Here is a 72,089-nt window from a genome sequence, read left to right as displayed (position 1 = left end):
ACGTTTTTCCTTTAATTCCCCTTAAAACTCATTAAAAATGGTTGTTTTTTTACATTGATGGCCCTCATTTTGTAACTCCCAAATGACAACTAAACATGTGCACTCATTTGTAACTCCACACAACACACATATAATTCACACCTAATAAAATAATCCTTAATTAAATAAAAATAAACTAAAACAATTACTTAAGCTAAAAGCCAAAAGATAAGAACCCATATAAATATGAATTAAGCCCAAAGGCCTAATCATAGCCGAATGAATTTTATTCTTCAAAATAGAATGAATGCTTCATTATAAGGTTGGACTCTTGTTTTTATGCATGAGTTGCATTTCCATTTTGGACTTTTTGGTGCATACTTTTGCAATGGAATCTCATGGCAGCCTTGATTCATATCATTCCCCCTTTCTTGAAAGAAAATTCGTCCTCAAATTTTGCCCAAATATTGCGAAAGAAATAAACATATAATATCAAACGGTAATAGAATGACATCATCAACCAGCAATTCCTAATCTTTAGAACAAATAATATTTTTAGTACCAATAAATCCAACATGCTCAAAAGGTTCAATTTCATCAAGCAAAACAGTTTCATTCTTCACTAACTGAGTCTTTGCTTCTTCATTAACAACAAACTCTTCATTATTGAATTTATTCAGAGGTAGCAAATTATTGTCTTCCTCGCCATCTTCAATTATCACCTCTTCAGAATCTACATGACTTTAGTAGAGCAATTTACCTCATCTACTCCATTGATGTTAGTCTTTAATGATAACTTAGAATCTTCTTTATCTTTGAGATGTTTAAGAAAGGTGTTAGTCAGCATATTGAACTCTTCAAGCCCATGCTTAAATGCTTCAAAAACTGATTCTTAAAGATTTGTTCTCCTTTGACAATTCATCAATAAAAACTTGACTTGGTTGTCTATCTCACCTCTTAGGTTTAGGCTTAGAAGAATAAAAATTTTGTCTACACTCTTCATAACGATTATTTCTTTGACCCCACATCTTATCATAAGATTGATAACGAAGATTTTGACATTGTCTAATGAAGTCAGCTTCATGAAACATTCTTTCTTTTTATGTCTAAGGATGAAATAAAGATGAAAATAAAGAACCACAAAGAAGTTTGAAGGAAAGAACAAAAAATATGATATGGAATTTGAAGGAAAAGTAAGAAAAGAAAACAACATAAAGAGATTAAAAAGAAGGGAAAACAAAAATTTATTTAGTGAACACAAAGGTGTAAACCATAAAATAAAGAGTACTTAGAATGACAAAAATCGAAACAAGAAGGAATCGGCACAAAAAAAAGTAAAGAAAATGAGAAACTTTAATAACACACAAAACACAAAGATAAGCAAACCTTAACTTGAAGCAGGCTCTGATACCAAATGATAGGAAATCATCATCTTAGCAACCATACACCCCAATATCTAATGAGTTATGATACATATGGAATGCAAGAAAACACCCTCCAATCAAGATGATTCCGAAACCCAAGGATCTCCTTAAGTGAAGTTAGGGAAAACTAGTTCCAACAATGAAACTAGCACTTGAATTCAACTCCAAACGCCACAAACCAAGTATGATTTGATAAGTTAAGAATCAAACACAAGATTTTGGTTAGAGAATGCCACAAACTAAAAATAGTTTGATAAGTTCAAAGTTCATGCAAGAACTTAAGCAAAAACACTCACAAAGAGCAAATAAAATTTATTATTCATCAATTCTATTCTTTACAAATGAATTTGGCTTTGATATTTATAGCCAAAACAAGACAAAGAAACCTAAATAGATGTCTTTTGAGCTTTCCCACGTTTTCCTTTTAATTCCCCTTAAAACTCATTAAAAATGGCTATTTTTTACATTGATGGCCCTCATTTTGTAACTCCCAAATGACAACTAAACATGTGCACTCATTTGTAACTCCACATAATACACATATAACTCACACCTAATAAAATAATCCTTAATTAAATAAGAATAAACTAAAATAATTACTTAAGCTAAAACCTAAAAGATAAGAACCCATATAAATATGAATTAAGCCCAAAGGCCTAATCATAGCCGAATGGATTTTATTCTTCAAAATAGACTGAATACTTCATTATAAGGTTGGACTCTTGTTTTCATGCATGAGTTGCATTTCCAATTTGGATTTTTTGGTGCATGATTTTACAATGGAATCTCATGGCAGCCCTGATTCATATCATTACGACAATCCTTGTGTCATAAGGAGTCCTCGTGCCTTGAAGAACAAAGGACGATGGGGATCCCAAAATTTATGAACCAGCTTAATGAAAACAAGGGAAAATTCATGCGGGCCTACCTAATAGCACTCCTTACTTAATGATGCGCATCCCAAAGATTAAAAGGTCACTTTCCTGATTGTATTACAGATGGATTCATTGATAAAATTATGATTTCTATCTTACGTGCGTGGATTTACGTCCCATCTTGCTTGATCTTAAATCCAATCCTAATGCCACTAATCGACCTTATCAATTGCGTTTCCATAATTTCTTAAGCTAATCATTGTGTCATCATGTGTCGTTATGCCTAGGGGAATAAGGAATGATGGAGATCCTAATGGTGCAAATCCTAAATCAGAATATTTGTTCGTGCCTCTATTCTCAGTGTTCCCACTTTCCTCCAAAAGATTCATCTATGATCATTCCGAGAATGATATCAATACTCGATCAACTAATTTTCTTTTTTCGCATTCATCTAAGCATGGATCAGTGTCTATAATTGCAGCTTTCATGCACTTTCTCTCAATAGTAGTGTTTATACTAGACAAAGAGGAGTTTACTAGTCAAGCATTATCCCAATTTTTATAAGCCAGAATAATGAAAATAAGAGAAAATTCGTATAGGCAATACCTAATAACACCCTTTCTAAAATTACATAATTATATGCATCCAAACCTCAAAATTCACACATTCCTGCTTAGATTAATCGATAGCAACATGATTTCTCCCCACGCGGATGGATTTGTATCTTATCTTGCCAGATCATCAAGTCACGCTCCAATGCGACTGGTCAAGCTTGTCAATTGCATTCCCATGATTCCTTATGCCAATCCTTGCGATGGAAATCCTAGTGCTCCTACAAACCCATCCGAGCAAGATCCTCTATATATAGGGAGTGGTCCAATCAAAAGAGTAAGAGCGAAGAAGATTAAGGTTGTAGTGGCCTTATTTGCTTAAGCCTTAATGATAACTCATATTATGGAAGAACAAGCCTCAAATAAGCCCAATGAGCCAGATTGTGTCTTGATGATTCAAGTTAATGAGAATGGGCTTCAAGAAGGTTGACTCCTTATTAATTTCTCCTTGGATCGAAACTACTCCTTATTTAACTTCACATGTATTTTGGCCCTTGAGTGTTTTATTACTTTAAAACTCTATTTCTTTGGGCCTTTTTTATTACTTGTTTAGTTTGGGCCTCTAGTTATGTTTATTAGATTAATTCTAAGTGTGGGCTACCCCTTGCATTTGGCACAACACTCATTAGTTTGTCTAAATCATAAATATTCACTATAATTGCTTAAGGGTTATAATCTTGTAAGAATTTAACTTTGGTTATATTTTGATGCTTGAGAGTGTTCTTCTTCTAAGTTCTTGCGAGGACTTATTGTTTTGAACATTGCAACTTTGTTGATTGTTCATTAATAGCTAAGGGTTCCTTCAATAGATTGTTGTGAGTTCTTAGTTGCATATCCTTTATCTTGTTCTTGATAGATCCTCAAAACGGATTGATATTGGTTCTATTCAATAGATTGTCTAGGATCATATCAGTTTTGGTATCATAGCTTAGGCTCAAGATCAATATTGTAATTGTTTAGTTAGTTCTTTTATTTCCGAAAATTAGCTAAAAGAAAGAGTGAAAAATTCATGCAAAAGAAATAAAAGAAAACGTGTTCATTTTGAGTAGAACTCCATTTAAGTTCAAAAATCCAAGCTTGGAGGTGAAGAAGCCGAAATATTGGAAGTTTCTAATCAAAGGAATACATTTTGGGAGACTTATCAGAAAAGAGAAAAAATTCAGCAAGTTTCCTAATCAAAGGATAGTACCAATGCATGCTATGTGATATAGTACCAATGCATGCTGGCCATATCTTACTTGCTAGGCCATGACAATTTGATAGAATGGTTGTCCATTATGGGTTCCTTAATAGATACTCTTTTAGAAAAGATAGGAGAAAAGTCACATTTATACCCCTTTCTCCGAAAGAAGTGTATGATGACCAATGTAAAATGGAGAGGGAAAGGAGCAAGGCTGAAAGTAGCAAAATTAAGGGAGAAAAATCAAGGAGTGTTAAAGATACAAAAGAGAGTGAGATTCGCCCTAGAGAGAAAAATAAAAAAAGGGGAGCTTTCTGTTTATAGTTACTTATAAGGATGTTTACTTGAACACTACTGAACTTGGTCTTTCCTTATCGAGTACATTTGCTAACCTTTTGTAGGAATTTGTTGATGTCTTTCCTAAGGAGATGCCAAGTGGTTTACCACCTCAAAGAGGGATTGAGCATCAAATAGACTTCATTTCAGGGCTGCCATACCAAATATACTAGCCTATAGAAGTATTCTTAAGGAGACAAACGAGCTTTAAAGGCAAGTGGATGAATTGATGTCTAAAGGGTATATGGGAGAGAGCTTAAGTCCTTGTGCTTTTTCAGTCATTTTGGTTCCAAAAAAGAATGGCACTTAGAGAATGTGTGTGGACTATCGTGCAATTAATAAAATAATGGTAAAGTATCATCATCATATCCTTAGGTTAGATGATATGCTTGATGAGTTTCATGGTGCATGTTACTTTACTAAGATTGATTTGCATTTAGGATATTATCAAATTTGCATGAAATTGGAGATGAATGGAAAACAACATCTAAGACCAAGTATGGTCTTTCTGAAAGGCTTGTAATGCCATTTGGGCTTACTCCTGCACTTAGTACTTTCATGAGGTTGATGTATTACGTAAATTTCTTAGTAAATTTTTAGTGGTATATTTTGATGATATTCTAATCTATTCTAAGTCTTTTGATGATCATATTATACATGTGCATAGTCTTAGAAGTTCTTAGAAAAGAAAAATTGTTTGGTAATCTAAAGAAATGTAGTTTTTACATGGATAGAGTCATATTTTTAGGTTTTGTTGTTAGTACTAAAGGTCTAGATGTTGAGGAGGAAAAGGTGAAAATAATTAAGGAATGGACTACACCTACCAACATTAGCCAAGATAGGAGTTTCTATGGTCTTGCTAGTTTTTATAGAAAGTTCATTAGGAACTTTAGTAGCACTGCTGCACCATTAAATGAGATTGTTAAGAAGAATGTTCAGTTTAACGAGGGTGATGCACAAGAAAATGCTTTTAATGTGCTTAAAGATGGATTGTATAATGCTCCTTTGCTGATTTTACCTGACTTTGGAAAAACCTTTAAGATTGAATGTGATGCTAGTGTCATTGATGTTTGGACTATTTTAATGCAAGAACAAAGGCCCATTTGGTATTTTAGTGAAAAGTTAAATGGGGCAGCACTTCGGTACCTAACATATGAAAAGAACTTTATGCTTTAGTTCGTGCTTTGCAAACATGGCAACACTACCTTTCGCCTAAGGAGTTTGTCATACATACAGATCATGAGAGTTTGAAGCATCTCAAGAGGCAGGACAAGTTGAACCGAAGATATGCAAAGTGGATGGAGTTCATTGAGACATTCCCATATACGATCAAGTATAAGAAATGTAAGGAGAATGTGGTTGCTAATGCATTATCCTAAAGGTATGCTTTCCTTAATACTCTTAATTCTAAGTTGTTGAGTTTTGAGTTTATTAAGGAGTTATATTTGAATGATAGTGGCTTTGGTCATGTATTTAATACTTGTGCTAATGGGGCTGCTTTTAATGATTTCTATATGTTTGATGGATATCATTTCAAAAAGAATTGCCTATGCGTTTCTAATTGTTCTTTGCGTGAGATACATTTTAAAGAGGCACATGGTTCGATTAAATGGGTCATTTTAGGGTGCATAAGACTTATGACATACTAATTGAACATTTCTTTTGGTCTTGAATGAAACATGATGTGAATAAAGTGTGAGGCTGATGCATTGGGTGTTTAAAGGCTAAGTCTAAATTGCAACCCCACGAGTTATATACTACTTTGCCTTTTCTTGATGTTCCTTGGATAGATTTAACTATGCATTTTATAATTCAATTGACTAGGACTAGGAAGGGCCAAGATAGTATATTTGTTGTTGTGGATCGATTCAGTAAGATGGCTCACTTTATACTATGCCATAAAACCGATAATGCTACTTACATTGTTGAATTGTTTATTAAGGAAGTTTGTGTTTGCATGGAGTTCCAAGAACCATTGTAAGTGATAGGGATGTTAAATTCTTAAGTCATTTTTGGCATATGTTATAGGGTAAGTTAGGCACTAAATTATTTTCCATCCATAAACAGATGACAAATTAAAGTTGTTAATAGAACTCTGATTCAGCTGCTTCGTCCTTTAATTTATAGGAATCTTAAATCTTGGGAGGATCTATTGCCATATGTGGAGTTTGCATACAATAGGGTTGTTCATAGCATTGCACATTGTTCTCCATTTGAAATTGTTTATAGTTTTAACCCATTAACTCCTATTGATATAATTCCTTTGCCTCTTAACCAGCTTGTTAGTGTTGATGGTTCTTTCAAGGAAAATTTGGTTAAAAGACTACATGAACAAGTTAAAGAGAGGATTGAAAAGCAAAATTCTAGAGTAGCCGAAAGGGTTAACAACGGAAGAAGGCCAATGGTATTCCAACTTGGTGATTGGATTTGGGTGCATTTTCACAAGGAAAGGTTCTAAAATAAAAGAAAGGCAAAGTTAAGTCCTAGGGTGATGGACCGTTTCAAATTCTTGAGAGGATCAATGGCAATGCTTACAAAATTGATTTACAAGGTAAGTATAATGTGAATGGCACATTTAATGTTGCTAATTTTAGTCTTTTGATATAGATGATGAGCTTGATTTAAGGACAAATCATCCTAAAGAAGGAGGGAATGATGTAGATCAGCCAAGGCTTAAAGATGTTGATTTGGTTGGGCTTGATGACAAGGGCAACAAGAAAGAAATAAGGAAGGATCTATTAAGTTTACCACAAGCTCCAATTACAACGTCAAAGGTTAAGAAGCTTCAAAAGTCCTTAAATGGTTATATGCAAGAGTGGGCTAACAATAGAAGTCCAATAGAATTCAGCCCAAATGAAATTCACAAAGAATGGGCCCTATGTAATGTTCTTAAAGTTCAAGTTTATTGATGTAGATGATTCTATGCATTTTTATTGATTGTTTATCAGTCGTTTATTCGTGTATTTGAGTACATATTTATTCCTGTTTTATCGCACTTTGGTATGTTTCTGAGTTTTTTAGGTTTTTGGACTCATTGATGGGAAATTGATTGATTTTCGGGCAGAAACCAAGCTATATGGATGATTTACGCATATTAGATGTTTGTCTGAGTCGATTCCTTGATTAGCGCGTAATTCGAGGCATTCGCACAGGCAATTGCACAACCATGCACATTTGCACGGCCTCCTTTGCTCGTTGCATGGGCCGTGCATATTGGCATGAGCTGTTGCACGGTCCGTGCATATTAGCAGGGGCCGTGGCATGGGCTAGGGCACTTCTGCCTATAAGTAGGCACACGTAAAATCAGACAGGGTTCCACTTTTGATTTCTAGACTTCTCTACGCGCGCGACCCGTCACTTCTGCACCTCTGTTCTTGACATTTTGGGAGACCAACGTTAGTTCAAAGGATTGATTCAGGGGATTCAAGCAAGGATTGAAGGTTCTAGATAATTGACCGAGACATCCGAGATCCATACCTGAGGCTGGTTTTAGAGTTAGCACTTGCGACATTTCCACTTCGATTCGAGAGAAGAGGGGTTACATGTTCCATTTCCTTTTCTGTTATTTATTTCCTTTTGTATTTGTTTCTTTCATTATAAGTAGCTAGGGCTGCCAAACATATTGGGGTTCATCTTTGTAGATGGATTATGCTTAACTGTTAGATTTTATTTGCCATTCTTATAATCTTCTTGTTGTTTAGTAATAAAGTTTGATTCAGTTAATTTGAGACGTTGAATTAATTGTCTTTTAGGTTGTTTCTTGACATTAAGAAATGCTTGTTACAACTGGAAATTAAATAGTAAGAACTGGTAGTTAACACTTAGAGATGAGGTTAATTCACTCGCCGGATTAAGAATTAACAACTCTTAATAGATCTAAATCACGCTTAATGCTAATCTGTAATAATATGGTAGGAAGAGATTCCATTAGGTTAGTGCAGGTTTAGGAACTTGGTGAGCTCGAGAGAGGAGCCAAGTTCGATTCATGATTTAGGCACAGGTAGCAAGATTGGTAATTTATAATATCAACCTTAGAATTCCATCACTTAGGTCCTCTTCGGGTTTGCTTCTTTTATTATAGTTGTCTTTCGATTGTCAGTTGCTGTTCATTCATTTATTTGCATTCATAGTCATTAGTTAAGTAATTTTAGACTTCTCACACCTTATTTCAGATTATATAACATAGCAAACAGTAGTAACTTTAGGTTCACCCGATCTCTAGGGATACGACCTTGATACTCACTAGTGCTAGACCGCATCGATAGGTTCACTGCCTTAGGTGTAGGTTGCATCATTAGCCCACCATTTATTAAGGCTAAATGGAATTTGTTTAATGTTCTTAAAGTCTAAGTTTATGAAGGCTTTGTTTAGCTCTTAGTATCCTATTTGATTAGATGTTATAGTTTCTTAAGCTTGTAAAGAAACTCATATTAGATTAGATTAGTTAAGTCAGAGTTCTTGATATGAATCCTACAAGGACAAGGAATCCTACTCCAAATAGGAATCCTATTCCCACTAGGAATCCTATTTGAACTAGAAGTCCTTGTAATACCCTAAAAAATTAAATAAAATAATAATTAAAAATAAAAATAGGGAAATTATTTTTCCTTTCTTCTTTCTTTCCATCTTCTTCTTCTTTTTCTTCTTCCTCCTTTCTCCCCCCCGTCATCTCCCTTCTTTACTGCGCTTGCGACCACCTCCACCCGTCGGCACTCCCTGTTTTCTCTCCTCCTCGCTCGCAAACGCCGCCTTCTCCTTCCTCCCCCCTTGCTGCCAATGTCAAGCGTGGGAAAGAGGAGATATCATAGCCGAAACAACCTCCTGTTCCCGACCCCTCGCTCGCCCAACGGTAGCAACGAGATCCCCACCGTCAAAAACCCCCGAGCCAAGCTTCCCATCTACGTCATCCCCGCCGGCAGCAGTGTGCAGCCTCGCTGGAGTCGAGATTTTTGGACCATGATTTGGTGGCTTCTGGTGAGTTTCTAACTAAAGCAGTTAAATTTTTGGACTCTCCATAACTCAAGCTTCACGTAGGCGCTTCCGGATTCAAAATTTGACACTATTTGCAGTACTGGCTTTCGAACCTTGGTATTTTCTAGGCGCGTAGAATTTTGGATTTTCAGCTAAAATAAAGTCCTAATACTCCTAAAATACTATGTAGCCGCCCATTAGGAGTAAGATTTCCTAGTTTCTTTAAGTCACACGCATAGGCCATCTTTGATGGAGCTTATTAGGCCCAAACTCCCTTTTGTTCTCCTTTATACTCATTAAGCCCATCTTAAATTCGCTCAATCCCAATAAACTGAATTAGATTAATGAGCCTTGAATTTGAATCCAACTCTTTAAACTTTGATGTGTGCAATGCTAAAAGGATGAATACATACTTAGAGCACGGGTGTGACAATTCTCCCCACCTTATGAAATTTCATCCTCAAAATTACACAGATTAGGGTATTGGTTTCTCATATCCTCCTCCCGCTCCAAAGTTGCTTCCTCATTTCCATGATGTTTCCATAATACTTTTACTAAGGGAATATTCTTATTTCTTAACTCTTTAACTTCTTTAGCTAAAATGGCAACCGGTCTTTCCTCGTAAGATAAATTATCCTTTAGTTCTAAAGGTTGAGCTTGTAAAATATGACTAGGATCACTCCTATACCTTCTTAACATAGAAACATGGAAAACATCATGAATTTGAGATAAATCTAGAGGCAAAGCGAATCTATAAGCTACTGGACCAATCCTTTCAATCACCTCAAACGGACTAATGTACTTGGGGCTCAATTTCCCTCTTTTACCAAACCATAGTACTCCTTTCCATGGTCAAATCTTAAGGAAAACCTTATCACCCATAATATATTCAATCAGCACCCTTTTTAAGTCGGCATAACTCTTTTATCTATCTTAAGCTTCCTTTAGTCGATCTCGGATTAACTGAATCTTCTCAATTGTCATATGTATAATTTCTAGACCAATTAACTGCCTTTCCCCAACTTATCCTAAAAAATTGGAGTGTTGCAATTTCTACCATATAATGCTTCATAAGGTGCCAACCTTAAGCTCGAATGAAAGTTGTTGTTGTAGGCAAACTCGATTAATGGCACATATCTATCTTAACTACCTTAAAATTCCATCACACAAGTTTGAAACATATCTTCTAGTGTTTGAATTATTCTCTTAGGATGAAAGGCTATACTAAATCTCAACTTAGTTTCCAAAGAATGTTGCAAAACTCTACCAAAACCTAGATGTAAACCTTGGATCCCTATCTGATACAATAGAAAAAGGAACACCGTGCAATCTAACTAACTTCCAAATGTAGGTTTCAACAAGTTTATCTAATGAGTAATGCACCTTTACAAGCAAAAAGTGACCTGACTTGGTCAATCTATCCACAATCACCCAAACAGCATCATGTCCATATTAGGTCCTAGGCAATCTATCACGCAATCCATAGTAATATGCTCCCATTTCCATTTAGGAATAGGAAGAGGTTGCAATGTTCCTTGTCACGACCCACTTTGGGGGCCCGGATGCACGCTGTAAGTTGTACAATGAGCTTCTTCTAAAATCTCCTTCCTGAGATTATCCACATCGGGAACACACAGCCTAGAGCCCATCATGAGGGTGCCATCATCATTATAACAAAGTTATTAGCTCGACCCTGCTGCACATCTTCCAAGATTTTCTGCAACTGTGGGTCCCGATTCTGAGCCATCCTGATTCTGTCGACAAGCACAGACCTAACCCTGAAATGTGCTAACATCACACCCAATTCTAATATTTCCACCTGAAACCCTTGATCATACAGTTCATGCAACCCTTCAGCCAGCGGTCTCTTCTCTACACTGACATGAGCAAGACTACCTATCGACTTCCTGCTCAAAGCATCAGCCACAACATTCGCATTACCCGGGTGGTAGAGAATATTACAATCATAGTCCTTCAGAAGCTCTAACCACCTTCTCTGCCTCAGGTTTAAATCCTTCTGTTGGAAAATATACTTTAAGCTTTTATAATCCGTATAAATCTCGCACGTCTCTCCATAGAGATAGTGCCTCCAAATCTTTAATGCAAAAATTATTGCTGCCATCTCCAAATCGTGGGTCGGGTAATTTTGTTCATGCTTCTTCAATTGCCTAGACGCATAAGCTATTACCTTACCTTCTGGGACTGGTGGATTCACGGTGTATTGCGACGCTTCTAGAGTGGGTTTGGGTTGTGTTCTGATGCAAAATTAAATGTGCGTGATAGACTTTGGTGGTCAATGGGATTGGTATCTACCGCTGGTCGAATTTGCGTATAATAACAGCTATCATGCAAGTATCAAAATGGCACCTTTCGAGGCCTTGTATGGTCGGAAGTGTAGATCCCCCGTATGTTGGGAAGAAGTTGGTGAACGGAAGTTAGCAGGATCGGAATTGGTTCAGATCACTTCAGAAAAGATTCCGGTTATTCGCGAGCGACTGAAGACAGCTTTTAGTAGGCAGAAAAGTTATGCGGATCCAAAGCGGAAGCACGTGGAATTCAATGTTGGGGAATATGTATTCTTGAAGGTGTCTCCTATGCGTGGTGTGTTGCGGTTCGGCAAGAAGGGCAAATTGGCACCTCGTTATGTGGGACCCTTTGAGATTATTGGCAGAATTGGAGATGTGGCATACAAACTAGACTTGCCACCGAACTTCTCGCACGTGCATCCTAGATTCCAAAGATGTCCGATATGTTTTGGTAGTCCTGGACCCGCTTTACGGGGGGTAAATATCCGTGAATTTAGGGAGGTTCACAAATTTCGGTAATCCTCGAGTCCAATTTAATTCTAGGCAATGACCTTAGGGTCTAAGTTTAGGAAAATTTTTCGAATGTCTATTAATTGTATGTCTTTTGTTATTAGATAATTCAGCCTTCCCGCCAGCTCCACCCGAGGCGTAGGAGCGGACTGCGGAACGCGTTAGATCAGTGAGTTAAAGTCATTTAATCATTGCACTATTGCTAAGTCTGATTTAATATGCTATTTTGAAAGTTTATGCATAATATGGTTATTAGTATCGCAACGTAAATGATTTCACTGGACTATTAATTATTAAAAATAATATAAATTTGAGTTGAGATTTGTTTAAATCAGTGAGTGTCAGGCTTACTACGGGTTTCGGTGGCCTTAAGCCTACCCATTCCCTAGTGCCGGTCACGGGCCCACGGGTGGGGTCGTGACATTCCTGCCAAATGCTGGTGTTCTGCCTTTAATTGTTGGCACACCAAACATTTATTAAAAAACTCTATAATATTCTTCTTCATCCCTGGCCACCAATAATTATCCTTCAAGGTGTGGTACATTATAGTGCTCCCCGGATGCTTGGCATATGTTGAATTGTGTGCTTCCTCCATTATCTCCCTTTTAAGAACTTTAACATTAGGTACACAAAATCTACCCCTATAAAGCAAAATATCATTCTATGAGATCATAAAATCTACCAGGTTACCTTGTTGAACTTGTTACTTGATTTTCACCAATTGCTCATGTAACGCCTGCATTTTCTCATTATCCATGTTATGTGCATTTACATTTAATCATTGGGCATATGATGGTATATCAATGATATTTTTATTTTATGAGAACATATATATATTAATTATAAGTAGAGAATAAGAAGCATGATATTAGATTATTAATTTAGATAAGTTGATTAAGTACTTGGGTTATGTGTATTAAGCCTTAAGACTTAATTGAACCAATAGTTGAAGGTTGGGTAAATAGATTGGACTTAAAAGATACAATTAAAAGTTAGTACCTATATATGGTTAGTAAGAATTGATTTAGGGTGATAAAAATAGTTTAGTAGGTGGTGGCATTAAGAGAGGAATATTGGAAATTGGGACCATGAGTAAGCTCATTTTACCTCTTCATTTCTCTAAAATTCGTACATGGCCAAAAACACAAAATTTGGAATAAGAGAGAGGAGTGGAATACCTAGAAAAACTTAAGATTAAGGTAGGATTTTGCCAACTATTGAAGGAGCCAAGCTAAAGCTAAAGGATTTAAGCATATTAGCAACCCAAAAGCTAAAATTGGTAAGTTGTTACTTGAGTGTTATTAATTTGTCATTAGGATTCTTAACAACCTACATATTGACCTATCTACCTGTAGTATATATTCTACGACGCTTGTATGCTTCCTGGCTAATGTTTATTGGTTAACATGTGATGGGGGTGTTACATTTTAGTGGTATCAGAGCAGGGATTAGATTCATTGGGAGTATATTCATGTTGCACATCATTAAGCATATGATATATGTTCTTTGAACTTGACTGAATATTTGCATTTCATATATTTAGATGGAGAGACAAGGAGAACACGCAACTGGCCCAGATAAGTCATTAGAGTCTGTGCATGGTCATGAAAATGCATATGAACATGATCAACATGATGAGCATGAGCTACATTCTGAAAATGCTGCACAATCGAATGTACAAAATGTTATGGAACAGTTTATGGATTTTCTAATGCAACGGGCAGCTCAACAACAAGCACCGGCACCTCAGACTCAACAACAAAAGGCTGTGATAGATAAGAATTATGAAAGAGTTAGGAAACAAGGTGCTAATGTTTTTCAAGGTACTACTGATCCTGCTGAGGCTGAGGAATGGTTACGAAATATAGAAAAGGTGTTGGATAGATTTAATTGCACATCCGAACAAAGGCTTCTATATACAGTATCTTTAATAGAAAAAGATGCACTTGATTGGTGGGAAACAGTTTTAAGAAGCAAAGATCGACCAATGACTTTGACTTGGAATGATTTCTTGAGAGAATTTGCTGAGAAGTATACTCCAGGAATTTATAGAGATGTGAAATAAGCTTGAATTTCTTCAGTTGAAACAGAATGATATGTTGCAAGAGTACTAAGTTCAATTTGTGAGATTATGTAAGTATGCACCGGAAGAAATAGCCACCGAAGAACTGAAAGGAAGAAATTTGAGATGGGTTTGAGGCTTGACATTCGTGAGAAAATGGCGTTGAAACCTCATAATTACAATGCCTCAATTGAAGCCGCTTTGAGAGTCAAGAAACATCATTTGAAAGGAATACTATGGAAGCTAAAAAGAAGAAGATCATTAGTACTTATAGTAATCCTACAAGACATATTAGTATTTCTTCATTTAGAGGCTCTAATTCACAAATGGAGTAGTTATCGTGGACGAGGGTTTGGTGGTCGGGCCTAGTAGATCCTCCACAGTACCTTATAGTAGAGGTGGATACAATTCATCCAGACTTGAGGGAGGACAAGTTTCACCAAGAGGGTTTGCTCCCTGTTTGTCCCACGGCAACAGGAGACATACTAGAGAATGTTGGGGACCTAGACCGGTAGTATGTTTTACTTGTAGTAGGCCGGACATTATTCTAGAGATTGTCCTATGAGAAGAAATAATGCTGGAGAATCTTATACAAGGTCGGAGTAGTGTTGGTGAAAATATTCCAGTTGGTTCAGCAGAGGCAGAGGGAAGAGGTGGCAGAGGAGGTTTAACTATTTCAAAGCAACACCATCGGAACAAATTGGTCAACCACAAGCACAAGCTAGAGTATTTCATGACTACTAGAAATGAAGCATTTGTAGCACCTGAAATTGTTACTGGTATACTTTCTATTCATGATTCTGATGCACATGTTCTTATTGATCCTGGATCCACATGTTCATTCATATCACATGATTTTGCATCGCATGTTCATGCTAATATAAAGGCATTAGGTTATGATATATATGTATCTATGCCTGCTGGGGGTATTATCACAGTAAATACGATAGTGAGATCATGTCCTGTAGTAGTAGATAGTGTCAAACTACATGCAGATTTGGTTGTTATTAATCTTAGAGAGTTTGATGTTATTTTGGGGATGGATTGGTTGTCAAGAAATCATGCTATTATTGATTGTAAAACTAAGGAAGTGGCTATGGAAATACAAGGAGAAATGAAAATAGTAATGGTGGGTGAAAGGAAGACAATTCCTAATTGTTTGATTTCAAAGCAGTGATCATGTGTCGTTAATTAAAATGGATGTGAAGCATATCTAATTAATTTTATAGATACTACTAAGGTCAGTCCAGGGGTATTAGACATTCCGATTGGTTAGAGAATTTCCTAACATATTCTTAGATGATTTGCCCGGTTTGCCACCAAATCGAGAGGTTGATTTTGAGATTGACATCATCCCCGGTATCGCACCTATTTCCATTGCACCATACGGAATGGCTCCATTAGAATTGAAAGAATTAAAGAAGCAATTAGAAGAGTTACTTGATAAAGGTTTCATCGTGCCAAGTACTTCACCTTGGGGAGCACCAGTTCTGTTTGTGAAGAAAAAGGATGGCGATGCGATTATGTATTGATTATAGGCAATTGAATAGGATTACGTTGAAGAATAAATATCCATTACCGAGAATTGATGATTTGCTTGATCAGTTAAAAGGTGCAACTGTGTTCTCTAAAATTGATTTAAGATCAGTTATTGGCAACTCCGGGTTGAAGAGAAATCTATTGCCAAGACAAAGATTCGGAACAAGGTATGGGTACTATGAATTTATCAGGATGCCATTTGGTTTAACAAATGCTCCTGCTGTTTTTATGTCAACGATGAACAAGACTTTCCAGCCATATTTAGATCACTTTGTTATTGTGTTCATTGATGATATTCTGATTTACTCTAGAAGCCCAGAAGAGCATGAACAACACTTGAGAATTGTTTTACAGATTTTGAGGGAAAAACAGTTGTATGCAAAATTCAACAAATGCGAGTTTTGGATGGAGGAAATTGCATTCTTAGGGCATATTTTTTCTAAACATGGAGTGCAACTAGATTCATCAAAGATTAAAGCAATTATTGAATGGGAACCGCCTAGAAATGTTTCTGAAGTTCGAAGTTTTCTTGGGTTAGCTGGCTATTATAGAAGATTTGTAAAAGATTTTTCAGTTATTGCTAAGCCTCTAACAGCTTTGTTAAAGAAGAATGTGCCATTCCAGTGGACGGAGTTATGTGATCAAAATTTTCAAGAGTTGAAAAAAAGGCTTACTACTACACCGATACTCGCATTGCCATCTGAAAATGGAGGTTATGTTGTATATACTTATGCTTCTAGGCAAGGACTTGGATGTGTCTTAATGCAGCATGGGAAGGTTATAGCTTATGCTTCAAGACAATTACGACCTCATGAGCTGAATTATCCTACACATGATCTTGAATTAGCAGCTATTGTACATGCATTAAAGATATGGCGACATTATTTATACGGGGAGACATTTCAGATATTTACTGATCATAAGAGTTTGAAATATATCCCTACGCAGAAAGAGTTGAATCTGAGACAACGATGATGGATTGAGCTTTTGAAGGATTATGATTGCACTATTGATTATCATCCTGGAAAAGCAAATGTTGTTGCTGATGCTTTAAGTAGGAAGTCAGTGGAAAATTTTTCAAGTATGATTTGTTACAATGTAGAATATTTAGTTGCACTTAGAGCTATGGATGTGAAGTTTTATGTTTATGACAATGATCCTGTTAGCCACATTACAAGTAAAGCCTTTGATTGGAGATAAAATTAAAGATGCACAAAGTGTGAAGATTCTTATTTGCAAAGGATGAAGGGTAGAGTACAAGAAGGAAAGAATACACAATTTGTGTTGAAAGATGATGGTGTGTTATTGAATAGAAATCATGTATGTGTACCTGATGTAGGAAATTTGAGAAAGGAAATCATGCATGAAGCGCACTATGCACCTTATGCAATGCATCCTGGAAGTACCAAAATGTACAAAAATTTGAAGCCTTATTATTGGTGGCCGACAATGCGAAGGATGTGGCGTAATTTGTGAGTAAGTGTTTGACATGTCGGCCAAGTGAAAGGAGAGCACCGTGCACCGCAGGTAAACTTTATTCTTTATCTATACCCGTGTAGAAGTGGGATAAGATTACTATGGATTTTGTTATGGGATTGCCGCGACATTTAACAAGCATGATGCTATTTGGGTAATTGTTGATCGACTTACTAAATGTGCTCATTTCTTACCCGTGAAGCAAACAGATTCACTTAATAAACTTGCTTTGAATTGTATATTTCCGAGATTGTTAGATTGCATGGTGTGCCTATATCTATTGTATCGATAGGGATCCCGGATTTACTTCTCGTTTCCGGGAGAGTTTACAGAAAGCATATGGTACTAAGCTTCATTTCGCGATGCCTTTTCATCCTAAAAATGATGGGCAATCCGAAAGAACTATTCAAACATTAGAAGATATGATGAGGGCTTGCACACTTGAGTTCAAGGGTAATCGGGATGATTACATACCACAGATGGAATTTGCGATAGCAACAATTTTCATTCTAGTATCGGTATGGCTCCTTATGAAGCTTTGTATGGGAGGAAATGTAGAAGTCCAGATGTCGGGATGTTGAAGGTTTAAGAGCGACTTGAAGGTCCAGAATTGGTACAAGAAACAGTGGATAAAATAGAGATAGTTAAAAAGAATTTGAAAGTAGCACAGATGACAAAAGAGTTATGCTGATTTGCATCAAGGGAAATGGAATATATTGTGGGTGATAAAGTTTTCATGCGGGTATCACCATGGAAAGGAATATTAAGGTTTGGTAAACAAGGGAAATTGAGTCCGAGGTATGTAGGACCTTATGAAATTATTGAAAGAGTTGGACCATTGGCTTATAGGTTAGCATTACCTACAGAGTTGTCTTCTATTCATGATGTTTTTCACGTTTCTATGTTGAGGCGATATAGATCGGATCCTAGTCATATCATTCCAGAGCCGGAGATAGAAATCACGGGAAAAGTTGACATATATGGAAGAACCGATAGAAATTCTTGATCAAGGGTTAAGAAATTGAGAAATAAAGACATTCCTATGGTCAAAATTAAGTGGAGTCATCATTCACCAAGAGAAGCAACTTGGGAAGTAGAAGAGCATATGAGACAGAAGTATCCGCATCTATGCCATTGTAATGTTGGTGAGTTGTTAAAATTTCGGGGACGAAATTTCTTAAGGAAGGGAGAGTTGTAACGCCTGCATTTTCTCATTATCCATGTTATGTGCATTTACATTTAATCATTGGGCATATGATGGTATATCAATGATATTTTTATTTTATGAGAACATATATATATTAATTATAAGTAGAGAATAAGAAGCATGATATTAGATTATTAATTTAGATAAGTTGATTAAGTACTTGGGTTATGTGTATTAAGCCTTAAGACTTAATTGAACCAATACTTGAAGGTTGGGTAAATAGATTAGACTTAAAAGATACAATTAAAAGTTAGTACCTATATATGGTTAGTAAGAATTGATTTAGGGTGATAAAAATAGTTTAGTAGGTGGTGGCATTAAGAGAGGAATATTGGAAATTGGAACCATGAGTAAGCTCATTTTACCTCTTCATTTCTCTAAAATTCGTACATGGCCAAAAACACAAAATTTGGAATAAGAGAGAGGAGTGGAATACCTAGAAAAACTTAAGATTAAGATAGGATTTTGCCAACTATTGAAGGAGCCAAGCTAAAGCTAAAGGATTTAAGCATATTAGCAACCCAAAAGCTGAAATTGGTAAGTTGTTACTTGAGTGTTATTAATTTGTCATTAGGATTCTTAACAACCTACATGTTGACCTATCTACCTGTAGTATATATTCTGCGACGCTTGTATGCTTCCTGGCTAATGTTTATTGGTTAACATGTGATGGGGGTGTTACAGCTCATCTTGACCCTTTGCCTCTTTGATTCTATCAATTAGCACTAGTCGAAGTTTCAGAGTAGCTAGCAATGCTCAATTCTCGCCTTGAGCTAACTCTATTTTTATTGCCCTTAACTCAAGTAACAATAGAATTCTCATAGTACGAATAGAAGATAAGTTACTTGAGGACTTCTTGCTAAGTGTATCTGCTACTACATTAGCTTTCCCTAGGTGATACTCAATGGTGCAATTGTAATCCTTTAATAACTTAACCCATCTCCTTTGCCTCAAATTCAACTCCTTTTCGCTTAATAGGTATTTCAATCTCTCTTAGTCTGTGAGAAGCTGGCATTTCTCGCCATTATAAATAATGCCTCCAAATCTTTAAAGCAAAAACAAATGCTGCTAACTCAAGGTCATGTGTAGGATAATTCCACTCATGTGATCTTAATTGCCGAGAGGCGTATGTTATAACCTTACCTTGTTGCATCAATACACAACCCAAACCATTTTTTGATGCATAACTGTACACAACATATTCATGCCCTATCATTGATAGTATCAACACTGGTGCTGAAGTGAAGCATGCCTTTAATTCATTAAAATTCCCTTGGCATTTATTCTAGACAAACTTCACATTCTTCCTCAATAAATTTGTCAAAGGCAAAGCAACGATAGAGAAGTTTTACGCAAACCTCCTATAATAGCCTGCTAATCCTAAAAAACTACGTACCTCATGCATATTGGTAGGTTGTTTCCAACTAACGATCGCTTTAATTTTCTTCGGATCAACATATACTCCCTTGGATGAAATGATATGCCCTAAAAATATTATTTCTCCAGCCAAAAATCACACTTGCTCAACTTGGCATACAATTGCCTATTTTTAATGTTTGTAATACAGTCATCAAGTGCTTTGCATGTTACTCCTCTGTTCATGAATACACCAGAATGTCATCTATAAACACAATTACAATTTGTAAATAAGGCTTGAATACCTTATTCATCAAGTCCATGAATGTAGCTGGAGCATTAGTTAACCCAAACGGCATCACTAAAAATTCATAATGGTTGTATCAAGTTCTAAATGTTGTTTTAGGAACATTTGCTTCCTTAATCCTCAATTGGTGATACTCAGATCTTAAATCAATCTTAGAAAATACCTGAGCTCCTTCTAGTTGATCAAATAAATCGTCAATCTATGGTAATGGATATTTGTTATAAACTTTTACCTTATTTAATTGTCTATAATCAATATACAATCTCATATTGTCGTCCTTTCTTTTAACAAACAAAATCGATGATCCCTAAGGTGATACTCTAGGCCTAATGTAGCCTTTATCAAGTAATTCTTGCAATTGTACCATCAGCTCTTTCAACTCAACTGGAGCCATCCTATATGGAGCTTGAGAAAGAGGAGTGTTCCTTTATGAATAAGCTTGAGAACCCCTTTTGCGGACCCCCAACACATTAACATGAAAACCCCAAGAACCAATTCGGTTCAACTGCTAAGAAAGGTTAGAAAATAGATTACTTAGAAAGATGATCAAGAATTAGAATTTAGAAAAGTTGTTCCTAAAACCTAATTTCGAAACACTCCACAAGCAAATGATCAATCTACTTGAATGTTTCTTAAGCATGCATTCTACACAAGAACAGAAAGACAAAAAAAACAAGCTTTAAGGTAAAAATACCAATTATCATTCAACTTTTGAACTTAATTCCCACATCAAATTCGTACTAGCCTTTTATAGGCCTTAGAAAATCCTAAATCTTAACTAATAAAACAAAGTTCTAACCAGGGTAAATAACATCTGTAGTCGCCAAAATTAAGTAAAGAAACCCTAATTTACTTAAGTCATGCATTTAGGCCTTAAAATATAAGCTAAGTTAGACCCGAAGTCTTTATATGCTCTAAATCATCAGTTTTGGTCTTTTTGAGCCTAAATAAAAGATAAGTGAGCCCATTGAACACTTGGACCTGTAATATTTTAGGTTGAGTTGGGCATTCACTTAAACTAAAGCCTTGAACTCCTTCTAATTCCTCTTGGGCCAAATTCACAAGGCCTTACATGTGTTGAATTAAGGCTTGTTGATACTTCTTGGATCTTGATCTAGGTATTTGGCCTGGAGGCAATTGTATTAGATCTTTGGCCTTAATATCTTAACTTTGATCTTGGGCTAGAAGCTTTGGTCAAACTCCTCCATGCTCTTTCTCATCTTCATCAAGTCCATCTTTATCAAGTCCATTTTCTGATTACTAAATGAATTTCTCAATGACATAAAGCAATCTGAATGCCACAACTCACAATGTCTCATGAATAAAGTGATTTCTCATTAATAATGAAAGCAAAAAGAGACAAGCATTAATAATCAAAATCTCATAAGCATTAAAATCAATCCAACAATATAGGAACCCCAATGGGTTTGACAAATTTAGTTACTCATACTAATAAGCAAGACAAAGTAAAGAATAGATTCAGAAAAGTAAATTAAAGGCATGTACACCCTTCTTCTTCAAGTTGGATGAAAAACCCTAAATTCCCAATTCAAAATGATAAACCCTAATTTGCCTCTTGGATGCTCCCATATTTTGTCTTGATCTTCAATTTGATGTTAAAACAATTGTAATCCTTCTTTCAATAGATGAAATGATCTTCTAAGGTTGAGTATTGAAGTCTGGAAGAAGATGGCTTAAGCTTGTATATGTGAAATCAAGTCAGAAAATTGAACCCTAATTCAGCAAATCGTTTTTACCTATATAAATCTTTCAGCACGGCCGTGGTCAAGCCTGTGCTGATCAGCACGGCCGGAGTCTATGCCATGCTGGACCTCCGCGTTCCGCAAGTCATGACTTTTTCCTAGCCGTGCCCTAGCCGGTGCTGAGCTACCACGGGCCGTGGTGGCTTCGAAAACCATGCCAAAATAGCACTCTTAAAGGGTAACTATTTGATGGTTCAGCACGGCCAGAGTCCAGGCCATGCTCATCCTTTGAGTGCTAGTCCTCGCTCAATTTGATGGATTCTGGTCCTTAATTGTGCGTATTTTCCTCGATTACTGATAATGTCCCTCGATAATGACCTGAAACGTGAAAGGAACCAAAACACAGGTGATTCTGGCATAAAACAAGATAACTATGCACAAAAATATAAATAATTGGGCATGTAAATATGTATAAAATGATGCATATCAAATCACCCCACACTTAAGCTTTTGTTTTTCCTCAAGCAATCAATAACTCAATACATGCACAAGCAACAATCACCCCTCAAAATCCATGCTAAAGTTCACAACTCAACCTTATTCAACATATAAAGAATGAAACTTAAGTAACTAACAAGTTATACACCATTAAGGAAAAACTATAATAATACCATCTCGAAGCACAACTTATATAACAATTCAGCATTAAAGACTAAGAACCATTGCCTCACAGGAACCTCTCAAATTACTCACAGTGTTTAAAGGTAAATAAGAAAATTCCCTCAACGTAGCTGCATGCAACCTGTTTACTATAAGCTTGCTCATCAATCTCATCTTCGCTACCGTGAATAGATGAATACCAAAATCAAAGGGTCTTTATAAGGGTTGAAATGTGGCTGAGGTAAAGGTAAGAGTATTTGGATAGTAGTGTAAAGTATACTGAAAAATCAGGCAATTATTTAAAATAAATGCTTCACGAGCTGAGTGCCAAAACAACAAAAATACTCACTAAGCCTTATTCGAAGTAAGTATTGAAGGGAGCATCAAAGAATGACTAAAAAGACTAAGTGAATTTAGAACAATGTTAGGCACTATGATTCCATAAATGAAGAAACATAACACATAATTACTCAGTATACAGGGTGAAAGGAAAGATAGATGTATAGAATGGTGTATGTGTAATGATTAGGTGTAAATTATGAAGAAAAGGTTAAGGCTCAAACTAGCTGACTAATGGAAACAGAGGGTAGGCTTTTGGCCAGATGTGGTGAAATCCTAAGTTGCCTAAATCATTTAATGGTATTCAAAAATTCTTATAACCTCAACAAGCATTACAAAGCAAGTACTAGAAACGAAAGTAAGTACAACGCACACTCAACCAAGAAAAATCATGAGCATAATGTACAATGGATGCTCAATTTTAGTTCAAAAACTCACATTTCGAGTGGCTAAAATTTACAATTGGTTCCCAGACTTATCAATTGAATCATCATATAAATTGAGTACGAGATTGGCATAATCAAAGTTCATAGTCAAAAGTTGTAAATTTGCAAGGAACTCAAGTAACACAGGTTTAACCCGGCCAAATTGACATATTGAATACAATGAAATTGCTTTCAAGAACAAAAGATACAGAGGGACAATCAATTACTAGTGTGTGAATTAAGTCATTAATTACGAAAGAATAAACTAAACTTAAATGTCATGAAGAACCTGGGTCCTAACATCTTAAGAATAGTCCATTATCATTGCCTTAAATAATTAAGGGATATAGCCACAGATACCTACCCCACGCTTGAGTATAATAATGTCCACAGTGTCACGACCCCATCCGTGGGCCCGTGACCAGCACTAGGGAATGGGTAGGCGTAAGGCCACCGAATCCCATAGTAAGCCTAACACTCACTAACTCAATCAAATCTCATCACAAATTAATATTATTAAAGCCATAAATTATCTTAATAGTTACATTTTACATAATTAATTCGGTCTGCCAGAAAAATTAGGCGAGACCCAAAACTATAGAAAATTACCACTGATACCCCTACTATTACTACTATGGAGAATCTAAGAATTTTACAATTTGACATACCAAATCAAAATATGCCACCCGGTGATGAAGGAGTCGGGTTACTAAGCGAGAGTCGCGGGAAGACTAAATACTTAATCAAAAATTAAGACCCGCTACCCCGAGAGTGAGTTAAAATCAAATAATCTAGAGACTATTGCAGTCAACACATAAAATATTAATCATTCGAATCAGTATATCAAACCTGAACATAAATACAAATCATAATATAATCATACCATATTAAAAAAAAATAAATAAATAAAAATATATTTTTACTTTTACAGGACGAGTGGCTTAGTAGAACCCTAACCTCAAATTCTAGTAGCCTTTTGGCTCTCTTAATTCAATAAGACTGGCGCCCAAAGAGCAATGCTCGACCAGGGAATGGGTAGGCGTAAGGCCAACTTTGTCACGACCCCATCTGTGGGCCCGTGACCGGCACTAGGGAATGGGTAGGCGTAAGGCCACCGAATCCCGTAGTAAGCCTGACACTCACTGACTTAAATAAATCTCACTCTCATTTTTTCTGATGCCACAATTATCTTAACAATTAAATTTTACATAACTAATTCGGCCTGCCAGAAGAATTTGGCGAGACTCAAAACTCAGAAAATTTACAACTGATACATCTACTATTACTACTGCAGAGAATCTAAGATTTTACAAATTAACATACCAAATCGAATACACCGCCCAATGATGAAAGAGTCGGGTTACTGATTAAGAGTCGCGAGAAGACTAACAGTCACGGATCTAAAAAACAGTAAAATTGAGACTCTCAATCTCGAGAGTGAGTTAAAATCAATAATCTTATGACTATTGCAGTCTTCACAAAGAAATAATAATTATTACAATCAGTGTAACAAACCATGTACATCAAATGCGAATTACATTATAACCATATACCATAATTGAAAAAAAATAAAAAAATAAAAATTTATTTTTACTTTTACGGGATGAGTGGCTCAGTAGAACCCTAACCCCAAATTCTAGTAGCCTTTTGGCTCTCTTAATCCAATAAGACTAGCGCCCAAAGAGCAATGCTCGACCAGGGACCTTACCTCCAGTCTGGTCACTTAAGTATCCAAATAAGCCGGCACCCAGAGAGCAATGCTCGATCAGGGACGTTACCTCCGGCAAACACACTCTACTAAGCCCAGAGAGCAAGCTCAATCAGAGCAAGTCCTAAACTTTCCTTTCTAAATTTACCTATTTATCTTTTTCCATCACTCTTGGATTTATACTGGAACATTCATCAAACTTTTATGTTCTACTGCCGTCCCATCTCGTGTCATCATGCAATAATAAAATCAATAAAAATTCGTAATGCGGAAAATGAAATATGCATAAACAGTACATAACAAATTAGTCAAAATATTAATCATTAAATTAGAGATATCATATAAAATATTTGCATGACACACGTAAGCAGATATATGACTTTATGTCACAGATCTAACGAGTTCCGCAGTCCGCTCCTACGCCTCGGGTGGAGCTGGCGGGAAGGCTGAATTATCTAATAACAAAAGATATACAATTAATAGACATTGGTAGATTTTTTCTAAACTTAGACTCTAGAGTAGACTGCCTAAAATTAAATTAGACTCGAGGAATCTGCCGGAAATTCAGCAGAACCTCCCTAATTTACGGACATTTACTCCCCGTAAAACGGGTCCAGGACCTGCCAGAAAAACACTACAAATATCCAACAATTCAAAACAACGGGAGTCGGGTCCCCAGACGTCACTATTTTCCCGACTCCGCCACACAGCATAAAACACAAGGGCAGGCAAACTGACTGACAATTATTTTCGACTCACAAATATCATCTAATACTCAGCACAATCAATAAGCATAAATTACATCAAAGAATTTTAAAATTAACGGGTCAGAGAAAATTACCGAGACGCTTGATCGCTCGGTCGACTCGCTTCCAGCCGCCGTAGTTCGATCGACTATCCGAACACACCATCGGACTCGAAAAAACGCGCTGATGGCGATCTCCGCTTTCGATTTTCCGATCCGACCCTCGATCATCTGGAGAGATTTACGGACAATCTCGGCCTTTGATTTGAAAACGGAGTTCGAACGCCACGAAACCAGTGCCATTGTGAAGCTTGACCTGAGGAGAGTCGGGATACGCCCTCCGATCGTCCATAGCTCTCCGAAGCTCACTGGAAGAGCTGAAATACGCCGGTTGCCCCCTACTTCCTCTCTCCATCGGATCTTCCGTCTCCGGCCACCATAGGCATCGCCGCTACCGGCAAAAGGTAGCTCTCTCCGAGGTGAGCCGATCGCCACCGAGATTGGCCAAAAGGTCGCTTGAAACGGCCTCCCAAGCCGCCGCCTCAGACGATTCCGCCGCCGGCCGCCGACGCCGGCCGCACCATCGCCACGAGGCATAAAGTGACGCGAATACCTAGAAGGCCCGTGGTAGCGAGCCACCCTCTTCTCCTCGATTTTTTTTTCTCTCCCTGACACCTCACTTCTCCTTTCTTTTTCTTTCTTTTCAATATCGACATTAGACCCCCAAACTTTCCTTCTTTACAATTTGGTCCCTCAACTCTTTTAATTACTTACAATTTCGTCCAGCAAAAATTCCAATTAACCCCCAAACATTTCTTTAGCCTATCAATTAAGTTCCTAACTAATTAATTTAGGCCAAATTAGAATTATTGAAAAATACACAATTACATATATACCCTTGCCAACACATTTATTTACAAAAATACCAAATATACAAATTTCCATTAAAACCCTATATTAATAAAATTATACTTTTAATCCTTATCCTAAAATAAATTTCCAATTTAGTCCTGACACACAATTAATTTAAATAATCAACTTACTAATTATTTTCCAACTTAAAATTTAATACCACTAGTTAATTAAAATACCAATTTCTCCAAAATTCTTTTAATAAAACATCCTTTACAATTCTACCAAAATTTTCCAATATATAATTTTATTTATATATATATTACATAAACATTGGAAAAAAATTAGAATAGCCAAAAATATAATTTACCCTTCAAATAATTTACTTGATTAATTTCTTAAAATTTCAAACTAATTGGGTATAGAAAAATAACTCATTTATTCGTCTAATACTAAAATTCAAACTTTGCATTTAAATCATTCCAACTAGACCAAATAAAGATAAAACAAAAATTAATTCAAATAAAAACTCATTATTAATAAAATTATTATTAAATATAAAAAATTCGGGTATTATACACAATGTTAAAAAATTAAAACTGGGTATAGCACATAACTAGCACATCATAAAAATGAAGATCATATTAAATGTACATATCAAGACGGCAAAACAAAGTGTTCTACTAAAATAACATAACATGAAAGAAAAATGACAAAAAATAACATAAAATTGAAAATGCAAAAAGAAACAAAAATAAAGTAAATTAAAAATAAAGAAGGAAAATAAAAAGGAAAGGGAAAAGAAAAATAGCACAAATTTTTGTTTCACTAGTGGTAGTCTGCCGAAGGCGCATGCTCACCGGCTGGATCTACTAGAGGGTGATGGGGAAGGCACTGAAGAAGGGGGCGGTGGTGGCGGCACAGGGTCCGTGAAGCATCCTGCTAAATCGAACTCCATATCATCGATGAACCGCTAATTTTGTGCTCTGGTCTCCGCCATCTTTTGAATCTGCTCCGCCATTAGGTCTGTCTTGGTGGCCTGCCTCTCCAGCCCATGCATAAATTGCTGGAGCATATGGTTTAGACCCTGAAACTGTGCCCTAGTCTCCTGTTAAAACTGCCCAAACTCCTTTCCCTACTGCACAAACTCAATATAGTACTGCTATTGTAAATCGCAGACTCGATCTTGTCGGTCAGCCAAAGCACTAATCTGAGCACTCGATGTCCCTGCAGAATAAGAAGAGGAAGCTCCGGATGTAGGAATAAAGACTCTGGCTAGGTTAGGAATCTGAACATCTAGAATCTCAGTCGTCGGGTCTTGGGCTCCTCTAGCTGCTGCCTCTCTAGCCTCCCTTAGTATTGCGCTGACGAGCCTGTACTCTATGCCATGTGGCTGTCAAGTAGTCATGATCATCTGTCTGATCCTTAGTGGTGTCATATCACCAATCTGTGAAAGCCCTGACAGAAAATCGTCCAATACATCCAGTCTCTTGGCTAACCTAGTAACATGCGGCCCAAAACAGTAGTGCATCTTTGATGGTTGCTATCTATGCAGCTACAATCTAAGGCAGTGTACCTATTAATGCAGTCTAGCACTAATGGTGAGTATCAAGGTTGTATTCCTCGGGAAAGTGAAAGCCCAGAGTTACTCCTTTGTTCTCTATTATATTAGCCTAAAATGAATGATGAAATAATTCCTAAATTAACTAATAGCTACTCTAATTGTTATCTAACTACGGCTACTAGGGAAGGATTAATTCAAGTTAAGGAATAACCCTTTGGGAATTCTTGTCTCTAGGGAATGAAAACTAAAGATGGAATTGATTGATTGAGTTCAATTTCCATGGAAAAATCTATATACAATTAACGCCTTTCTTAAGGACATTAACATCTTAACTTAGATCAATTAGGTTGAAATCTCTTCCTAACTCTAATTATCCAAATTAGCATTATGTACCATTTAACACTATTGAGAGTTGTTAATTCTTAATCCGGTAGAACGAACACCCTATCTCTAGGCGAATTCAATTCTAGGTTGCAAAGGACAATCCAAACCTAAACATCTTTCTCAAGAACATTCAAATTCCAATAATCATTCAACAAGATATGAAGAACAAATCAATAAGCACTTCCATTGCAAACCAATATTGAAAATCAATAATATCAATTCAAAAGTTAAGTACAAAAATCCCTAGATAAAGAACCCTAATGGTTTAACAAGTTTGGCCAATCATATTCATTATCAAAACCCACAAGAATGCAATTATAATAATGAGTAAAGGTAGAGAAACCCGATTACACCCTTGGATGAGAGTAAACAGCCCCAATTCCTCTTGCTCGAATTGAATCGATTCTTGTTCCTCTTGCTCAAATTGAAACCAATAAAAAAAGCTCGCCCAATCTTCAATCCTTGAAGGGAATCCAATTGAAACCTTAGTCCAAGTCTCCTTTTCCCTTGGTTCCAGCTCAGAAAACCCTTAGAGAGAGGAAAATTAGGGTGAGGGACGTTCTCCCCATTCTGGATCGCATTTCCCTCTTTTCTTTTTCTTTTAATTAATTCATCCAGCTGCTGCGAACATGGCCATGTTGATGGCAGTGTTGGGAACACGGACCCGTGCTGATGGCCGTGTTATTCTCTATGGTCATGCTCCTTAACGCATCTTTTTCCTGTTGTCAAATGCACCCAAAATGGCCATTTTGGTGCCCGTGTTGGGAACACGGTCAGTGTTAAAACCAACATGGCCGTGTTCAGCTTCCTTATGCGCAAACTTGACTTGTTTCGGCAACTTTGTCATCCAATTCTTTCCTTTATCACTCTTTGGCTTCTTTTGGACCTAATGCACACAAACAGACCCATAGGGTGAGTGTTGGAACCAATTCACATTCAAATGTACATAAAATTCATCTTAAAAACCCCATTTAGATGTGTGTATTCTATGCACATCAATCTTCTTCTAGGCGTCTACTATAAATGAATAGACTTGACAAGTCAACAAATATCCCAAGTCAAGCTTTTTACAATGTTGCATAGCCTAAAGGATGAAAACATTGGTCTATGTGACCGCTCCAAAATTATCTCCCCTGCCTGTAATCGTGTAAGCTAATAAAGTATGGAGATAGCGGAGATGATCTGGAAGGCCAGACGCGTTAAACCTGTTGGGTTAGTATGATTCCGGCCTGAGTACCAATGAATCCCACATGGTGTCGTACGAGATTGGGTTTATGTAGATGCATCCTTGATACTCCTCGCCCGAGGTCTCCTGCTCAGTCCACAATCCCAAATGCATGTCGAATTGTGGAACTGATATTGAGAAATCCCTTCCCCCAAGTCATAAGTAAACTGCATCAGGCTAATGCCAGTTTATGATCTGTTGCTGTAGAAAGAAGGTGTTGAGGAATTTAATAGTAAGCTCACGGTAGGTTAGTTTAATGATGTCGAAGAATCGTGCGTATGGCAGAGTTTCAAACAGGGCACGCCCATCCTGAGCCAATCCTACTCTTTCTGGGGATACAAAGTCAATGCAACATCCAACCATCACTTGCTTCCATCTCATGACTTGGAAGCGGCTCTCGTTATCTGCATTCTAAAATGTCCATAAAGGATGACGACCAGGTGCGGGTGGATTTACAGCTGGTGCTCTTCGTACTCGGACTAATTGCTGTTGTGGTGGAGGTGCTGGTGCTGGTACTGATGAAGGCGAAGTGGAGGAAGATGTTCCTTCACCACGCAGGCGCTTGCTAGTAGCGGCACGTTGCAGTTTCTTTCGACGTGATTGATCGCAGTCCCTCATATTGCCTAATGCAATGAATCATTAGTATTCGAACAAGAAATCAAGTTAACATAAATTATACCGAAAATTAAATAGCATAACAGCTATAATTTGACTAATAGAAAACTTTAGACTTAACACTAAGACTAAAGCCTTAATCTCCTGTAGAAAACTAATTCACAATTACATTCCAGCCTACTTTATCGCGCACCAAATAAAGAAAATTTATGCTATCAATTGTTCATAATAAAATGCCATAAATAAACTTTATTGCTGCCAAACCCCACACTTATCGTTCCATTATTCAAAATCACATAGACATAACAACTAGTTTTAACTAAATTTAATTGAAATTAAATTTAAGCAGTGTAACAAAGCAAACTACTAAAGCATATTAATATGTCTTAAATAAAAAAATGCATAAAAGAAAAATTAAATTTTATCAAATAAAAGCAAAAGCAGAAGAGACTTACTTGAAGTTGCCGTGACAGTTAAGAAAAATCAAAGACAAAAAAGAAATAGCACCTTAGAGCTTAGAGAGGAAAAGGTAGGGAAAGTTTTGAAAAGGCCTGCTTTTATAGTAATGGGGTCAGCACGGGCAAGGGCAAGGCCATGCTGGTCAGCACGGCCAGGACTCGGCCCGTGCTGAACCCTGAAGCCTCATTCGTGTGCCAATCCATCACGGTTGAGGGCAAGGCCTAGTGTTACTGCTTGTGGTGCCTTTGGAAGCCGTGGTGGACGGCTGAATTTACCTTGTGCTTTACGTGCATCTCCATCACGGGCTGGGGCACGGGCGTGGTGATAGACACGGCCTAGTGTTACAGCCTGTGGTGGCCTCGGAAGCCATGGTGGACGGTCATTTTCCCAAACTCTATATGTGCATATTCATCACAGGCATAACTCTGGCCGTGCTGATCAGCACGGCCTGGTGTTGCAGCTCGTGATGCCCACGGAAACTGTGGTGGACGGGTGAAGTCCAAGCTTTCCTTCGCCATCTCGAGTCGCTAAACTCCCTACCTGCATTTAACACATATACGCCCACATTTAGGCTGTAAATCAAGTAAAATAAATCAAATGGGGATGTCCATCTTCACCAATTATCAAAAATTCGACTTAAATTACTCAAACCCTAAATTCATACAACTATGTTTAATATATAAAGTAAGTGTTCTAAAGATCATCAAGCATGCAAACGATTGATAACATAAAAGTAAATAAAAAAACATAAAACTAAAATGGGAATGCCTCCTAAGGGCTCTTGTTTTTGGTTCTTGAGTAATTTAGCTGGACTCGACATGGATCATCGTTACAGGTACAGAATCATATTAACCCGTTGCTTAATCTCTAACGAGTTTCCATGATACATCTTGAGCCTATGTCCATTGGCCTTGAAATCACCCTTCTCGTGATGATGAAGCTCGATTGTGCCATATGGGAAAACTTGCTTAACCACGAATGGCCTCGACCATAGACTCCTGAGCTTCCCTAGAAACAACCGAAGACATGAGTTATATAGCAATACTTTATCTCCAATCTGAAACTCCTTGGGACATTTGAGCCTCTGATCATGCCACTTCTTTGTTTTAGCCTTGTAAACTGAGGAGTTTTCATACGCCTATTGGCACCATTCCTCCAATTCACCTAGTTGCCACTGTCTTTCCTTACCTGCAGAATCAATATCAAAATTGCAAGTTTTAAGGGCCTAAAGAGCCTTATGTTCTAATTCGACAGGTAAATGACAAGACTTCCCATACACAAGCCTATAGGGCGTAAAACCTATGGAGGTCCTATATGCAATTCTAAATGCCCATAATGCATCATAAAGTTTCGAAGCCCAATCCTTCTAACTTACACCCACAATTCTCTCTAAGATGTGTTTTAAACCCTTATTAGTAATCTCAACTTGCCCACTGGTCTGTGGGTGATAGGGAGTAGAAAATCGATGCGTTACACCATAGTGCTTGAGTGCCTTCTCCAATTGAACATTGCAGAAATGTGTTCCCATGTCACTAATTAGCGGTCTAGGTGTGCCGAACCTAGTAAATAACCTCTTAAAGAACCTGCAAACAACTCTGCCATCATCAGTAGGTAAGGCCTGTGCCTCAGGCCATTTGGAAAAATACTCAACAGCCACGAGGATATACTTATTGCCATTTGAAGAAGGGAAGGGTCCCATGAAGTCAATACCCAAAACATTGAATATCTCAACAGTCTGCATACTAGTTTGGGGCATTTCATCACGGGCAGAGATATTACCTGAGCGCTGACAGGCATCGCAAACCTGAACAAATGTCCTTGCATCCTGGAAGATAGTTGGCCAATAAAAGCCTGCATCCAACACCTTCCTAGCAGTATGGTTCCCCACTTGATGGCCTCCTACGGGTCCTTCATGACAGTGCCTCAAAATCTGGAGACTCTCTTCGCCATAAACACATCTGCGAATGACCTGGTCTACACACACTCAATATAGGAAGGGATCTTCCCAAATTTAGCATTTTAAACCAGCAAAGAATTTCTTCTTTAGTTGATAAGTCATAAACTTTGGTAAGACCCTAGCCACAAGGTAGTTAGCATAATAAGAAAACCAAGGAGAATCAGAGTATACCTTCAAGGAATACAAGTGCTCCTTTGGAAATCGATCATCTATCGTGCTCTCATCAAGTGCTTCCAAGCTCGGATTCTTCAGTCTGGATAGGTGATCCGCTGCCAAATTTTTTGCGCCCTTCTTGTCTCTAATCTCAATGTCGAAAGCATCATACTACACATGTTTTCATGCCCGATTGTTTACATTTTTATGCATGATTATCCCGTTTTATGCTAGAATCACCTGTCTTTTGTTTCCTTTCTCGTTTCAGGTCATTTTCGAAGGACACCATCAATAATTGAGGGAAATACGTGTGATTACGGACCAAGATCCATCAAATTGGGTGAGAACTAGCACCCCGAGGGTTGAGCATGGCCTGGACTCCGGCCGTGCTGAATTACCAAGAGGCTATCCCCAATCGTGCCACTTCAGCACAACTTCCGTAGCCACCACGGCCTCTAGCACGGCCTGTGGTGGCTCAGCACCAGCTTGGGCACGGCTTGGAAGGAGTCAGCACAATAGACTCCACATATTCAAGATCGCTTGACTCACCGTCGAATCATCACGCCTGACCCTCCGGATCATCACACGACCCGCCATGCTCAATCAACTATATAGGCAATTTTGAGTTCTTTTGGAGGGAGATGAATTTTGGACTCAATTCCAAGACACACACTTAATCACTTGTTTCCTATACCTCAATGGTAGACCTTGAAAGATCAATTTCATCAATTGAAGGAGGGATTTCACTTGTTCCAACATCGAATTGAAGATCAAGATAAACTTTGGAAGCGTTCAAGAGGCAACTAGGGTTTGAGATTTCGAATTTTGTTTTTCCTTATTTTGTTCCCTAATTGCTTTAACCATGAACATAAGTAGCTAGATCTTTTGAATCCATTAGGGTTCACCTTTGTTGATGGATTATGCTTAATTGTTAGTTTTTTTATAATTGTCATTCTTGCAATCTTCTTGCTATTCAGTAATAAAAGTTTGATTCAGTTAATTTGAGACGTTGGATTAATTATTTATTAGGTTGTTTCTTGACATTGAGAAATGCTTGTTACAACTGGACATTGAATAGTAAGAACTGGTAGTTAACACTTAGAGATAGGAAGAGATTCCATTAGGTTAAGAACTAATAACTTTTAATAGTCTTAAATCATACTTAATGCTAATCTGTAGTAATCTGATAGGAAGAGATTCCATTAGGTTAGTGCAGGGTTAGGAATCCGGTAAGCTCGAGAGAGGAACCGGGATTCAATTCAGGATTTAGGCACGGGTAAGCAAGATCGGCAATCCATAAAATCCATCTTTAGAATTCCATCACTTAGGCTCCCTTTTGGGTTTGTTTCTCTCTTTGCAATTGTCTTTTGATTATCAATTGTTCTTCATTTACTTATTTGCACTCATAACCATTTGCTGGTACGTTAGAACTTTCACACCCTATTTCATACTAGATAACATAGCAAACAGTAGTAACTCTAGGTTCACCCGATCTCCAGGGACACGACCTTGATACTCACTAGTGCTAGGCTGCATCGGTAGGTTCACTGCCTTAGGTGTAGGTTGCATAAAGAGCCCATCAAGTTTTTGGCGCCGTTGCCGGGGAGCTCACAGTAACTATGAACTAGAGTGAATTGTTTTTGTGTTAATTTAGTCATTATTTGTTTATTCATTTATTCTTTATTTATTTATTTATTATTTATTATTTATTATTTATTATTTATTATTTATTTTTATTTATTATTTATTATTATATTGTTTTTGTTGATTGGTGGTTGTGTGGACTTTCGGGCCTGTAGTTTATGACCGGAGCTCAAACTCGAATCTTATAGAGCCTCTATCTAATCCAGAACGATCCCTCAGACTCTTAAGGAAGAGGTTGCAATTAGAAGAGGAGGAGATTGAGGTTGAGGTACCTGTGGATAGACTAGACACGATGGAAAACCATGACCCCCAGGCCAACGATGATCAGAGGATGATGTACGAGTTTGCTCGACCATCTTTAGATGGGACGAAAATGAGTATAGTCAGACCTGCTGTAGCAGCCAATAATTTTGAGATAAAGGCCAATGTTATCCAGATGATCCAGCAAAGCGTGCAATTTGGAGGATTGCCCAGTGAGGATCCCAATGCACATATCTCTAACTTTTTGGAGATTTGTGACACATTCAAGATAAATGGAACAACCGATGATGCCATTAGGCTGAGATTGTTTCCATTTTCCTTGAGGGACAGAGCAAAGAGATGGCTGCAATCCCTTCCACAACAGACGATCAATACTTGGAAGGCGTTGGCTGAAAAATTTTTATATAAGTATTTTCCTCCCGCTAAAACTGCTAAACTTAGAAATGACATATCTTCTTTTGTGCAGTTTGATGATGAAAGCATGTACGATGCATGGGAGAGGTTTAAGGATCTTTTGAGATGCTGCACACATCACGGATTGCCAGTGTGGATGCAGGTTCAGACCTTCTACAGCGGGTTGAACCTTGCAACGAGGCAGATGGTGGATGCTGCAGCAGGTGAGGCACTAAACAGTAAGACGCCCGAGCAGGCTCAGAACTTGATAGAGGAAATGGCCATGAACAACTATCAGTGGCAATCCTCTAGGAGCCGATCAGGAAGACAGGGAGTGGTCAACCAAATGAACTCTACAGCAGCCTTGGCAGCTTAAGTGGAGCTTCTAGCCAAGACGATCGACCAACTCTAGATGCCGGTTCATGCAGTGAATGTTGGCTGCGAGTTTTGTGGTGGCCCGCATTACAGTGCGAACTGTACTGCAGGAGGTATGTTTGATTCATCTTCTACTAGTTTTCCATCTAATTCTGCTATGTCTTCTGATGTTGAACAGGTTGATTATATGGGGAATGCCCCAAGGCAGTAGAACGATCCTTACAGCAATACATACAACCTTGGGTGGCGCAATCATCCCAACTTCAGTTGGAGGAACAATAACGCTCAGGGTCCACCTGGTTTTCAGAGACTTCATCAGCAGCCGCAGCACATTCAATCGGGCTCGCACAAGCTCCTCCCTCTACCGGAAAAGAAGTCAAATTTAGAGGAGCTTATGATGAAGTTTATGACGTCTACGGAGATGAGGTTCCAAAGAACCGATAGTGTACTTAGGAACCAAAGCAGGCCTCAATTCGAACTTGGAGACCCGGATTGGCCAAATCTCTAAGATGTTGTCCGAAGGCAAGAAGGAGCGCTCCCGAGCACCACTGAGTCTAACTTGAGGGAGCACATGAATGCCATCACTTACGCTCGTAAGTTAGTTTCAGCCCTTCTAAGCCCTGTTTTGATGATGCCACTATTGATGTGCAAGTTAAGGCAAGCAGTAAGGTTAGGGAACTTGAGGGACAAAGGTGAAATCAATTCCAGTCAGGGAATATCAACCTAAGATTCCTTATCCTGCTAGAGCTAAACAAGCAGAGGCGAAAGAGCGATTCAGTAAGTTTTAGATATTTTTAGACAACTGCATATTAACTTGCCTTTTATTGATGCATTGGAGCAGATGCCGAAGTATGCTAAGTTCTTAAAGGACATACTTAGCAGAAAAAGGAAGTTGGAGGAGGTCGCCTATGTTCAGCTTAATGAGGAGTGCTCAGTGGTGTTTCAGAGCAAGTTGCCAGAGAAACGTCACGATCCAGGGAGTTCCACTATTCCCTGCACTTTAGGTAATTTATGTGTTGATGATGCATTAACTGATTTGGGGGCTAGCATATATGTCATGCCCACTAGTTTGTTCAATAAGCTAGGTTTGGGGGAGGCAAAATCCACTAGGATGTGCATTCAATTAGCTGACCATTCTATTAAGCTTCCTAGGGGAATTGTGGAAAATGTGCTAGTTAAGGTAGATAAGTTCATATTTCCTGTGGACTTTGTGGTTTTGGATATGGACAATGAGCATGGTGTACCATTAATTTTGGGGAGACCTTTCCTTGCCACAGCTAAAGCTAAAATAGACGTATTTGAGGGGAAGTTAGAACTTAATGTAGGGGACCACTGTGTCACTTTTAGTTTACCCTCATTTAATAGTTCTTCCACTGACCATGTTCATGCCATTTGTTATATTGATGGAATTGATCTTGCATGTAATACACAACCACAAGATGTACAAATGGATGATGCTATACATGTTTCTTCCCCTACTAGTATGTGTTATTCATCTGAAAAAAATAACTTGTATCAATATGAGACTTTGTGCTGTGATAGACCCAAGAAGGGTAGTTGCAAGTTTATTTTTGACAGGTCACTTAGCCGGAATTCGGAGTGGATGAATGGACATCCCAAATCGGTCCAGAGAGCACCTCCTTGGTCATCTACTGCACACATCGGACCTTTTCATTGAGCTTTTATGCCTCGAGCCCTACCTTCTTAATTTGCCCGCGATACAGGAATGCTAATCCAGAGTCCAGGTAGATGACTCGAACAAAAAGAAGCGCCTTCGGGAGGCATTCCTGAATCTATTTTTGCTTTCTGAATTTTTGGACATTTTTTTATTTTATTTTATGTAGTCATTTGCAGTTAGATATTTCAGTCTGTTTTTAGTAAGTTTGATTTTGAGGAGATGCTATCTTAGTGAACCTTTTACTGGATGTTGCTTGGAATGTGTTTATTCTTGAATTTTGCAGGAGTTAGCCTACTTGATGCTCGTACGTAATTTTGAGGACTAACATATTTTGAAGTGTTAAAGTACACATCAAGGGCAGTATCTAGTAGACTTTCTAGTTTTTATCTCTTTTGGTCGTCTTGTTTTTCTCTTAGTTTTCTAATTTCTTTTATGGACTCCCATAATTAGCTTCATTTTACGTATTTTATTCCTTTTATTTTGGAGTGCCTACCTTGTTTACACTGAGGATAGTGTTTTTCACAAGTGTGGGGTAGGTACCGTAGATCTGTGCAGTTAATGATTTTCTCCTTTGAATGGATTCCCTTATAGCTTTTATCGAACCTTGTTGGAAGAAGACAATGAACGAATCTCTTAATTACAATCCAGCCAGGTAAAACTGGTATTTTTCCTTAAATTCTTCCATTTTACTTTATCTTAGATATAGAACACTGTTAATATTGTTGCTTATTATTGTGATTGACTGTTTAAACTTTGGTTTGAGAATTCATGCAATTTTAACCCACTCAAATGGTGAGATTTTGAGCCAATTGGTGTATCACTATTATGCTCCCTTTTCTTTCATTAGTGAGCATTGTACAAAATCTCTATTTCTAGAACTTGCTTTACGATATCTTTTGAGATTACATGAATTGTCAATAATCGTGAGATGATTTGGGCACTTAGAATTTACACAATTTGGCCAAAAAGCCTAACCCTGTTTTTCCCTTAGTGAACCAATTTTGAGCCTTAGCCTTTCCTTTCGTGATAATAATAACAGTGACACTCATTTTATCACTTTTATTCATTTGACCATTCTTTCTACCATTGTTGCTGAAAATTATATAAGTTTATACTGCATTTTATTTTGGATCAATCTGCAATTATATATTTCACTAAGTTGCTAGATTTTTCATAAATGCTCCCTTCAATTAAAAAATAAAAAAATAAAGAAAAATAAAATAAAAAATAAATTTTGATATTCAGTCTTATTGTATGTGTCAATAACCAACAACCTCTACATAAGCTATTGTAATATATATACATAGTATATATATATTCAAAAAAAAAAAGAGTATTAATTTAGTTCATTTTGAGCATCATCTTATTTTTAGAGCAACTTAGTGTTCATTTTGGTACAACACTTGATCCTTCGTTACTTTCTTGCATTACTTGCTTAACTTCCAGCAACTTGTAGCCTACTTTCCATATTTATATGTACCCTACCTTAACCCCATTACAACCTGGCTCAAGACCCTTTGATCATGATTATTGATTATTTCGTAGTAGTGGAGTTTAGTGATTTGGGAATTTTGGGAAAAATCATTATGGAGTTTTAAAATTTGTTTTAAGCTAACCTCCTGCAATGCATTTGATTGAGTTATTTGGTATCTATTTGAGGAGTGAGTTATTGATTGCTTGAGGACAAGCAAAAGTTTAAGTGTGGGGTAATTTGATAAGCATCATACTACACATGTTTTCATGCCCGATTGTTTACATTTTTATGCATGATTATCCCGTTTTATGCTAGAATCACCTGTCTTTTGTTTCCTTTCTCGTTTCAGATCATTTTCGAAGGACACCATCAATAATCGAGGGAAATACGTGTGATTACGGACCAAAATCCATCAAATTGGGTGAGAACTAGCACCCCGAGGGTTGAGCACGGACTGGACTCCGGCCGTGCTGAATTACCAAGAGGCTATCCCCAATTGTGCCATTTTAGCACAACTTCCGTAGCCACCACGGCCTCTAGCACGGCCTGTGGTGGCTCAGCACCAGCTTGGGCACGGCTTGGAAGGAGTCGGCTGTGGACTCCACAGATTCAAGATCGCTTGACCCTAGTCAATCATCACAGGCTGGACTCCGGCCATTTTGAGTTCTTTTAGAGGGAGACGAATTTTGGACTCAATTCCAAGACACACACTTAATCAATTGTTTTCTATACCTCAATTGTAGACCTTGAGAGATCAATTTCATCAATTGAAGGAGGGATTTCACTTGTTCCAACATCAAATTGAAGATCAAGATAAACTTTGGGAGCATTCAAGAGGCAACTAGGGTTTGAGATTTTGAATTTTGCAATTTTAGGGTTTCTCATTCAGCTTTTTAATTTGTTTTTCCTTATTTTGTTCCCTAATTGCTTTAACCATGAACATGAGTAGCTAGATCTTTTGAATCCATTAGGGTTCACCTTTGTTGATGGATTATGCTTAATTGTTAGTTTTTATAATTGTCATTCTTGCAATCTTCTTGCTATTCAGTAATAAAAGTTTGATTTAGTTAATTTGAGACGTTGGATTAATTGTTTATTAGGTTGTTTCTTGACATTGAGAAATGCTTGTTACAACTGGACATTGAATAGTAAGAACTGGTAGTTAACACTTAGAGATAAGGTTGATTTACTCGCCGGATTAAGAACTAATAACTCTTAATAGTCTTAAATCATACTTAATGCTAATCTGTAGTAATCCGATAGGAAGAGATTCCATTAGGTTAGTGCAGGGTTAGGAATCCGGTAAGCTCGAGAGAGGAACCGGGATTCAATTCAGGATTTAGGCACGGGTAAGCAAGATCAGTAATCCATAAAATCCATCTTTAGAATTCCATCACTTAGGCTCCCTTTTGGGTTTGTTTCTCTCTTTGCAATTGTCTTTTGATTATCCATTGTTCTTCATTTACTTATGTGCACTCATAACCATTAGTTGGTACGTTAGAACTTTCACACCCTATTTCAGACTAGATAACATAGCAAACAGTAGTAACTCTAGGTTCACCCGATCTCCAGGGATACGACCTTGATACTCACTAGTGCTAGGCTGCATCGGTAGGTTCACTGCCTTAGGTGTAGGTTGCATAAAGAGCCCATCAAACTCCTGCAATAATAAAATCCATCTGATCAATCTTGCCTTAACATCATGCTGATTAAACAAATACCTCAATGCTGAATGTTCAATGAATGGTCTTTGATAAGATGAGGTATGATATGAATTTGTCGAAGGCATAAACAACAACCAACAACTCCTTCTCTATAGTAGTGTAATGTTCTTGGGCTCCTGTCAAAGTCTTGCTAGCATAGTAAATGGGTTGGAACTTTTTCTCAAACCTCTGTCCAAGCACAGCTCCAACTGCATAGTCACTGGCATCGCACATTAATTCAATCAAAGCGGCCATGATAGGGGCTGTGGTTAGAAGTTTCTTTAATAACTCAAAAGAAGATAAACATGTATCATAAAAAACGAAAGGTGCATCCTTAACTAGTAATTGAGTAAGAGGCCTAGCAATTTCAGAGAAATTTCTAATAAATCTTCTGTAGAACCCAGCATGGCCTAAGAAACTCCTAACAGCCCTAATAGAACTAGGGGGTGGTAGCTAAGCTATTGTTTCTATTTTAGCTCTATCAACTTCCATCCTTGCATGTGAAACTAGAACAATTCCCTCTCTTACCATAAAATGACAGTTTAACCAACTTAGCACTAAATTAGCCTCAATGCACCTAGCTAACATGCGTTCTAGATTTGCCAAACAGTGAGAAAATAATTACCAAAAATAGAGAAGTCATCCATAAATACCTCCATCGACTCCTCAATCATATCATCAAAAATGGCCATCATACATCGCTGAGACGTAGCTGGCGCATTGCATAGACCCAAAGGCATCCGTCTATAAGCAAACGTCCCATAGGGGCAGGTGAAAGTCGTCTTCTCTTGGTCTTCAGGTGCAATTGGAATCTGAAAACACCCTGAAAAACCATCAAGGAAACAGTAAAACATATGTCCTGCCAATCTTTCTAACATCTCATCAATGAAAGGAGGAAGGAAATGATCCTTCCGAGTTGCATCATTAAGCCTCCTGTAATTGATGCAAAATTGGAATCCCATAACTGTCTGTGTAGGTATCAGCTCATCCTGCTTATTGTGAATTACTGTCATGCCTCCTTTCTTCGGCATAACCTGCACATGGCTCACCCAAGAACTGTCAGAATCAATCCTGCATCTAGGAGCTTAATTACCTCCTTTTTCACTACTTCCTTCATGTTCGGGTTAAGCCGCCTCTGGGGCTGAACTATTGGTCTATAGTTATCCTCCATAAGAATCTTGTGAGAACATAAACTAGGGTTGATCCTAGGAATATCAGCAATCTTGTAGGCAAAGGCCTTCTTATACCTTTTGAGTGCATCTAGAGTTTTTGCTCGCTCCTCAGGTGTCAAATCTACTGCAATAATCACCGGCAACTTTTCTTCCTCATCGAGCTTAGGTAACCCCTTCAATTCTAAGGCCGGGGGTCCTGGAAAGAAGACTTCACTTTCTGCACTTCTGACCTATCAAAAGAAAGAAAAGGATCAGTAGAACAACTAGGCTCAGTAGCCAACAAACTAGCAAGCTGCTCCAACACTTGCTCGTTGGACAGCTCCTCCTCCTCTCCTTGCAAAGCTATCTTCAAAGGATCATCAAGCAATATTTCCTGTAAATGAGACTCAACCAAATCACCCGGAATATCAATAGAAAATACAACATCATCATGGTCTAAAGAGTGTCTCATAGTAGTAGTTAGGTCGAAGGTAATGGTCTCATCATCTACCCTAAGTTGAAGCTTTCCATCATAAACATCTATTATAGCCTTAGATGTTGCAAGAAAGGGTCTACCTAGGATCAAAGGCACAATACTCTCACCTTCCATGTCCATAACTACAAAATCCATAAGAAAAATAAACTTGTCAACCTTTATCAGAACATCTTCAATAATACCCCTAGGAATCTTAACAGTCCTATCAGCTAACTGAATGCTCATCCTAGTGGGCTTAGGTTCACTCAAACCTAACTTATCAAACAGACTAGTGGGTATCAAATTTATACTAGCTCCTAAATCAGCTAATGCACCACTAATAGGCCAATCGCCAATGATGCAGGGAATAGTAAAACTCCTTGAATCTCTCCTTTTGAGTGGCAGCTTGTTCTGAAGAATAGCCGAACACTCCTCGTTCAGAATCACTAGTCCCAAATCCTCTAGCTTCCTTTTGTTACTTAAGATTACCTTTAAGAACTTGGCATACTTCGGCATCTGTGAAATAGCTTGAACAAAAGGTAGGTTAATACGCAATTGTTTAAACAAGTCAAGAAACTTACCAAACTGCTTATCAACCTTCTCCTGCTTAAGTCGAGCAGGTTAGAGAACTGGTGGCTAGAATACACACATCTAAATGGTGATTTTAAGGCAAAATTTATGTACATTTAGATTTGAATTGGTCCCAACACTCACCCTATGCGTTTGTTTGTGTGCTTTAGGCCCAAAAGAATTCAAAGAGTGATAAAGGGAAGAATTGGAGCAGAATTAGATGTCAAAGTTGCCAAAACAAGTCCAGTTCACGCATCCCTAATCTAAACATGGTCGTGTTGGTTTTAACACTGGCCATGGTCCCAACACGGGCACTAAAACGGGCCGTGTTGGGTGCATTCAACACCAAAGAAAAAAGAAGCGTTAAGGAGCACGACCATAGAGAGTAACACGAGCATTAGCACGGGGCCGTGTTCTAAACACGCCCATCAACACCAGCCCGTGTTCCCAATATTGGCAGCAACACGGCCATGTTCGCGATGACAGGACGAATTAATTGAAAGAAAGAAAAGAGGACAAAAAAAGGAGAAGGAGTGGAAAACGGCTAAAACCCTAATTTTCTCTCTCTAAAGATTTTTTTTAGCAAGAATTAAGGAAAGAGGAGACTTGGACCAAGGTTTTAATTGGATCTTCCTTGAAGATTGAAGATTGGGCAATGTTTATTGATTGACTTCAATTTGAGCAAGAGGAACAAGAATCAATTCAATTCAAGCAAGAGGAATTGGGGCTGTTTACTCTTATCCAAGTGTGTAATCGGGTTTCTCTACCTTTACTAATTATTGTAATTGCATTCTTGTGGGTTTTGATAATGAATATGACTGGCTAAACTTGTTAACCTATTAGGGTTCTTTATATAGGGATTTTTGCACTTAGCTTTTGAATTGAATGTATTGATTATCAATATTGGTTTGTAATGCAAGTACTTATTGATTTGTTCTTCATATCTTGTTGAATGATGTTTGGAATTTGAATGTTCTTGAGAAAGACATTTAGATTTGGATTGTCCTTTGCAACCTAGAATTGAATTTGCCTAGAGATAGGGTGTTCATTCTACCGGATTGAGAATTAACAACTCTTAATAGTGTTAAATGATATATAATGCTAATTTGGATAATTAGAGCTAGGAAGAGATTTCAACCCTAATTAATCTAAGTTAAGATGTTAGCGACCTTAAGAAAGGCGTTAATTGTCTAGAGATTTTCCCACGGAAATTGAATTCAATAAATCAATTCTATCTTTAGTTTCCATTTCCTAGAGACAAGAATTCCCAAGGGGTTATTCCTTTACTTGAATTAATCTTTCTATACTAGCCGTAGTCAAGTAACAATTAGAGTAGCTTTAATTTATTTTGTATTTAGCATCCAACGCCATTTCACGATTAGATAACAGAGAAGATTGAGTAGGTTTAGGTTCACACGTTCTTTGCGGAATACGACACTTGGTACCCGCCGTTAGCTATACTCCACCGATAGGTACACTACCTTAGGTCGTAGTCTTGCTTTAGGATTTACTACTATCAAGTTGACAAACTTCATCATCAGCTCCTCTAAGTTAGATTTCTTCTCTGCTGGTGGAGGAAGTTGTGATGGTATAGCCTGCCGCTGCTGCTATGCTGGCTGCTGATGCAGTCTCTAAAAGCCCGGTGGACCCTAGGAGTTGTTGTTTCTCCACCCGAAATTTGGATGATTACGCTAGCCGGGGTTATATGTCTTGTTGTATGGGTTGTTCTGCTGTCTAGGTGCATTACCTATGTAGTCTACCTATTCAATGTCAGTAGAAACAATAGAAGATGAAGAATTAGTACTTGAAGCAAACATACCTCTCGCATTACAGTTTGCACCGTAGTGCGGGCCACTGCAAAACTCACAGCTTATCTAGGCTGCATGAACCGGCATCTAAAGCTGGTCTAACTTCTTGGTCAAAAAGCTCCACTTGAGCTATTAAGGCTGCTGTTGAGTCCAAATGATTGACCACTCCCTGCCTCACTAGTTGGCTCCTAGAAGACTACCACAAATAATTGTTCATGGCCATCTCCTCTATTATGTTTTGAGCCTGCTCGGGTGTCTTACTGTTCAACGCCCCTCCTGCTTCTGCATCAACCATTTGTCTAGTAGCAAGGTTCAAACCAATGTAAAATGTCTGAACTTGCATCCAGACTGGTAGACCGTGGTGTGGACAGCATCTCAACAAGTCCTTATACCTCTCCTAGGCATCATACATGCTCTCGTCTTCCATCTACACAAAAGAAGAAATGTCATTCCTTAATTTAGCAGTCTTAGCTAGAGGAAAGTACTCATGGAGAAATTTCTCAGCCAATGATCTTCATGTCATGATAGTGTTGGCTAGGAGCGACTGCAACCATCTTTTCGCTCGGTCCGTCAGAGAAAAAGGAAACAGCCTCAGCCAAATGGCATCATCAGTTGTTCCATTTATCTTGAAGGTGTAGCAGATCTCCAAGAGGTTGGCGATGTGAGCGTTTGGGTCCTTGCTCGGTAGTACCCTAAATTGTACACTATTTTGCACCATCTGTATCATATTTGGCTTTATTTTGAAATTGTTGGCTGCCACAGGTGGTCGTAATATACTCGTCTGTGTACCCTCAAGAGAAGGTCTAGCAAACTCGTACGTAGTTCTGGCTTCATCCGCAGCCCGATTGTTGTCTCCCATCCCTGCTGGTCTATTCACAATGGCTTCAAACTCTATCCGCGCCTCCTCTTCTTCTTGCATACGCTTCCTCAACAAATGGAGGGATCGCCCTTGTACAGCAAGAGGGTCTATGATGAGCATAGTTTTACACATATTTGCTTGCATATTATTGTGTATGTTCTTAGCAATTATTGTGCTTTTATTCCCAGATCACCCATGTTTTATGTTCTTTTGCATGTCAGGAACATTTATAGGACCATCATCGGTGTTTAAGCAATTATAGATCAATACGTGCAGAAACGGACGAGAATTCATCAAGATCGGATAAGAGCCCGCGTTGCACACATTGAGCACGGCTTGAGTCAAGGCCGTGCTGACCATCACGGCCTAGACTCTGGCCGTGACCAACCATCAAAACTTGGTCTTCAAAACAATAGTTTGGGCACGGTAGCCACCACGGCCTCCAAAGACGGCCCCGTGGTGGCCGACAGGGAGCAACACCATCATGGTGAAACCCTAGTTGGTGAGATCCATAGTTTCAAAGACGATGGATCCTACTGTCGACCAAAGACGGCCGGTTCAAGAAATATATAAGAAAAATGAATTTTTCTTAGAAATGAGAGAGGGAAGAAGTGACATAAAGCCCTAGTGGGCTGGTTCGGTTTCGCATGATTGAGTGCGAGAGAGAGTTCGCGGGGAGTAAGAATCCCTGAATCGCAAGGTTTCGGAGTGCAAAACCGTAGTGGAAGCAATTCAAGAGGCGTTTGGGAGATTAATCAAAGTGTAGATCCAGGATTTGGAGCTCGCTCATCCAATTCGAGAGAAAAGGGTGTACATGTTTTATTTTCATTATTCTTTCATTGTAATTGATTTCTTAGATTGTTTTAAACATGAATATGTTTAGCTAAATTGATTAAATCCATTGGGATTTCTTTGCTATGTTGGTTTAATATTATATTGTTGGATTGTTTGAGTTGGTTTTGTATTCTTCTTGTTTTCAGTGTTAATAAGATTATGCATTATTCATGAGACGTTGTGAATTGTGATGTTTAGATTGCTTTATGAGATTGAGAAATCCGTTTGGCAATTGGAACTTTGAATAACAAGAACTGGTTAATAATCGCTTAGAGATAACGATAATTAACTAGCCGGATTTAGAATTAACAAAGCTTAATAGAGGCGGATGAAAGCTTAATGCTAATTTAAGAATCAATCGTTAGGAAGAGATTCCAACTTTAGGTTATTAGGTTTAGGAATTCGGTTATCTCGAGAGAGAAACTGAATTCGGTTAAGAATTCATCCACGGGTAGCATAATTAGACTCACCGATCCTTTATCTTTTGTTTGATTGCCAACTAGTTTAGATTCCCTTTGGGTTTGTTTTCTTGTCTTGATTATTTCACTTATCAATTACTCCTGCATCTCCCTTAGGGCTTAGCTCGTAGTTAATAGTTAGTTTAGAATTTATTCATCATCCATTTTAGGTTAATATAACAAAGAACAAAGGAGTAACTCTGGGCTTTCACTTTCCCGAGGAATACGACCTTGATACTCGCCATTAGTGCTAGACTGCATCGATAGGTACAGTGCCTTAGAATGTAGCTAACACGAGTAGCACACATTAAGTTTTTGGCGCCGTTGCCGGGGAATGTTTGAAAACTAGAGTGAAATTTGCTATTTGTTAATTTAGCCATTTTTTTTTCTTTCTTATTATTTTATGATTTTTATTTTTATTTGTTTAATTATTTTATTTTTGTACATATTTATTTAGTTTAAGTTTATGATTCATATAGTGAATGATAAGGAGGTTCAATGCTAAATTTAAACTCTTTGTATGATACATTGGAAAATGGGATCAAGAACCAAGAGAGTGCTAAAAATTGGGATGCCCGTGCATCTTTAGATGCTCGAGTGGAATCGTTTTGCAGGGCTACCGATCAACTCTCTTCTCCTATCCTTTCATCTCAAGTCTTTTGTGAATTTTGTTGTGGTTTACATGTGTGTAATGATTGTCCATTGTATAGTGATGTTGCTCATTGTTCTTATAACTGTGAACAGGTGAATTATACGGGAAGTTGGCCAAATGACTCGTATGGAAGAACCTACAATCAAGAGTGGAGCACTCATTCACCCTTTGGATGGAGCTTAGATGGCCAAGAACCACTAGGAATTCAGCAACTACATCAGCAGCCTAATGTTGCACCTTCAACTCAAGATGAAGAGTTAGTGTCAGAGGAGCTGATGATGAGGTTCATTACAAGTCTTGATGACAGATTCTAACAAACAGAGAGGATACTTGAAGATCAACAAGCCTCGATTAAGAACATAGAGCATCAAGTAGGGTTGATCATTTAGTTACTAGCGGCAGAGCAATTGGAAACTCCATCAAACGCTACTGAATCCGAGGAGCATTTGAGCGCCATCACTTTATGCTCAGGGTGAGAATTTTTCCTGGTTTATCTACTATGTTTGATGATGATGCTTCCGCAAGGACGATCTCTTGAACATGGAGATGGAACCGGAAAGGAAGAGGCGAACATAATTCCTCCGAAAGACTATCAACAGGGAATGTACAGTTGATGATGCCGAGTTGCGATTAGAGGAATTGTTGGTAGATTTTCCACAAGTCCCTTCGATGATGGAAGATGAGCATGAGTTATCCAATAAAGAAGTCTTTGAGGAGCTCGAGTTTCTTCTAGCAAGAGAACCAAGCCAGGGATCAAGAAAACCATCAACACTCCTGAAGAAATTGCCCAATCACGATCCTTCCAATTGTTGAAACTCTAGCTTTCAAATTGGAAGAGCCCCTAGAGCATCATGACTACGTGCAATTATACGAGGAGCGAGTTTTGCCCATCATACTGGCAGCTTGCTTGACTGTCGGGAAGAGGAAGTTGACGATTATCCCTCTAAGCGGATATTTGAAGCCATTTGCTTGGAAGAAGGATGGATGGTCGTCGATCACGCCCATTTGCCTTTCACCATGAGTCCAGCTAAGAAGACTCATCACATCACAATTTTTATCTTTAATTTCTAATTTTTTTTTTTTACCTTTTGTTTTGAAACATTTTATTAGTTTTAGTTTTCATATTTTCAGTTTTGATTTTATTTCTTTATTTTATTATTTTCAGATTCTACCGAGGAGGCACTGAATTTCCACAACATCAGCCTCGATGGATGATCGAGGCGATCCCTAGATCTTTTTATTTTTCTGCATTTATTTACTTTATTTTTCATACATGTCATGCACTTGGATTGTATTGCTTTTGTTCTCTTAGTTGAGCATTCCATGCGGGGTATCCATAACATTTTACACTGAGGACAGTGTGTTCTTTAAGTGTGGGGGGCTTATGGATAAACCTTAATCTCTCATATGGATTTTTAATATATCTGAAATTGCTATGGCTAGGTGTTGTGTATTTTTAGGGGATGTTAGGACACTGTGTTTTTATGCACTTGAGTATGCTATTTTTGAGCTGATTGATGACTTGATTTATAGAATTGTAGTTACTTTTCTTTGTTGTTCATTGTCCTTGGAAAGCAATTTATGGTGTTTTACACATCAACCCTGCCGGGTTAGACCGGTGTTATTTAATTGTTTTTTCGAATTGTCGAATTTTAACTTAGAACATTGATAATATCATATGCATGTGTTTCTTAAGTAATGATTGAATTAATGATGTTGCGAACCAACAGCACCTAATACCACACCTGAAAGTGAGATTTTGAGCCAGTTGAGCATTCATTATACTTATGCTCTTTATATTTCTTGTTTGAGTGTGCATTGTACTTAACTTTGCTTCTAGAGCTTGCTTTGTAATGCGTGTTGAAGTTACATGAATATTGTAAATACCATGAGATGATTTGGGCGATTTAGGATTCACCATATTTGACCAAAAGCCTATCACCTTATGTTTCCATTAGTTAGCCAGTTTTTGAGCCTTAACCTTTTCTTCATAATCTACACCTATACACTTCAATTATACCATTCTTTACATTTATCTTTCCTTTACCCTTATGCTGGAATTTCTTTCTGTGATTTATTCAACTTTATGTGGGATTAAAATGCTAGTTGCTATGTTGGTAAATTCACTAAATCTTTTTGATATTTTAAATGCTCCCTTTGATCCAATTTGTATTTGTTATTCTGTATGTTTATTCGAGTTGTATGCAGCGGTCGCTAATAAGCTGCTAGTTCATTATTATAAAAAAAAAAAAACAAAAAACAAAAAAAAAAAAGAGAAAAAAGAAGAAGAAGAAAAAAAAGAATATATAATAAACAAATCTCTTTAATTATTTATCTTTTTATTGGATTTAGAGCATTTGCGAGCGTTATTCTATGAAGTAGGGATTTTAGTGAATGATTCTTTTTGTGATCTTAGGCATTTAATCCTTTGAGCATATACTATTGTTTATCGCACGAATTCCAGCACTTTCACACTTCTATCCAATTCTCCGTACCTTTACCTTAGCCCCATTTCAACCTTGGTAAAGACCCTTCAATTTTGGTATTTACTTATTCACAGTAGCGAAGATATGATTTATGAGCAAGCTTATGGTGAGCGGGTCTTGTGCATTTGCTTTGAGGGATTTGTTATTCACCTAATATACACTTTGAGCGACTTGAGTGATCCCTGTGAGGCATTGGTTCATGATGTTTGTGTTGAGTTGTCATTTAAGTTACTCATGCATTAATATTATTTCCATTCTTTGTTAATGATTTGTAATTTGATTTATGATTGAGTAACCTTTGAGATGTGTTGAATACTCTCTGTTGTGGACTAGGGGCATAAACTGAAAGGAATTGCTAACTGTAGTTTTATGGGTTGAGTTGTTAATTGCTTGAGGACAAGCAATAGCTTAAGTGTGGGGTAATTTGATGAGCATAGTTTAACACATATTTGCTTGCATATTATTGCGTATGTTCTTAGCAATTATTGTGCTTTTATTCCCAGATCACCCGTGTTTTATGTTCTTTTGCATGTCAGGAACATTTATAGGACCATCATCGGTGTTTAAGCAATTATAGATCAATACGTGCGGAAACGGATGAGAATTCATCAAGATAGGACAAGAGCCTGCGTTGCACACATTGAGCACGGCCTGAGTCAAGGCCGTGCTGACCATCACGACCTAGACTCTGGCCGTGACCAACCATCAAAACTTGGTCTTCAAAATAATAGTTTGGGCAAGGTTTCCGTAGCCACCACGGCCTCAGCCCGTGGTGGCCGACGGGAGCAACACGGTCATGGTGAAACCCTAGTTGGTGAGATCCACGACGGCATGGACTCAAAGACGGCCTTGAACACGGCCGTGCTGAGTTAAATATATAAGAAAAATGAATTCTTCTTAGAAATGAGAGAGGGGAAGAAGTGACATAAAGCCCTGGTGGCTAGTTCGGTTTCTGCACAGTATTGAGTGCGAGAGAGAGTTGCGGGGAGTAAGAATCCCGGAATCGCAAGGTTCCGAGTGCAAAACCGTAGTGGAAGCAATTCAAGAGGCAGTTTGGGAGATTAATCAAAGTGTAGATCCAGATTTGGAGCTGTTCATCCAATTCGAGAGAAAAGGGTGTACATGTTTTATTTTCATTATTCTTTCATTGTAATTGATTTCTTAGATTGTTTTAAACATGAATATGTTTAGCTAAATTGATTAAATCCATTGGGATTTCTTTGCTATGTTGGTTTGATATTATATTGTTGGATTGTTTGAGTTGGTTTTGTATTCTTCTTGTTTTCAGTGTTAATAAGATTATGCATTATTCATGAGACGTTGTGAATTGTGATGTTTAGATTGCTTTATGAGATTGAGAAATCTGTTTGGCAATTGGAACTTTGAATAACAAGAACTGGTTAATAATCGCTTAGAGATAAGGATAATTAACTAGCCGGATTAAGAATTAACAAAGCTTAATAGAGGCGGATTAAAGCTTAATGCTAATTTAAGAATTAATCGTTAGGAAGAGATTCCAACTTTAGGTTATTAGGTTTAGGAATTCGGTTATCTCGAGAGAGAAACCGAATTCGGTTAAGAATTCATCCACGGGTAGCATAATTAGACTCACCGATCCTTTATCTTTTGTTTGATTGCCAACTAGTTTAGATTCCCTTTGGGTTTGTTTTCTTGTCTTGATTATTTCACTTATCAATTACTCCTGCATCTCCCTTAGGGCTTAGCTCATAGTTAATAGTTAGTTTAGAATTTATTCATCATCCATTCTAGGTTAATATAACAAAGAACAAAGGAGTAACTCTGGGCTTTCACTTTCCTGAGGAATACGACCTTGATACTCGCCATTAGTGCTAGACTGCATCGATAGGTACACTGCCTTAGATTGTAGCTAACACGAGTAGCACACATCAGTCTACAGTAGTAGGATTAGACCTCATGGTCATAAACTACCTGGAATGGATAACAACAACCAAAGAACACGAGAATAAATACAATACTAAAGAATAAAAAAATAAAAGGACAAAGAAAATAAAAATGGTTAGATTAACAAAGAGAACACAAATTCACTCAGGTTCACACAAAAAGTTCCCCGGCAACGGCGCCAAAAACTTGATTGGCTATTTGTGTAGCTAAAATCTAAGGCAATGAACCTATCGATGCAAACTAGCACAAATGGTGAGTATCGAGGTCGTATTCTCGGGAAAGGGTGATCCTAGACCTACTACAACATCTTATGTCATCTAACCTTAACAAAATTGATGAACTTTTTATGCTATGATTAAATATGAACAAATGATTAACTAAGTGTCAAATAATCTGGAAGGATTTAGGAAAACAATCGAAGGAAAAAGCAAACCCTAGGGGACCTAAGCCAGTTGGATTTTAGTGGAGATAGAGATTATATGGATTACCAATTGCAATTACCCATGGACGAATTCTTAACCAAATTCGGTCTCCCTCTCGAGATCATTGAATTCCTAAACCTAATAACCTAAAGTTGGAATCTCTTCCTAACAATCGATTATTTGATTAGCATTAAGCTTTAACCAGCCTCTATTAAGCTTTGTTAATTCTTAATCCGGCTAGTCAATTACCCTTATCTCTAAGTGATCATTAACCAGTTCTTGCTATTCAAATTTCCAATTACTAAATGAATTTCTCAATTACATAAAGCAATCTAAATACCACAACTCACAACATCTCATGAATAAAGTGATTCCTCATTAATAATGAAAGCAAGAAGAGACAAGCATTAGTAATCAAAATCTCATAAGCATTAAAATCAATCCAACAACATAGGAACCACAATGGGTTTGACAAATTTAGTTACTCATACTAATAAGCAAGACAAAGTAAAGAATAGATTCATTAAAGGCATGTACACCCTTCTTCTTCAAGTTGGATGAAAAACCTTAAATTTCCAATTTAGAATGATAAACCCTAATTTGCCTCTTGAATGCTACCAAATCTTGTCTTGATCTTCAATTTGATGTTAAAACAATTGTAATCCTTTCTTCAATAGATGAAATGATCTTCTAAGGTCGAGTATTAAAGTCTGGAAGAAGATGGCTTAAGCTTGTATATGTGAAATCAAGTCAGAAAATTGAATCGTACTGGACCTCCGCATTTCGTAACTCGTGACTTCTTCCTGGCCGTGCCCTAGCCGGTTCTGAGCCACCACAGGCCGTGGTGCCTTTAAAAATCGTGCTAAAATGGCACTCTTGAAGGGTAATTATTTGATGTTCAACATGGCCAGAGTCTAGGCCGTGCTCAACCTTGGAATGCTAGTCTTTGCTTAATTTGATGGATTCTAGTCCGTAATTGCACATATTTTCCTTGATTACTGATAATGTCCCTCGATAATGACCTGAAACATGAAAGGAACCAAAACATAGGTGATTCTGGCATAAAATAAGATAACTATGCATAGAAATGTAAACAATCGGGCATGTAAATATGTATAAAATGATGCATATCATTGGCTAACACATAGACTATGTCCACCCTCCTCTCTGATGCAGGGCCCATAAATACAATACACATTAGGCTGGTTGACCACTCAAAAACTGTCCCTTCGACCTGTTAATGTATATGCTAGTAGGAAGTGAACTCCTTCTTTTTGTTAAGCTGGCTCATAAGATTTGGGATTACGAGAGCGGTTAACTAGCCCTTACAGTAATACTTGTGTCATTACGAGTCCTCGTGCCATGAACACTCTAAATTTTATGAACCAACTTAATGAAAATAAGGAGAAATTCATGTGGCCCTACTTAATAACACTCCATACCAAATTAATTAATTATATGCATCTCAAAGATAAAAAAAAATCTCTCATTTTTGATTGTATTATGCTCAGATTCATTGATAACATTATGATTCCCTTACGCACGTGGATTTACTTCATGTCCTGCTTGATCTTCAAGTTAAGCCCCAATGCCACCGGTCAAGCTTATCAATTGCATTTCCATGATTTCTTACGCTAATCCTTGTGTCATCATGTGTCGTCGTACTTAGAGGAATAAGGAATGATGGAGATCCTAATGGTGCAAGTCCTGAATCAGAATATTTATTCATGACTAGATTCTTATCATTCCATCTTTTCTTCAAAAGATTTATTTGTGATCATTCGGAGAATGATATCAACACTCGATTAATTAATTTTCTTCCTTTGCATTCGTTGAAGAATTAGATTGGTGCCTATGATTAACGAGTTGGATGAGTGTCGTAATCAAGCATATGGGAACTCCTTATTCTATAAAGAGCATACCAAGAAGTGGCTTGACAAGAGGCTAAGGAGCACTAAGAAGTTCCTAGTTGGGGATAGTGTGTTATTGTATAACTCACAACTCCGACTCTTTCCTAGGAAGCTAAAGAGCTGTTGGTCAAGACCGTTCATTGTTCAACAAGTTTTCCCATATGGCACAGTGCAGTTGCACCACCTAGAGAAGGGAAACTTCAAGGTCAATGGGCATAGGTTGAAGCATTACTGTTGTAATTCATTGGAGCTCAAGGAGCAAGTCAACCTTGTATTGCATCAATAAGAGTAGCTCAAGCATTATCAATCCAACTAAATGACTCGACATAAAAAAGAAGCGCTTTTAGGAAGCACCCCAACTTTTATTTTATGTTTTTGACATTTTAATCATTGGTTTTGGAAAATTTTCTTAGTTTTAGTCTGCATTTTATTTAATTTTTTAGTTTTATATGACATTTAAGTGTTTTGAGATATATGGAAGGTAACTTGGATGATTGATTATTGAAAATTGCAAGAAATTGGGCGTGAAAAAGTGCTGGAAATAAATTCTAGGTTTCAGCACGGCCTTGGTAGTTCAGCACGCTCCATAAGTACACCTGTGCTTATCAACACGGGCGTGTTATGGGCAACCAAACCGTGTTGAGAGAAAATTTAGACTTTAGCAGTTTTTCTGAGAGTGACACGAGTTGTGAACACGTTCGTGTCACATAACACACCCGTGTTGAGGGCACTCACACCGTGTTGGGAATGACAAAAATTCAGCACAATTTTTGAGACTTACATTTACTGATCAGCACGACCTATAACCAAACCATGTCCGTTAGCACGGCCTAGAACACGGACGTTTTGACGTCAGTGCCTTTATAAGCCGTTGCATATCAAAGGTTCAAAACATTTAGCTCTTTTCTCTCTTCGTGCGTATAGTCTGATATCCTCTCCCACTTTTCCTTCAAACTTTAAGTGTTTTCCAGCAAATCAAGTAAGTGTCTTCCCTTAACTTGTTCAATACTCTATTTTGGTATGTGATTCTACTCTTTTCTTTAATTTCCATAGTTATTTTGTAATTCTTGGTATTGTTTCTTATTTTCATCAATCTCCTTATTAATTTTTCTATTTCGTTAAATTTGTCACCTTTTTTGAATTTTATTCGCTGTTTTGTTGAATCTCTTGCTTTTCTTTTAATTTTGATTTGCTATAGGTGCTTGATTCTGCTTTATTCGTTACTGTTGTTTATATTTTTAATTTCTTCTTTTTTGCCTTTGAATTACCATATTCCTGCTATTTTATATGTTTGAACTTACTGGATTGTAAGCTGGTTTGGTGAATTAGTAATTATGTTGTTGAATTGGAAATTGACTAATGCAAGTGTGTTGAGAATGCATAATGCAAATGTTATGCTGCTGTGAAATTATGCTTTATCATTTTTGCCCTTTTGCTATACTGAAATGTGTTGAGATTGCGTAATGTAGATGTGCTTGTGATGTTAAATTGCTATTAAACTGTTGCTGTTATTCTAATGGTTGTTGGTTTGGTGTTGGAATTACTATTTTGGCAAGAGTTTTGATTAATTTTCAAAGCTCTTTTTCGCATCTTTTAGCAGCTCATAGGACGCAAGGCGTGGTCATGCCTTGTTGACTGTAGTCTTCTACACAGATTTCTGCAGAGCTTATGGGCTGTAAGGCATGGTCACGCCTTGTCGACAGTGATATTCTGTGCAGATTTCTGCGCTTCCTCCAAAAGACTTGGTTTTTGACAAAATGATGACTTAAAACATGTCTTTAGGCTAGATATTGCTCCATCCTTGATATTTCATCACCTATGTCAGAATAAACATAATTTCCATAATTAAGTACATTATTCAACCAAATGGCAAGAAAATTAAACACAATAAATATAACTATTTGCGACCTATCAAATTCCCCCACATCTAATTTATGCTTGTCCTCAAGCATACCTCAATTCAACATGCCAATTCTCCTTTTAACCTTCCTTTCATCACTTTTAATCTCCTCAAATACCAAATAAGTTAAACATACATTAATGAGCTAAATAATAATGACAATCAAGAGATTAGCACTCATAGGATAAATTTTGTAAAAAGAACAAGTATCTCAATAATTCATAAAAATCAAAGCAACAAGACTTAACACCCTCACATGGTTTCACTCAATACTCTCAAAGTGTTTAGGGTGCATTTACTCTCAGAATCAAAACATAGCATGTTATTACCATAAGCTTGCTAATGAATCAAGTCTCCACCACTACACATGAATTAGATGCAAAAATCAAACGGACTTTACAAGGGTTGTAATGGGGCTTAGGAAAGGGTGTGATAAAGGAAGAGTTGAGACATTTCATAATCAAGACAAAAAGATTAGATTCTTGCATGATAACTTATGCCACATCCACAAAACATACTACAAAAACTTTGAGATTTATTCCCACATTTTATATTAGCACTAAAAATCTTGGAGAAAAAACATGTAATAATTTAGTTCAATATATTTGATGAATACTTCTCCAATTATCCTCTTTCATGAATGGAATAAATATCAACTTTCTTTTTTCACTTTTTTCCTTTTCTTTCCCTCTCTTTTTTTTCTTTTTCTTTTTTTCTTTGTTTTGTCTCTTTTTTTTTTCATTTGTATCATGCAACACTTTTCTTCTTGTCTTGAACAAGGGTAGAAAAATAGAGGTAGCAAACGAAAGGTCTTGGGTTAAACAACATGTGTTAAAAATTAAAGAAAGAAAAGTAAAATGGGAAACAGGCTCAGAGTGGCTAACTAAAAGGGAAATCAATAGGGTAGGTATTTTAAGAATCTAAGAATAGGTTAATCCTAATTGTCCTTATCATATTAAAGCATCAATCCAAAATTATGGTCTCAACAAGAATTCAGAAGCAAGTTCTAGAATAATCATACTAGTTTGATAACACTCATAAAAAACAATCAGAGCAAAATATAATGAACTACCCTAAGGCTCAAAAGCTCACTTGAATGTTTACATTTGTATCAAGTCTTGTGCATTTTTCAATCAATAAACTAATGAGATACCTTCGGATAGTTTTAAAGAAACACTAATCATGCTTATCCCCTTTCATGCATTGAAATTCAAACCAAAAATGTATTTCTAACTTACATGGTATTCCAGGTTATCAAAATAAAACTCAAGGTTGTAAAAGAAGAATTAGAACATATGAATTAAAGTATACCTAATTATAAGCATAAAAAAAAATTCAAAAAGAAAAGGAAATCATGTAATTATCATATTCCTCCCCACACCTAAACTATACATTGTCCTCAATGTATCAAAAAGAAAATGGCTCACAAAAGAAATGAAAAGAAATATAAAACTCCCTTGATTTGCGAGCAATTCATACTGAATAGTGAGTGGTGATGGTGGGAAAGGAGGTAGAACCGCCCAGTGAAAATAGAAAGTTTTAGTGATGGCTGCTGTAAAAGAAAATAAAACGTTGGTGGCTATGACAAAATAAAACGTTCTCTTTTCTTTTCTCTCTCTTTTTTTAAGCACAAAAAAAATAATAATAATAAATTAAAAATAAAATAAAATAAAATAAAATAAAAAATTTTAAAAAAATTCAAAAAATTAAATAAAAATAATAAAAAAACAAAAAACATAATAATAATAAAAAAAGGAATAACAAAAAAAAATAAAAATAATAAGAAAAAAAAGAGTGGTTTGAAGTAAGGCGTGGTCACGCCTTATAAGAAGCGAGCTTCTGTAATTTTGAGGTGCAGTTTTTCAAAACGAAACAGAAGACAGCTTGAAACAAGGCGTGGTCACGCCTTGTAAGAAGCGAGCTTCTGTAATTTTGAGGTGCAGTTTTTCAAAACAAAACAGCAGACACCTTGAAACAAGGCGTGGTCACGCCTTGTAAGAAGCGAGCTTCTATAAGAGTAACAGTAGAAAATTTTTTTTCTTTTTTTTTATTAGAGAACAGGAGATGTTTGGGAACAAGGCGTGGTCATGCCTTATAGAAATTAGTCTCCTGCCAGAAAAAAAGAAAAGAAAATTGAAATTTTTTTTTCTTTTTTTTTTTTTAAAAAAATTAAAAACTAAAAAATAAAAACAAAATAAACTAAGTGAAAGAAAAAAAAATTAAAAAAATAAAGCAAGTATTTGGGTTTCCTCCCAATAGCGCAATTGTTTAACGTTGTTATGCTCGACGGAATAATAAAATATTTGAGTCATCCAAATAAGTGGGGTGATCCGAAAGAAAACTAATGAGACATAAAGCAATTTCACCCTCATGGAAGATCTTCAATCTATGACCATTCAGTTTGAAAATTTTATCCGAATCCAAGCTTTTAATTTCCATTTCTAAATTAGATTGTGCATCTAATTCTTACTCATCACTAACATTTTCTTTTGCAAATACTTCCTACACAATTGGATTAATTACATCAATATAGCAAAGGTAATGTAAATTATTAGGATATTTCATTGCATCAAAAATCTTAAATTTAACAATCTCTCCATCAAACTCTACGGAAAGAGTACCCTCATCTACATTAATCTTTGTCTTAGCAGTTTTCATGAATGGTCGTCCTAATAAAATTGAAGTTGATTTTAATGAGGAATTACCATCCATTTCCAAAATGTAAAAGTCGACAGGAAATATGAGCTTATTAACCTGCACCAAAACATCTTCAACAACTCCAAGGGGATGAATATAAGAGTGATTAGCTAGTTAAATCATTACACCAGTCTTTTGCAAGTTATTTAGTTTCAATTCTTGATAGATAGAAAATGGCATGACATTAATGGAAGCTCCTAAATCTAATATGGCATGCTCAATTTTTGTATTACCAATAACACAAGGTAATGAAAACATACCTGGATCCTTGCATTTTTCAGGCATATTCTTTTGCAAGATGGCCGACACATTCTTACTTACCACCACTTTCTCCTTTTCCTTCATCCTTCTTTTGTTTGTGCATAATTCCTTCAAGAATTTTGCATATTTAGGAATTTGCTTGATAGCATCCAATAATGGGATATTTATCTCCACCTTCCTAAATGTATCCAGGATCTCCTTTTCTTGCTCATCTTCTTTTGGCTTAGCTAATCTACTAGGAAAAGGAGGTAATGGAGTCTGAGATGAAAGAGATAGAGGAGGATCGAATTTTACCCCACGTGATGCTTTAGAGGAAGCTTCTTCTTCTTCCTTTTCCTTGCTCGGTTCACTTTTCTTAAGTGGAATCGACCCTGAAGGAATCTCCTTTCCACTTCTAAGAAAAATTGCACTAACATTCTCCTTTGGATTTATCTGTGGTTGTGAAGGTAGTTTTCTAGAATTTTGAGCCTCCACTTTACTAACCGATGTAGCCAGTTTAGTAATTTGATTGCCTAAACTCTGAATGCTTGACCTTGTTTCCTGTTGAAATTGAAGAGCATTTTTAGCAAGATTTTGAACAATATCTTCCAAGGACATACCTGAATTAGAAGCTTGAGGTTGTCTATTGAAATTCTGGGAAGGATACTTTTGTTGTCCTCCTTGGTTTCCATAGCTCAAATTCGGGTGATCTCTCCATCCAGGATTGTAATGATTAGAAAAGGGGCCATACTTCCTTTGAGATTGACCAGTAAATCCGCCTAGAGCGTTAGCTTCTTGCATGGAGTCTTGTTGCAATGTTGGACACATATCGGTGGGATGTCCTTGCAACAAACATATTCCACAGACTTTTGCCATTTGTAATTGCCCTACAGCCATTTGATGAACCAAAGCAGTTAAATCAGAAATTTTATTTTCAAGATTTTTAGTGCTTACCTCATTAACTCGCCTTGTAGCTCCATCAGCCCTTGTACCAAATTGCTGAGAATTTTCGGCCATGTTTGAAATTAATTGCTTGGCTTCTTCAGGCGTCTTATCTACCAAAGCTCCACCACTTACTGCATCAATCATGCTCCTATCCATTGGCAATAATCCTTTATAGAAATATTGGATTAGGAGTTATGGAGAGATTTGATGATGTGGGCATTTAGCACACAGTTGCTTGAACCTTTCCCAATACTCATACAACATTTCTCCAGTGAACTGTGTTATGCCACAAATTTCTTTTCTGATGTTGGCAGCTCTTGTTGCAGGGAAAAACTTGTCTAGGAACAATCTTTTCATCTCGTTCCATGTTGTTATTGAACCGGAAGGTAGATAATAGAGCCAATCCTTTGCTTTATCCTTCAAAGAAAAGGGAAAAGCTCTAAGATTTATTTGCTCTTCGGTCACACCATGTGGTTTCATTCCGGAGCATACAATATGGAATTCTTTCAAGTGTTTATGAGGATCTTCACCTGCACATCCACGAAAAGAAGGGAGTAAGTGAATTAAACCAGATTTTAATTCAAAATCAACTGCAATATTAGGAAATGTAATGCATAAAGGTTGTTGATTTAAATCTGGTGCAACTAGCTCTTTAAGAGTTCTATTCGCCATGTTTTCTGTAACTTCTTGAAAGATAGACGTGTCACCAATAGCCGAAGCTATCTCCAACTCCTCTATGAGACAACTTTTTCTTTGCTTAGTTTCCTTCCTTAATTGATGCGTTGTCTTCTCAATTTCAGGGATTAAACTGCAAATCAATATCTTGAGAAGAACGAGTCATAAACAAATAATTTAAACAATGAGAAACTAAAATAGGCTCCCCGGCAACGACGCCAAATTTGAACGGGTTGTCGATGCCCTTTAAAATAAATTACTGATTTTCCTAAACTAAATTGTAGAAATAGTGAAACCAGGTCGAATCCCAAAGGAACCAATGTGGATAGCTTCTCAAAGTAAAATAAAACGGGGGTTTTTGAATGTTTGAATCAAAATCATAAATAAACAGAAAATAATGAAGGCTGAATATTAAAGTAAATAAAAATCAGTCTTAACAAATTTCCAATTCAAGAGTGCTAATTCCATCCAATTGTAATCATGATCATAGGCTAAAATATCAATTCTTCTATTCAAGTACATAGTCTACTTATTCGAAAAAGCCGCAATAAGTGTAATTCTCCTAATACAATTGACTCAAACCCAATATCCAAATCAAGACTTATCATTAGTCAAATGGGCACAATAGCATTCCATATCAACTTAATGATAGCATTAAGAATAATGAGAATGGCTAAACCAACATTAATTTAATTGAGATAAGTGCAATTGAAATAACCTTGTTCCTTTATTTCCCATAGAGCCTATCATGCAAGCTATGTAATTCGAATAAGCCGTAATCACACACACATGAGCTAGCTCCTTGCTACTTATGTCAATCGTTTATGACAATTACGGATCACAAACTCAAAGTTTAGCAATAGAAAAATCAATATCAAAGTTGAGTCGTCAGTTCAATCAATATCATTAATTCATAAATAATAAGAATAAAAAATAAGAATACTTGAATTAAAGAAGAATTCTGTTAAGCTCAATGCCTCACAAAATCACAATTGGAATTTATTCACTCTTGAATTAGAAACTAAAAACTTAGCCACTCATGGTGGAGTAAGAATTCACAAGAATTCTAGAGAGTAGAAGAAGAATAAGAATATGAATGTTTAAAGGTACTTCCAGTCGTCCTTATATAGGAAGTAAAACCCTAAACCCTAATAGAATCCTTATAAAAAAGAAATAAGCTTCCTATGTAATCTTATCCCCATAAGAAAGGATAAGATTAAAAGTGATCTAAATAAATTAAAACCCTAAAGAAAGTTCTATTAATCCAAAACTTCCAAAAATAGAGGAGATTAACTAGGGATAGGTACACCACAATGAAAACTCTGAAAATTTTGAAGCTCTCCTTTGCATTTTTTAGCAGCTCATGGGACGCAAGGCGTGGTCACGCCTTGTTGATGAGTTTCTCATGAGCTTATGGGTCAAGGCGTGGTCATGCCTTGTCGACAGTGATCTTCTGTGCAGATTTATGCACTTCCTCCAAAAGACTTGGTTTTTGACAAAATGATGACTTAAAACATGTCTTTAGGATGGATTTTGCTCCATCCTTGATATTTCATCACCTAAGTCAGAATAAACATAATTTCCATAATTAAGTACATTATTCAACCAAATCGTAAGGAAATTAAACATAATAAATATAACTATTTGTGACCTATCAATAGACTTATCCCTCACGTCTTTCTTTTCGCTTGTGTTCTTTGTCTACACTTGTATTTATATAACTTCGATTTGATCCGTATGCTTAGCCATATGAAAGTGTGTGGAAGCGGCAATTATAGGCACAGATTTAATGCTTAGAGGAATGCGAAGAAAGAAAATTAGTAGAAAACAATAATGACACCGGTCAAGCTTGTCAATTATATTTATGCTCGCCAATTTATGGATGACATGTAGTAGAAAACAATAACTTAGTTCCTAACTTTCCCCATAATGTCTTGCAAAAGTAGCTTAAGAACTTTGCATCCCTATCACTAACAATAGTTCTAGGCATACCATGCAGATGCATAATTTCTTTGAAGAACAAGTCAGAAATATATGTTGCATCATTACTTTTATGACATGGAATGAAATGAGCTATCTTAGAGAACCTATAAACAACAACATATATGGAATCATTACCATGCCTAGACCTATGTAAACCAAGCATAAAATCCACAGAAATATCAATCTAAGGTGAACTAGGCATGAGCAATGGTGTATACAAGCCATAGGGTTTCGATTTAGACTTTGCTTGTTTACAAACAATGCATCTATCACAATATCTAGCGACATCTCATTTCATATTAGGCCAATATAAAACATCATGCAAAAAATCTAAAGTCTTAGCAATTCCAAAGTGTCTCATTAAACCACCCTCATGACCTTCCCTAACTAATACCTCATGCATAGAACATATGGGAATACACAAATGTTTTTCTTTAAACAAAAACCCATCATGTCTATAAAACTTATCACAAGCACCTTTTTCACAAGCATTAAACACATTGCCAAAATCAGAGTCATGCTCATAAATCTCTTTAATATGCTCAAGACCAAGGAATTTGGCATTCAAAGTAGAAAGAAATGCATACTTTCGAGATAACACATCCACAACCATATTATCTTTACGTTGCTTGTATTTGATCACATATGGAAAGGACTCAATGAACTCACTCCATTTAGCAAGGTGTTTGTTAAGCTTATTTTGCCCTTTCAAATGCTTCAATGACTCATGATCTGTGTGAATCACAAACTCTTTGGGCCAAAGATAGTGTTGCCATGTCTCTAAAGCTCTCACCAATGCGTACATCACCTTATCATAAGTTAGGTAGTTCAAGGCTGCCAAAGGTTAGGTAGTTCAAGGCTACCCCATTGAGCACCCCAATTCTAAGTATGCTACAAGTATAGATCAACTCCTTCATAAGTAAGTTTTGCATTCAAACAAGAACACAAGATGTAAGCAATTTTGGTTAGAAAGAAAGTAAAAACTTTAATTAATCATAATCTGAGAAAAGGCATACGAATTTGACATGTTTTAAAGACATATCCAAAGTCCTATGAAGAATAGAACTCTTACTTAACTAATCTAATCTAATATGAGTTTCCTTACAAGCTTAGGAACTCTAACTTCTAACCAAATAGGATACTAAGAGCTAAATAAAGCCTTTGTAAACTTGGATTTGAAGAACATTAAACAAAGCCCATTTAGCCTTCATACACTTGGACTTTAAGAACATTAAACAAAGCACATTCTTTATGAATTTATTTTGGATCGAATTCTATTCGACTTCCATTGTTAGCCCACTCTTACATATAGCCATTTAAGGACTCTTAAAGCTTCTTGGCCCTTGACCTTAATAATTGGATCTTGTGGCAAAATTAATGGATCCTACCTTGATTCTTTCTTATTGCCCTAGTCGTCAAGCCCATCCAAAACAACATCTTTAAGCCTTGGCCGATCCATATCATTCCGTCATTCTTCAGGATGAATTGTCCTCGAATCTAGCTCATCACCTACATCAAAAGGATTCAAATCGGCAACATTAAATGTGCCACTCATATTATACTTACCTTGGAAATCAATTTTGTAAGCATTTTCTTTAATCCTCTCAAGTCTATCACCCCTTGCACTTACCTTTGACTTTCTTTGATTTGGGAACCTTTCCTTGCGAAAATGCACCCAAACCTAATCACCAGGTTGGCACACCATGAGCCTTCTTCCTTTGTTAACCCTTTCGGCTACTTTAGTATTTTGCTTCTGATGAGCTACTTATGCAACCTACATCTAAGGCAGTGAACCTATCGATGCGGCCTAGCATTAGTGAGTATCAAGTCGTATCCCTAGAGATCGGGTGGACCTAGAGTTACTACTGTTCACTATGTTATTTAGTCTGAAATATAGTGTGGGAAGTCTAAATTAATTAACTAATGATTATGAATGCAAATAAAGGAATAAATAGCAACTGACAATCGAAAGACAACCACAACAAAGAAGCAAACCCTAAGGGGACCTAAGTGATGGAATTCTAAGGTTGATTTTATAAATTACCAATCTTGCTACCTGATGTGTGTAAAATACACACATCTAAATGGGGTTCTTAAGATTGATTTTATGGACATTTGGATGTGAATTGGTCCCAACACTCACCCTATGCGTCTGTTTGTGTGCATTAGGTCCAAAAGAAGTCAAAGAATGATAAAGGGAATAATTAGAGCATAATTGGATGTCAAAGCTGTCGAAACAAGCTAAGTATGCGTATGAGGAAGCTGAACATGGCCGTGTTGGTTTCAACATTGGCCGTGTTCCCAACGCGGGCACCAATATGGCCGTTTTGGGTGCATTAGACATCAAAGAAGAAGAGGCGTTAGGGAGCATGACCACAGAGAGTAACACAGCCAGGAATACCAAATCGTGTTCCTAACACGGCCAGGAACACGGCCATATTTGCGGCGACAGGACGAATTAATTAAAAGAAAGAGCAAGAGGAAAGAAAGGAGAGCGGGGGAGAACATCCCAAACCCTAATATTTCTCTTTCTAAGGGTTTTCTGAGCTGGAACCAAGGGAAAAGGAGACTTAGATCAAGGTTTCAATCAGATTCCCTTCAAAGATTGAAGATTGGGCGAGGTTCGTTGATTGGTTTCCAAATCAAGCAAGAGGAACAAGAATCCATTCAATTCGAGCAAGAGTAATTAGGCTGTTTACTCTCATGCAAGGGTGTAATCTAGTTTCTCTACCTTTACTCATTGTTGTAATTGAATTTTTGTGGATTTTGATAATGAATATGATTAGCTAGATTGATTAAATCCATTGGGATTTCTTTACTATGTTGGCTTGATATTATATTGTTGGATTGTTTGGGTTAGTTTTGTATTCTTCTTGCTTTCAGTATTAATAAGATAATACATTATTCATGAGATGTTGTGAATTGTGTCTTTAGATTGCTTTGTGTGATTGAGAAGTCCATTTGGCAATTGGAAATTTGAATAGCAAGAACTGGTTAATAATCGCTTAGAGATAAGGATAATTAACTAGCCGGATTAAGAATTAACAAAGCTTAATAGAGGTGGATTAAAGCTTAATGCTAATTTAAGAATCAATCGTTAGGAAGAGATTCCAACTTTAGGTTATTAGGTTTAGGAATTCGGTTATCTCGAGAGAGAAATCTAATTCGGTTAAGAATTCATCCACAGGTAGCATAATTAGACTCACTAATCCTTTATCTTTTGTTTGATTGCCAACTAGTTTAAGTTCCCTTTGGGTTTGCTTTCTTGTCTTGGTTATTTTAGTTATCAATTACTCCTGCATCTGCCTTAGAACTTAGCTTGTAGCTATTAGTTAGTTTAGAAATTATTCATCACTCATTTTAGGTTAATATAACAAAGAACAAATGAGGAACTCTGGGCTTTTACTTTCCCGAGGAATACGACCTTGATACTCGCCATTAGTGCTAGACTGCATTGATAGGTACACTGCCTTAGATTGTAGTTAACACAAATAGCACACATCAAGTTTTTGGCGCCGTTGCCGGGGAATGTTTGAAAACTAGAGTGAAATTTGCTATTTGTTAATTTAGCCATTTTTTTAATTTTATTTTATGGTTTTTATTATTATTTATTTATTTATTTTCTTTTGTTTGTACATATTTATTTAGTTAAGTTTATGATTCAGATAGTGGATGATAAGGAGGTTCAACGCTAAACTCTTTGTATGACACGTTGGAAAATGGGATCAAGAACTAAGAGAGTACTAAAAATTGGGATACCTGTGCATCTTTAGAAGCTCGAGTGGAATCGTTTTGTAGGCTACGGATCAACTCTCCACTCCTATCCTTTCATCTCAACTTTTTTATGAATTTTGTTATGGTTTACATTTGAGTAATGATTGTCCATTGTATAGTGATGTTGCTCATTGTTCTTATAACTATGAACAGGTGAATTATACGGGAAGTTGGCTAAATGACTCTTATGGAAGCACCTACAATCAAGAGTGGAGCACTCATTCACCCTTTGGATGGAGCTTAGATGGCCAAGAACCACCAGAATTTCAGCAGCCTAATCTTGCACCATCAACTCAAGGTGAAGAGTTAGTGTCAGAGGAGCTGATTATGAGGTTTATTGCAAGTCTTGAGGATAGATTCCAACAAACAAAGAGGATACTTGAAGATCAACAAGCCTCGATTAAGAACATAGAGCATCAAGTAGGCTTAATCTTCAAGTTACTAGCTGAAGAGCAATTGGGAACTCCATCAAACGCTACTGAATCAGAAGAACACTTGAGCGCCGTCACTTTGCGTTCAAGTGAGAATTTTTTTGGGTTATCTATTATGTTTGACGATGATGCTTTTGTGTAGGACGACTCTTTGAACATGGAGATAGAACCAGAAAATGAAGAGGCAAACATGATCCATCTGAAAGACTACCAACAGGAATGTACAATTGATGATGTTGAGTTGCAGTTAGAGGAACTTTTGGTGGATTTTTCATAAGTCCCTTCGATGATGGAAGATGAGCACGAGTTATCCAATTAAGAAGTCTTGGAGAAGCTCGAGTTTCATCTAGCAAGTGAACCAAGCCAAGGACTGGAGAAAACCATCGACGTTCCTGAAGAAATTGCCCAACCGTCGATCCTTCCAATTGGTGAAACTTCAGCATCATGACTACATGCAATTATATGAGGAGCAAGTTTTGCCCATCATACTGGCAGCTGGCTTGATAGTCAGGAAGAGGAAATTGACGATTATCCCTCTAAGCGGATACTTGAAGCCATTTCCTTGGAAGAATGATGGATGGTCATCAATCCCCACCGTTTGCTTTTCACCATGAATGCAGCTAAGAAGACTCATCACATAAAAAAGAAGCGCTTTTGGGAAGCACCCTAAATTCTATTTTTCAATTTTAATAATTTACCCTTTCATTGTGAACTTAGTTTGATTAGATTTTACAGTTTGTTTTTGTTAAGTTTTATTTATGTTGAGTGTATGAGTTGAGGACTTATTGGTTGTGCAGGTGAGAAAGAGTGAGAAAGTGCTGAGAATCGCAAGTTTTGCATTTTTATGGAGCTCAACACGGGCGTGTTCAAGACCATGTTCATTAACACGGACCGTGTTTTAATTGAAGAAAATCAAATTAAGATGAACACGATCACAGAAGGCAACACGGTCATTTATGCCAGACCGTGTCCCCAACACGTTCCCGTGTTCCATAAACACGGGCGTGTTCTCAGAAGTTGGTAAGTCAGCACATTTAAATTCGCTTAACATGGCCCGATATCCATACCGTGTTCATGAACATGGCCCCTGTTGGTGAACACAGCCGTGTTCCGTACACTGCCTATATATACCACTTCATTTCAAAATGGAAAAAAAGTTTGCTCTCTCCCTTTAGTTTTAGCAATTCTCTCCTCTCTTACTCTCTCACTTCTTATTTGTCATCTTGAAGGCTTTGGATATTGCGTTTGTCAAGTAAGTACCTTCCAACTTCATTGTCCTTTTTTTTTATTTTGATATTAGTTCGAATTTATGTTTTCTTTGTGTTCGAATTTGTGTTTCAATTTTCTTTAGTTTATTTCCTTATTTTATTATTTGGTGCATGCATTTACATTCATGTTTGTGCTTAATTTTCTTTTGTTTTCTTTAATTTAGTTTATATACCTAACTTGCTCATATTTTCCATTTTTCTTTTCTACCATTATTCATGATTGTGATTAATTCTTTATTTTCCTCTTTATTATTATTGTTGGCAGGTTGGAAGAGTCGTAGACGAGAGTGAACCAGAAGACACTACAATAGAGATGGCAGATGCAAACAATAATAATGAGAATAACCGGGCGATGTATGATTTTACAAGACCATCGCTGGAGGGGATGCGAACATGCATTACGAGACTTGCTGTCGCCGCCAATAATTTTAAAATAAAGCCTAATGTGATTCAAATAGTTCAGCAAACGGTTCAGTTTGGAGAATTGCCAGATGAAGATCCTAACGCGCATAAAGCAAGTTTCTTGGAGATTTGTGATACCTTCAAAATTAATGGGATAACAAACGATGCAATTCATCTCCGCTTGTTTTCATTTTCTTTTAGGGATAAAGCAAAGTAGTGGCTACAGTTGCTACCTCCAAACACTATCACTACTTGGGATTCTTTGGCCGAAACATTTATGTTTAAGTACTTTCCTCCCTCTAAAAATGCTAAACTTAGAAATGACATATAATCTTTTGTGCAGTTTGATGATTAGTCAATGTACGACACCTGGGAGAGATACAAGGACCTATTTAGATGCTGCCCACGCCATGGACTACTAATCTGGTTACAAGTACAAACTTTTTATAATTGTTTAAATTTGCCTACTAAGTAGATGGTAGATGCAGTTGGAGGTGGTTCTCTGAGCAGCAAGACACTAGAGCAAGCCCAAAATTTGATAGAGAAGATGGCCATAAATAATTACCAGTGGCACAATATTAAGAGCAGGATAGGGCGTTAGGGGAGTGTACACTAGTTGGATGCCACTGCAGCCTTAGCTGCTCAAGTGGAGTTGTTGTCCAAGAAGATTGATAAGCTCCAGCTGCTTGTCGAATCAGCTCAAGCAGGTTGTGAGTTTTGTGGTGGCCCGTATTATGGTGGCAACTATATATCAGGAGGTATGTTTCCTTCCTCTTCTTCATCTAACCATGAACAGGTGGACTATATGGGGAGTCAGCCTAGACAGCAAAACAACTCGTACAACAACACCTATAATCCAGGATGGAGAAACCATCCAAACTTTGGATGGAGGAACAATAACAACCAGGGGCTACTGGGATTTCAGCGACTACATCAGCAGCCACAATAATCTGTTCTCCCACCTCAGTCTCCTCTGAGAAAAAGCCTAACTTAAAGGAGCTGCTGATGAAGTTTGTGTCCACTTCAGAGACCAGATTCCACCAGACAGATGCAGCTCTTAGAAATCAACAGGCTTCTATTCAGAACGTAGAAAATTAAATAGGCCAGATTTCTAAGATGATGGTTGAAATGTAGTGGGGGACTTAGCCTAGCAATACAGTATCCAACTCAAAAGAGCATGTGAATGCAATCACTTTGCAGTTAGGTAAGTATATTTCTAGTTCTTCTACTATTTCTAATAATGATATTGATGCGTAGGTATATTCAAGTAAAAAGGTTGAAGATAACAAGGCGAAGCAACTAGAGAAGAAAGAGGCAAAGAAGATTCCACTAAGGGAATACCAGCCCAAAATTTTATACTCTGCTATGTTGAAGCAGGCGCAAGTCGAGCAGTAGTTCGATAAAATTCTTGATGTATTTAAACAACTGCGCATAAACTTACCTTTTTTTGAAGCTATTTTGTAGATACCTAGATATTCGAAGTTCTTAAAGGAGATCCTTAGCAACAAAAGGAAGTTTGAGGACTTGGCATTCGTGACGCTAAACGAGGAGTGTTCGGTGATTTTTCGGAACAAGTTAACAGAAAAGAAACATAATCTAGGGAGTTTTACTGTCCCTTGTGTTATAGGTGACTTAACAATTAGTGATGCTTTAGCTGATTTAGGAGCTAGCATTAATGTAATGCCCTACAACCTGTTTGCTAAGTTGGGGCCGGGAGAGACAAAACCTACTAGGATGAGTATACAACTAGCTGATACGTCAGTCAAGTATCCCAGGGGTGTTGTAGAGAATGTGCTTGTTAAGGTGGATAAATTCATATTTCCTATTGACTTTGTAATCTTAGACATGGATGGTGAGGGTAGTGTACCTTTGATTCTAGGTAGACCTATCCTTGCAACATATAGGGCGATTATAGATGTTCGTGATGGAAAGCTTGAACTTAGGGTAGGGGATGAGACTATTACCTTTGACTTGAATAATTCTATGAAATAGTCTTTAGATTATGATGATGTTGTATATTCTATTAATGTACTTGATAATGTTGTTGAGACACAGTTGCAGGATATGTTGGTTGAAGACCCTCTACAAGTTTGCCAATAGAAGATGAGCATGAGCTATCAAATGAGAAAGTGATGGAGCATCTTGAATTTTTATTAGTAAATGAGCCAAGCGAAGAGGATAATAAGTTTATTATAATTGATAGGGTAGGTTTGAGGGTGATCTTTAGCTATGCTAGGCTTGTTTTGTGCTTAATTGATTGAATTGTTGATTTATGATTGTAGTTTTCATTCAAGTATAATGAAATCTATTGTTTCTTCTTCATTGTTGAATCAATTTGAGAACTCCTTTGTAATTGAGAAATTCAATTGAGTTTGGACAACTACTTGTGTGATTAAGTGATTTGCATCTTAGAGATAAGTGTAATATATTAGTATCATAAGAAGTAGACATTCTGATTAGCGGTAATTTAGAGATTAATGCTATTCTAAAATCAAGTGTTAGGAAGAGATTCCAACTTTAGATATTTAGGATTAGGAATTGGTTAACTCGAGAGAGAGGCCAATTCATTTAAAAAATTATCCATATATTGCACTTCTTAATCAATCAATTAATAAATTATTATTTTTAAGCCGGCTAGCTAAAGGGATCTCCAATTGGGTTAATTCATCTTATTATCTTTTCAAACTTTCATTCTCTTTGTTAAAATTTAGTTTTCATTTGCATTCTCAATCATTTTTAGTTAATGGTCTTCATTATCTTTTGATCGGTTAGCTAATAGGAATAGCGTAGTAGCAGTAGCTTTTTAGTTCTTATGGGATACGACATTGATTCTTGTCATAGCTAGATTACATTCGATAGGTGCACTTGCTTGTATATTGTTAGTCATGTTTAGCCAGTATTAGCTAATCCTTGCCTCATCAAGAGTCCTCGTCATTAGAGGAGCAAGGAATGATGGAGATCCCAATGGTGCAAATCATGAGTAAGAATATCTGTGATGAGAGCCCATGTAACATAAGGAATTCTACTCCAACAAGAAAACCTAATGATGTAAATCCTACTTGCTTAAGGAATCCTACTTTAATAAGGAGTCCTAATTCAACTAGGAATCCTAATCCAACAAGGAGTTCTGATGATATTAGGAGTTCAAGCGATGAAAGGAATTAGGACTCCTTGTTGAAGTAGGATTCCTTGAGCAAATAGGATTTGCATCATTAGGTTTTCTTGTTGGAGTAGAATTCCTAGTGTTACATGGGTTGTCATCACATATATTCTTATTTATGATTAATCGAAAGGACATGATTTCTCCATCATGTGCTTATATTTACGTTTTGTTCTGCTTGATCATCAAGTCATACTCCAATGCCACCAATGAAGCTTGTCAATTATGTTCCTATTATTTCTTAACAAAAATGAGGGAAAATTTGCATGGGCGTACTTAATAATACTCGGATCCAATTCTCTTTATTATATGCTTCCTGAACATCAATACTCGGATCCAATTTCTCCCTTATATGTATAGATTTTCATCTCGTGCTGCTTGAACATCAGGTCACTCCTCAATGCCACCAGTTAAGCTTGTCAGTTGTGCTCCTATGATTCCATAATGAAAACAAGGGGAAATTTTCATGGGCGTACCAAATAACACTTTGGCCCCAAAATTATTGGTCACGTCCTTTCTCCCTTTTGTGTTCTTTGTCTACCTTTGTGTTTAAATATATTCAATTTGATCCTTAAGCTTAATCGTATGGAAAAGAACAAATAACTTGTGA

At 37.1% G+C, this 72,089-nt stretch overlaps 2 protein-coding genes and 3 non-coding genes across 5 annotated transcripts; 2 read left to right on the top strand and 3 right to left on the bottom strand.

Annotated features, from left to right (window-relative positions):
* Positions 1-35,266: 35,266 nt before the first annotated feature.
* LOC112536762 lies at positions 35,267-35,373 on the bottom strand. Its single transcript, XR_003080720.2, has one exon. It is a non-coding gene; the product is annotated as a small nucleolar RNA R71 (small nucleolar RNA).
* A 5,116-nt stretch (positions 35,374-40,489) lies between these two features.
* On the bottom strand, positions 40,490-45,439 carry LOC125369525. Its single transcript, XM_048372294.1, has 5 exons — positions 45,152-45,439; positions 41,933-42,598; positions 41,550-41,858; positions 41,154-41,490; positions 40,490-40,719 (listed from the first exon to the last, which is right to left on the bottom strand). The coding sequence occupies exons 1-5, from the start codon at positions 45,437-45,439 to the stop codon at positions 40,490-40,492; spliced, it is 1,830 nt and encodes a 609-aa protein (XP_048228251.1).
* Positions 44,814-44,920, top strand: LOC112536763. Its single transcript, XR_003080721.2, has one exon. It is a non-coding gene; the product is annotated as a small nucleolar RNA R71 (small nucleolar RNA).
* A 14,549-nt stretch (positions 45,440-59,988) lies between the features above and the next one.
* LOC125369686 lies at positions 59,989-60,095 on the top strand. The gene has a single exon (XR_007215362.1). It is a non-coding gene; the product is annotated as a small nucleolar RNA R71 (small nucleolar RNA).
* Positions 60,096-62,733: 2,638 nt separating this feature from the next.
* Positions 62,734-63,249, bottom strand: LOC125369524. The gene has a single exon (XM_048372293.1). It carries the CDS (start codon positions 63,247-63,249, stop codon positions 62,734-62,736), a length of 516 nt encoding a protein of 171 aa, XP_048228250.1.
* Positions 63,250-72,089: the final 8,840 nt, after the last annotated feature.

Source organism: Ricinus communis, chromosome 3 (genome assembly GCF_019578655.1).
Source record: "Ricinus communis isolate WT05 ecotype wild-type chromosome 3, ASM1957865v1, whole genome shotgun sequence".
NCBI classification, from domain to species: Eukaryota; Viridiplantae; Streptophyta; class Magnoliopsida; order Malpighiales; family Euphorbiaceae; genus Ricinus; species Ricinus communis.
The sequence above is the reverse complement of the archived record's forward strand: the minus strand, read 5'-3'. Positions and strand labels throughout refer to the sequence as shown.

What these genes read in the sequence shown, in the direction of transcription:
- LOC125369525 (XM_048372294.1), bottom strand. Translation starts at nt 45,439, where the DNA reads ATGCTCATCATAGACCCTCTTGCTGTACAAGGGCGATCCCTCCATTTG. An exon ending in AGGAGCTGTCCAACGAGCAA is followed by an intron (nt 41,859 to 41,932) that starts GTGTTGGAGCAG and finishes TTCTTTTGATAG; the next exon opens with GTCAGAAGTGCAGAAAGTGA. An exon ending in AGGAAGTAGTGAAAAAGGAG is followed by an intron (nt 41,491 to 41,549) that starts GTAATTAAGCTC and finishes AGCCATGTGCAG; the next exon opens with GTTATGCCGAAGAAAGGAGG.
- LOC125369524 (XM_048372293.1), bottom strand. Translation starts at nt 63,249, where the DNA reads ATGTACGCATTGGTGAGAGCTTTAGAGACATGGCAACACTATCTTTGG.